This window comes from Myiozetetes cayanensis, unplaced genomic scaffold (assembly GCF_022539395.1).
Source record: "Myiozetetes cayanensis isolate MyiCay16 unplaced genomic scaffold, myiCay2020 scf5-8, whole genome shotgun sequence".
NCBI lineage: Eukaryota > Metazoa > Chordata > Aves > Passeriformes > Tyrannidae > Myiozetetes > Myiozetetes cayanensis.
In genome coordinates, this window is record NW_026087742.1 from 47562788 (window position 1) to 47634091 (window position 71304).

Consider the following 71304-nt stretch of genomic DNA (forward strand, 5'->3'; position numbering starts at 1 on the left):
CGGTGATAGCGCGGCGCCTTTACCCCCTAGACCACCAGGGGCTCTTATTATTATTATTACAATTACTAATTAGCATTAGATATGGTTTGTTGGGTTTGGGTTTTGGGGTTTTTTGCTCTTGCATCAATAAAGAAAAACAAGCTTATATATAACTTCTGGACATTGGGTGGCACTATTGCCTCATATATAAGCCACCATATAGATGCCTTCTAGCTTAAGTATTGCAGTGTTGGCTAAGCTCTCCTCTTTTCCTTTAATGTAACTATATAAGGCAAGTCAGAAAGCAGAACTATTAGCTTTCTTCCCCTCCCCCCCCCATTTTTTTTTTTAATTTGATCTTAAGTAATCATCTTGCTTTAAATAGTAACGTGTTTTTGACCAAGGTCTGATGTTGCTCAGTTTAAAGAACTGGTGTTTTGATTTCAAGAGCTAAAATGGAAAGATATTCTGTACAGTCAAACTGCTTTCATGAGTACCCCAGCCTGTGATGAAACTGTGCACTTATGTAAAAAGCAGGAATAGCACCTGTGTATTTTATTGTTTTAATAAAAGTTCAGTTTAAAATTATTTTTTTCATTAAGACCTGATTTGTCAGTGACAGGACTGACACATCAGATACAGTTATGTGTTTTTGTAACTGCAAGATCTCCACTAAGTTTACTTTTAATATGTATTTATGTCTGATCTCCTTGCTGGCAGGTATAAAGTTTGTTCCAGATCAGAAGATTGGTATAAAAACATACAAAAAATACACATATGGTGTTATCCTTCCCCAGAAGTTGAGCACCCCTCAGTTCAGGAAGGATATTGAGGTGCTGGAGCAGGTCCAGAGAAGAGCAACGAGGCTGGTGAAGGGACTCGAGCACAAGCCCTGTGAGGAGAGGCTGAGGGAGCTGGGGTTGTTTAGTCTGGAAAAGAGGAGGCTCAGGGAAGACCTCATCATTCTCTACAACTACCTGAGAGGAGGTTGTAACCATGTCGGGGTTGATCTCCTCCCAGGCAACTATCAGGTAGACAAGAGGCCACAGTCTTAAGCTCTGCCACGGGAGGTTTAGGTTGGATATTAGGAAGAAATTCTTTACAGAGAGGGTAATCAGGCATTGGAACAGGCTGCTCAGGGAAGTGACGGATTCTCTGTCCTGGAGGTTTTTAAGATGAGACTGGATGTGGCACTTAGTGCCATAGTCTAGTAACCATGGTGGTAGCGGATCAAGGGTTGGACTTGATGATCTCAGAGGTCCTTTCCAACCCAGCTGATTAGATGGCTCTATAATTCTATGATATAGGTTGCTATGAAGGAAGTTAGCTCCATCCTGGCCAGACCCAGTATATCAAATCTCTACAGCTTTTTAGGTAAAATTCAACAAACTAGTTGTTTTCCATGCTGTCTGCACAAAGTTTGTAATTGAGGTTTGCCGTGTATGTCATGGGCATTTTCTCAGGATGGGCTGTGTTTTCTGTAGAGCTGTGTAAAAACTTGCTACTGCTGTTATGCCCAGTGTGCTACACTTTCCTGGCCACAAAGAAATTTTCCAGGCTCTTAGCTGAGTGGTTTTGGTTTAGGACTGTATATTTCAGGGTTTGGAAAATATTTTTCTATATGGTGTTGCCATCGATCTCCTAAATTTCTTTTGATTTTTGTATTTTCTCTGTGTCATGTTGACTTGATATTGCTGTATTTGAATAGTTCTCTACCATATGTGGTTTTCTTTTTCTTTTTTATTTTTTTTTAATCCAGTTCTGTTTGACTTTCTATATCAAAAGCAGAATGAAATAGTCCTAAGGGCACGATTGGTAGTGGACGTAATCTAAAATTGCTTCAAGGCTCATCAGGCTGTGATGAAGTGACACCAGGCTGTAGTGGCTCCTAAGGGCCATTTCACATCTGAAAATTTCTAGAATGAGGAGTGCTCTTGTTCCTACTATCAGTTTTGATCAATAAGCTACTCCTATGGCTAACTGTCTTAGCCCTTGTTTCCCCTTAAACCAGTCAGAAGGACAAGGCAGATGACCACCTTTGCGTGAAGAAGATCAGAATGCACAGGTCCCTTTCAGACATAATTAAATCTATTTTTATTGCATAGAAGATGTTTTTTATGCTTTTGTTCATGTCAAGGGATGGTTGTTAGGTAACTAATTATAAGCAAAGATGGCAATCTCAGAATTGAATCATTTAACAATGAGTGATCTAATGAATTTAAGCTGCTGTTTTGCCTAAGTGGGAGGCTTCAACAGGCAGCAAATACCAACTTCTACACTTGGAGTTAGTTTACATGCCCAAAATTGTAGACTAATTTTGTCTGTAGGTATATCAGAATACATACCATCTCAGAATAAGAGAATAATTTAGGCTGAGAAGGACATTTCGAGGTCATCTGGGCCAACAGTCAACTCAAAGCTGCTTCTGAAGTGGCATAGTTTTCCAACTCTGTATGTTCAATTGCATGATTATTGTGCACACCCAAGGTTCACAAGAGAACTACTTTCAGCTAAAGAAACTAGATGCTGTCATATTTCTGCCATTGCTCAGAGTGTTTGAATCTAAGTATAAACCTCCTGCAGTTCTATAGATTATTGGCACTAAAAGCTGTAAAACAGACATACCCCAAAGTGTTTGGTGTCACCATCTTATAGGATGAATTTGTCAAGGTTCTAAAACCTGGTTTGGATGTTGCATGTTGTTTGAACATCTCTGGATGTTACTGTGACTACTTGTCTCTTCCACTGTCCAAGGTTTTTTTGGTTTTTTGTTTTTGTTTTTGGCTGCCAAATTGGGATGTCATAACAACTTTTGAGTTGGTTCCTGAACTGTCATAGTTTACAATGAAGCCATAATAAGGCAAAACAAAAATATGTGGAAGCTAGTTATGAGACATAGGACATCTTGAGGCAGTAATCCCAGCAGCTGATGCAGGTTAGTCAATGCTTGAGTGATTGTATGATTTATAGCCCATCAAACCAACAAAAATGATAAAGACAAATTCACAGGACATTATTTGACCATCCACTTCAGTGTTCCTTGAGCAGACTGCCTTGTTTTTTCCTTTGCCACTATGACTAGTACGGAGTTGAGAAGGGTAGGTGATTCTTTGTACCACTGTTTCTTTTCATGTAGGAAGTGGAATCAAGGGAAAGTAGTTAACATGGCCAGTAAGCTCTTTAAACACATGGAAGCATTTTGTTCCCTCATGGTTTTGCTCAGTTAAACCCCCTATTGTTCATCTGTACTTTGACTTTTGGTTGACAAGGTAATATTTTAATAAATTGATTAAAAAACACTATCAGGTACTTTAGGGCTAATGTTTTGTATTTTCAAATAGCTACACTTCAACAGGGAAAATATAAAGAGCTCAGATATGCTTCATAGAGACAATTCTATGTCAGATGGAAGCAGCAGGAGACCAAACTGGAGAGAGCAGTGAGTCTGACTGTTCTTTAGGCAAGCTGTTCATTTGATCAGAGTGGGCAATATGCCCTTGCCTTATTATCAGTACAGGAAAGCTTCAGTCCTCTGCATCTGTCTGTAGAAGTATTACCCTTGTTTCTCCTTGACTTTGTGCAGTACAATAGACAGGAGCATCTCACAATCTCATCACCAGAACCTTGCAAGAAATCAAAATAATACATTTTGATTCATGTTTGCTCACAAAGGTTTTACACTCTTGATCTTTCTTCATTGGTCTGCAGCTCTGTTAGAGCCAAATTTACTGTCCATAATGTCCACATCCAAAACCTTTTTTTCTGTGTCTCCATGTCTGCATTTCTTTAACCAAATATGGGTGAGGCATTGGAGTGGCAGCTGTGGAGTCTCCAATGCCAAGGCTGTGCCCAGGGTCACATGCCTATACCCCGTGTTGCACCCCGTGTCCCCACTCCTGGTCACACAGGTGGTTAGGAAAGGCTGTCTGAAGGTGCCACGTGCTCTCACGGGTAAGGGTTTGGGAGGTCGTTTCAGAGATGAAGTAGGCCACTTGTTAGGGTGGATCAGGTTCCTGGGCTAACATTCCACAGAATCACAGAATCAATTCAGTTTGGAAAAGGCTTCTGAGGCCATCGGGCCCAGCCTGTGGCCGAGCACCGCCATCTCAACTAGACCATGGCACTGAGTGCCCGCCAGAGGGCGCCGCCGGCCCCTCTCCGCCTCCCGCTCCTGCCGCTGGCGGCCGGTCCTGCCAGGGAGGAGGGAAGGGGAGGAGGGATGGGAAAGGGAGGAGGAGAAGGGCGGGCTGGCGGCGGCGGCGGCACCGCCACCAGCCGGAGGCCGCTCGCCGGCGCTCCTGCGGCGGAGGCGGGCGCTCAGTGCCCCGCGGCTCGTCGGCCCCTGCCAAAGATGTCTCGGCAGCGCGGCTGCTGCAGCCGCTGGCTCCTCTTCGCTGCCTCCGCACACCTCTTCTTCCTTCTCCCGCCGCTCCGCAGCCGGGGTGAGTGGCGGGGGCCGGGCCGGGACGCCATGGCGAGGTGAAGGGAGGAGACCCGGGACGCTCGGCCCCTCCGCGGAGGTGATGAGCGGGAGGAGGGCACGGAGCGCCGGAGAGCCTGGAGGGGCGCCGGGGCCGCCGCCGCTTCCTCCCCGCTCCGTCCCGCCCCGCGGGGGGAGGCGAGCGGGAGAGCAGAGGTGTCGCTTCCCCCGAAGTTTGTTGGGAAGCCGGGCTGGAGCGCGGCCGGGCAGCGCGGGGTTCCCTGTGCGGCCCCGGCCCCGGGGGCAGCGCCGGGAGCGCCTCCCGCCCTCGGGGCGGTGTGCGGGGCATGGGGCGGTGCGGGCAGGGGCAGCCCGCGCCGGGGAACCGGCCCGCAGGTCGGGAACATCGTCCTGGAGCAGCCGGGTGAACCCAGCGCGGAGTTGTGCTCGTGTTGGAACAGCGCCGAGATGGGGGGCATTGCTGGGGGCAGGTGGGAAGGTAAAACCACCGATTAAAATGCCCAGCCGTCAGGAAAGCAAAATACTACAGTGTTTTGGAGACGTTTGTAATGTGTCTAGTGAGGTGGGAGAAGATTAAAGAAGAAGGGATACTCGGATGGGTTGCAGTTGGGTTGCTGCAGGCTCCTGGAGTTGGGAGCTGCTGCCGTGAGTATAAGAGAGGGAAATAAATGTTTCTATCTGTTTTGTTTCTCATTCTTTCGGTTCGTGAATGTTTGTTAGCATAGGCTTGTCAGTTTGTTGGAAGGCTTTGGATTTGTTTCTCCTCTCCTGCTATGGCTTGTGGACCAAAATCACGCAGAGGAAACCTGGTACTAATAAGTCCCATTTTTAGCAAAGTAAAACTGATATTTGGCTTTTTCTTTTGCAAAACACTTTTCCTTTCACTGACACAACTTGGTTTTTGGGGAATCCTCGTACTTTACAGCTCTTCCTAAAGCTGCATTTCATTCTTCCCGGGATGAGTAGTTTTGCTTTAGTGCTTCAGCAAGGAGCTGTAGCACTTGATAATCTCGAACAGATTGTAATAACAGAGAATAGCACCTTCAGTTTTTCCTCTGTGTGTATGTGTTTTTATTGTGCATACACACATGTGACTAGAAGGCAGAAATGGAAACACTTTTGTTCTTGTTTAGTAGGTCTTGATTAATACTTGTGTGGGATTTGTTCACCAGAAGCTTATTGAAGTATCATGGTTTTTTTTTTTTTTTTTTTTTTTTTTTGAATATCCTTTTACATTAGAGTCTAGCTTTCCTAAATAACCCATGCTTTTAAAGTGGTGTGGATAGTAAGTTTGCAAAACAATGAGCTTTGTTCTTGGAAACCAAATAATTTGGGTTGCCTTTCACAGAAGCAAACAGCTTGTCTGTCGGTAATTAAGTAATTTCATAAATTCCAGCTTGCAGGTGGCAGCATGCAGAATGGGAAAATGTATTCAGTTGATTTTGTGTGGTCTAACTTCTAGACAGTCAGAAGGGATAATGATGATGCTATTTCTTCTACTGTTTTTCTTTGCTTGCCTTTTATAAAGACACTGGTGTACACAGCAGTCACTCAGACGTTTCAGTGGTTCAGCTGCCCTCTTCCCATGTGTGTAAGGAAATGTAATTAGTTGCTTTTATTGTATGAAAAGCTTCAGATGCTGTAAATTTGCTTGCATCACCCCTTCTTTCTGTTTCACCCTGTACTCTCCCAATTTTGTGTTGATAAATCTGTAAATCTTCATTCTTATCTGGCTAGACCACAATTTTTGATGCTGATAGAGTAGCAACAATGAAAAAATATTATAAAAGCTTTCATGTAAGTACATGAAACTAATTTATATTGCTTGATAATGCTCACAGGCTGTCTCATCTTGGAACATCCCATCTCTTTGACTGACAGCATCAGTGCAGATTTTCTCTGGAATCACGTCAATCCATAGAATCTTATATTCTTTGAAAACTTGGGAGAAGGAGGAAACCCAGCCAACCCGCAACCAAAACAAAAATAGGCCTTCCATTAAATTATTATTAGAAGTATAAAGAAATTCTGTTTTAAATGTTTTGTCTACTGTGTGCAACGTAATCACTGGCTTCATTATTTGAAATGCTTATTATTAGCCATGGTTTTGTCATACATTGCCATAGAATTATAAGTTTCTTGTAGCTCATCTAAACTGACCCTGAGCCCAGCAAGGCGGCTGGAATGAAAAAAAAAAAAAGATAACAAGAGGTGCTGCCCTTCTGACTTAGATGGATTTGTCTGTGAAAGAGAAAGAGTTAACTCCTCAGTTTTTAACATCCTTTGCACTTCAAGGACATATAACTGCAAATGTTTGGAAGTTGTTTATGCTTGGAAGGGTAGTACTGAAGAAAAGATTGCTTCCATATTTAAAATGTGGTATTATATCACTATATATATTAATACAGTGTATTTTAATACTGCAGCATTTATATCTATTTTTCTAATAGTTTATTGGCACATATTACTGTGGTTCAGCTGCTGCACAGTGAAAATAAATGGTTGAGTTTTATTTTCTAAAGTTATAAGCAAGTCTTCTCATCAAAATTTTAATGGAAATAATGGAACACTTGACAAAAATAATTAGGAATTGAAGCTGCTTCCATTACATTTTTGGATTACATTTCCAGGTTTTGAATCGATCCAGAAATGTTGCCTAGCTTTTTCAATGAATTTTAGACCTGTTCTCAAGAGAAATAAAGATAAGATTGATGATAATAAAGAACTTTAAAGTCTTTCTGAAATTTCTTTTTTATCCTCAGTTCTCAGACATCTAACAAAAGTAGGAGAGGACTAGCAATTGACATGATCTGTGTATACCAAAGGGCATGATTTTAATGCACAAAGTGCATTAACAAGCTTCAGAATACACAATACATTAAATAACAAAGTAACAATTACAAAACCACGGATTGGATTTAAGATGGCACCTTGCTGGCTGGCCTTGCTGGCTTGCCTATGTTTTTTTCTGCTTTAGGCAGCTTTGTTTGTGAGAAATCATACAAATTATCAGCCAGGCCTTTTGGTTACTGTGGTGCCTACACAGCTTGAATTTTTACCAGATAGTAAGTTTCTTCTTTTATTATATTTTCTCTGTGCTCTGTGGCAAGGTTGTGGGCCAGCTGAGGTATGCTTGCATTGTATCAGAAAATGCAAAGGGACTAGAAGAAAGTTTGGATTTAGCAAAGGTACCTCTAGCTCTAGAGATTGATCTGTACTTTAGGGAGTTGTACTGAAAGAAGTATGTTGCAGTTATCTGAATTAATAATGATGTTTAGGTGTGAAAAGTTACTGTTGTGTTATGGTAGGATTTGATAGCTCCTAGAGAGAGGTCCATGTGTGTTTTGCACACAACAAAAAGACATCCTTGCCGCAGAGAGTTTATGGTTTCTACTTGCATTGTACAACTGACCTGGTTATGAGCTGCATGTGTCATTTTTCTATCAGTGGTCCACTCCTGGGCACACCTTTTTCAGAAACCTCTTGGGAGTGAATTGCAGGTGGATGAATTAATCTTGGAGATGTCCACTTGGGCACAGGCATTGTATTTCCTACCTACACTGAAATACAGGAAATTCAATTTGAAAATAAATGCGCTTTTTTTTTTTTTTTTTTTTTTTTTTTTTATTCTAAGAGTGATTGAGCACTGGAAGAGGTTGCTCAGAGAGCTTATGGAGTCTCTGTCCTAGGAAACACTCAAAATCTAAAACCTGACTAGACAAGGTCCTGAGGGTCAAACTTTGGGGGATTGAACTAGATGACCATTAGGATCCTTTCCAACCTCAACAATTCTGTGATTCTCTAATAACAAGATGAAGTAGGTTGTTTAAGTATTCCCTGAAGAGCTTTATCTGTGCTCTCAAAGTGTGAAATAGGTTGTTGTTTTGTTTTTTTCTTCCAGATGATCTGATTATTGTTTGATTTGTTCCATGTGCTTTAATATTTTATAAAGCTTTGAAGTAGTGTGGGATGGGTTTTGAATCCACCACAGTGACAGTCACATCATCTCTTGTCAGTCACAGTTGTTTCAGGTTTCAAGTGTCATTCCTCAACTGCGTATTAAAAACTAGAAGTCGTGAAATTTATGCTTGTATTCAGTTGTGTGAACAAGCTGAATTTATGAAGTGATACTTTTTAAGGTTAATGCTATGTAATGAATACATTTCCCAGAATGAGTGTGTTTTGTGTTGATCTTGTAATTAGGATTGTGTAAAGTAGAAGGTGTGGATCTGGTTTGTTCAGGGGAAAGGATTCCTTGTCTGAATCTCTAAGTACTGTTATGTTGGGAGAGAAGGAGGAAAATGATCAGAACATGCTGTCAGCAGGGGATATAATAGGCATTCTCAGTGTCCTTTCACACTAGAAGTGTAGAACATTTACTTGAGGACAACTTTGGAGTACATTCTTGGACTCTGTTTTATGCTTCCTGGCTAAAGGCCGTATGGAAATGTGTCTATGGTCAGCATGAGTCTACTGTGTTAGAATGATTTTTGGGATGTAGTGCTGTGATTTGAGATTCAAGTTAATCAGGACCAGAGGTGTCATTGTGAACTTCAACTCCTAGACACTTCATGAAATTTGATCTCCACTAAAAGGGCATATGGATGTAGGTAGTTGGAGATAGAGCACCACAGACTTTGGACAATCTTGTCTTGCTTTGCTATATTCTAGGTTTCTGGGGCTTCAAAGGAATGACAGCAGTTAGCAATTCACTTTGAAATCAATTTCAAGCAATAAATAATTTAAGTTTGCTTTAAACAATCCACTTGGATCTACTTTCCATTCCAGTTTTTAAGAAAGCCATTGATCTGACCATGATGAATATTATCTTGAATTCCTTCCAAATTATAACAATTTTCTTTCATTTGCATCTCTTTAGTACACTTAAGAAAAAGATTTCTTACAAAGAATTTTAGCAAGGCTTTCTTATGTTAAATGGTACTACTTTTACAAATGAGCAAGCTGAGAAAAACTGACTGACTACATCACCAAGAAAAAAATCCCCAGCACCAGAACCCTTGTTACGATTATTTTTCTAATACAGACTAGAAGTATGCATAGGGTAGTGTCACTATAAAGGGTTTAAGATAATGCTGTGTCTGTGTCGATTACCTTTGTGGGTTCTTTGTTCCTTTTGTAAACATTTATTTGGGCCTCATACATTAACAACTTTGACTGTTGTTCAAAGATGGCATTCAAAGCCTATGATAGCCATCTGCATGTTTGATAGAAATTTCTGTCAGCTGCTGACAGTTTCTGTGGCTCCATGTGAAGCTTTGGTAATCCAGACTTTGGGTAAAGACAGAGTGGACTGCCAGTCTCCCATATGGTAGCATATTATACTTTTACCAAGTGAACTACTGGATTGAACAGTTTTTTCTGAAGGGATTTATTTGCCTTGAAGGCAAGATGAATTGGCTTCACATCAAAAAGTGATTTTTTCAGCAATGGTATGGGAATTGTCAGGCAGCAAATGTATAAATTCCATAAGAACAGACTGTCTCATGTTCACAAAGATTATTACTAATATAGTATCATTCAATGTGAAAAATATACCTAAATTCGGTGTGTTTTGTTTTTTTTCTGCAGAATTTTGTCAGTTGTGAAAGAGAACTCCTATAATATGAAAAAAGTCTGCTTTTTCTTTCAGCTTTTGCTGTAAGTGTAGTTCCTGAAGGTGCAGAAGATGAGACTGAACTGTCAGTGCTGCAGGTAATATATTTTGATTTCTGGAGCAGGAACATTTTACAGACATTATAAAATAAACTAGAAGAGACCAGAACAGAAAGCATAATATTTTTGACATTGATTATTTTGATCAATGGCATTAGTGGTACTTGTATCATGTCTTTCTGTTCAGTGTGGCATATAAGGCATAAGTTGTTGGTGTTGTTGCTGTTGAGAAAAGTTTTTGAGCATATAATCTTTATTGTTTCAGAGGCAGGTTTTCCTTTCTTCTTGGTTTTGTTATATATATATATATAATACCTTGAGAGGGAAATGGCTGCCTCTTTGCTAAATTAGCATTATTACATATTACTACTCAAGTCACGGCTCAAGTAAAGCCTGCATATGAAATTTCAAATTAACAGATTAGAAGAACTGATGGTCGGAGCTATCCCGAGCTTTAAATAGCATAATGGGTGTTAGATGTGTATGCGTGTCCTTTAACAGACCTCTCTCTGCCGTTTTGTTATTGTATATGTTTGTAACAGATGTTTGTGTGCTTATAAAATGACTTTAAGAGAGGAAAATAAAAGTATTGGAATTAATCAAGTTAGAATCTATAACTGCCATTTAGATCTAGTGATCTCACATCAAATGCAATGGAAGTATAGCCAGAGATATACATTTCTAAATACTTTGTAGTTTTGATGATGGTTGCTACATCTACAGTAATTTTCATAAATTAAAAAGATCCCTATTGTAAATTGCTGATCTGCTGCAGTATATGTGGGAGCCTTGGTAATCTCATTCTGTTGTCATTACTTTTAAATTGCTCTTTCTTAAATTCCATTACTTTCTCAATCCAACTGTTTATCCTGTAATTCTTATGTAGGATACAATTTATAAAGGCTTTCTTACTATTTTAGTGTTTCAAAACCTTCCCTCAGATGAAGTCAGGGGTGCCTCCTAGAACTCTTCAAGCCAAAATACCTTTTTTCCCTTCCTCCCCCCCCTTTTTTTTTTCTAGTAACACTAACAGTAGTGTAACAGGCCATAATTGTTTTATGTTGTGTTTTAATAAAAGTAATTGCAAAATATGGCTTGTCTTCCCACTGTGTACCACAAGGCACATAGTTTTTATTTCCAAAGAAAATTAATCTTCCTATGTTGTTTCTGATAGAGGTTAGCTTAGAATGTTAATTTACTGTGTGATACAATAACAGTGCTGTATAGAGTCACCAAAATAACTTAGTCTTATAAGAAATTTTTTAAACTTTATTGATCCAGTCAACAAAAAAAGGATAATAAGAATGGATGCAATGCAGTCATTCTTGAAGAGGTTTTACAGATGGTTACCAAGGAAGTTGGAGTTTATGCATTTCAGTGCAAAAGTCAGACCTGTACAGAGGAGAGATCATCTGATGCAAGTAGAGCTGAAAGAACTACATAGATCTGATATTTAAAAAAAAAAGGAGGGGGCTAAGTATCTATAAATAGAAATTGTCTCAAGGGCAGGAAAACTATATACGAGCGTATTACTGCAGAGTGCCTTGTATGGCATTTCTGTCTGAAAGTCTTAAAACACTTGAATCAAGGTAAATCCTAAAACATTCTTATGCAGTTAGTAAAGATGACTTTTATTTTATATTTGGAGGAACCAAAGCACTGGGGTGCTGTCACCAGGGAGAAATTGTGCATTAAATGAAGGCTCTGTTTTCCTTCCTATAATTTTTGTAGGAATTGCAGAGCTCTTTCTCCAGTACTATCTCTCTTAAGCAACGCAGTTCCACTCGAACTCTGTCATTTAGAAGCAATTGAATATGTTCCTAAGATATTTTTATGTGTGTCTTAGTTTCCTGGTTCATGATGCAAATGCAGTATAACTGTTGTCTCTTCCTCAGCACTCTGGTAAAATTCCAAGTATTACAAAAAAGCACAATCTCACGTGATACCTGAGTAAATTTCGGTGAAGTCATGTTAGGTACAACAACCTTTTCATATTCATTTGTCTTAATATAAATTGCTTTTGAGTCTTCCTTTAAGAACTGTTTCCATAGAAGCTTGATAGTGGATGAAATTAGTAAGAGTGTGGTGGGGGTTTTTTACATACTGAACAGGTGTGTTTGCGTTGTAGAGTTCCATATTCCAAACTGAGTGCTCAGGAGATACGTAATAAATAAAAAACCCCAAACATTGCTAGTATTAATTTAAAGAGCTCTGGTATAGATCGAGTTACGGAAAAACATTCTCTCTTTTTTATTTTTTTTTAGTTCTCTTATTGTATTTTCTGAGTAATAATATGGAAGCGTGTAGGATATCTGTTGCAGTTCTTGATGATGAAAAACTTTTTACTTTATTATTAGTTTTTGAGTTAAAACCTCTGTGTTTCTGTTTATAATCTGATGAATGCTTTGACTCCCAATGTTTTTTCTATAGAAATATTTGAGGGTTTGTGTGTATTCTTACTTGAGGTTTTTTCCTCCTTTCTTCTAGAAGCCTGAAGAAAGTAGAACAATCAGTAAAATAAGCAGAGGTAAGTATGTATACTCTGTATTTGTTTTCACTCGTGGCATCCTTTTTAGTTTAAACAATATACAGGTATGCTTTGTAAAGTGACTGTTTGAACAAGTGCCTAAATGCCCAACAGCATTATCAGTTCATTGCTGATTCATAAGTACCTTTTTTTTTCCTTTGGCTCATGTAGTCTCATGAAACAGAAACTTCTGAATCTTTGATTGTACTTGCAGTTCTTACAGTTAAGTCTTTTCTGAACATGTGCACTTCCACTATGAAACTGATGAATTGCGCTTTGTAGTACACTGTATTTTAAAATAAAATTTTATGATACCTAGTCGCTGTTCTTGTAACAGTTCAATAGGAAACTGAATTTTACCATTCTGCTAGGCTCTCATGATACTTGTAATAACTAGAGTTATCATAAATTTCTTGTAACAAAATATAATAACGTTGTAATATCTAGAAGGAGGTATTTAAGAAGCATGTCAAACATTAATAGGTAAAATAGTGGTAAATTTTTTGCTGCTGGACATGTGTGATAAATAATGAGAAAAAAAATTCTGCAGCGTTCTGCCTTTTCTGAAGACAAGCCTGGTGTCCTTCTGGCAAGAAGTTAACAAACCTGAGATAAAGACTTGCATTCTCTGCACTGTAACCCTGGACTTCTCATTCTGCTAAACCCTCGAGACTTGGCTCTTCTTGTTCTAAAAGGAACCAGCTTAATCATGTCTCTGTTGTAGTAGTTTCTGAGTAGTTGTGAGTTCATTCTGACATTAAAGCTGAATACCAGGAAGATGTAGCGCTTTTGAGGTAGATGTAAATCTTTGAAAAGACTCCATTCTTTGTTTTGATTGGTAGACTGTTTCTCAACTTGAGAAACAATTTAGGTGTTAAAAATTATACCTATTTTCTGATGACATTTTAGTACACTGCATATGTCTTTTTATCAGCCACTTTAAACTCCCTATAACAGAGGAAACTATTTCCATTGGATTTAAGTAGGTGTTAGCTTACTCCTAGAAAGTATTCTATTGTGGATTATCACAGCTGTTGTTAAATGTACTGTAAATGAAACTGAGTGTAATTCAGATACTTCCTATCTATAAACATACTAAAACAGTAATTACATAAAACAACGTAGTGTTTGGTTTTTATCTCTGGGGATGTTTTTGGTATTGTGCATGTAGATTTAGCCCTTCGACTCTCATTAGCATCAATGAAGTGTAGTTTCAATTTTTGCAGTGATTTTAATTTTTCCATGTGAAATCTCGCAAAGATCTTACTAGACAGCAAACAGCTGCCATTCAGAAGGTTTTATTATGCATGGGTTTTTTAAGCAGTTTGTTTGGCGGTTCAGAGCATGAACACTGTTCATTCCTACACTGTGTGGGAAAATATGAAATTAAAACTGATATCCTAACCAGTGCTTATGCCACCTCTACAATATATCACCGGAAACCTCAGACAATTTGACAATGTCAGAGTCTGTCTTGGTGAGTAAGCTAATAAATTGAGGGAAAATAACGATAAGGGAAAAGAAGAAAAACCTTTAACTACAGGTTTGAGCTGTCATAGGTTTAAACTAGCAAGTAGCTGTTCAGAGGAGCAAAGCAATGATCCTCAGGTCTTGGGCATTGCAGTCTTCTCATAACGTTAGTGAAGATATTTGTGGTTAATGCTCTTTTTGTTCCCACTGTTTTTTATTGTGATCCTTCTTCATGTGTTCAGTTTTATTCTTTTTCCTTGTGACTCCTCCTTTCCTTATTTTGATGGTTTTTTTCTTCACCTTTGTTCTTCTCTTCTTCATTCATCCTACTCTATTTACCAAGTTAGCATATAATTTTTTTGGTGTGAACTTTATTCCTTCTCCACATTTTTTGCAATTCTGTAGATATCCCATGGGATATTAATTTCTTTCCTTTTTGTACTGTCTCAAGTTGTTACGTTCTGAGTTACCTTTTGTGTATACTTTCTACAGTATAGTATCTGTCAAGTTCAGCTTTTCAGCTTTTTCTGGCCAAATAGTAAATGCAATATCATGTGATTCTCATCTTACACATTGATTGATACTTAGTTATGGTCTTGAGTGAGTTATACAGCATAGATCAAACTTGTTAAGAATTCTGGAAAGGGCCTCTGTCTTCTTGCCTTCATCTTCTCATCCTTTGTTGTCCTCTTCTGTGTTCTGCTTCTGAATGGGATCACACCTGCGTGCTGCTCTTAATTTTCTAAGTGTTGAGGGACTATTCTATCTACTGTCATCAAGAAAATTTGGCTACCTACTTTGTCACCTACTTGCATTTTTTAATAAGCACTTTTTAAATCCATAAATGTTTGCAAATCTACTTCATTATTTTCTTTTAAATTTATCAATAAATTTATCACACTTCTCTTGTATTTATAGTTCTTTAACTACGACGCCTTTAAACACTGTGAAGACACGTGAGACATTGGTGCTGTCCTGTTAGATAAGAGTATTACCTCATTGTTCTCATGTGCGTGCCTCTCCATCTGATGTTTATTTCCGAGTAGGGGTTTTAAGTTCTCTTTTGGAGAAACATCTTTTCTGTTTCATGTTCATGCACTGCCTAGTGAGGGGACATGCTGGTCTGTGTCTAACACCTTTTAACTCTAGCAGTAAGAAGTGCTGGTGTATTGGAGAAAAAGCAACTTCTTGAATATGGCTACTGTTCGTTGTGGACGTGTAAGATCTGCTGCACATCTTCTACTCCTGCCATGCTTTTTGTAAAGCATGTAAATCCTGAAAAGGACAGGTTTGGATTTTTTTGTATGTGTTAAATTACGCCTTTTTACTATTTTATGAAAAATTTTTATAGTTGAAAAAATATCTTACTGGATAATAGATTCCCCTATACATCTGGATTCTCACTAGCTTTGGAGCAAAGCAGAAAAAACTTTCTTTTGTCTTTAAATCTTCTTATTTTCTGGTTTACAGAATTAAAAGAAGTTGTATTTGTCATCCAGAGTCAAAGTAATTCTTTTCATTCCAAGAGAGCAGAAGATCTAAAAAGAGATATTTTAAAGCAGGCTGCAGATCTTGGAAAGGTATGTTGAGATAATATGAAGTACACTTTGTATTGCTGTTACTGCATTTCACCAGAAATACTGTGGGTTTGAAATACAATTTTTTGAAATCCATTTTATTCCTTTTGTTAATTGTCTTCTGTGTGCTTACAAGAAAACTATTTCAGTGGGTATGTACTGATTGTAGGCTGTAATTTATCCCTAAATATTTTAATTTCAACTATCAACCTTTTTGTGTAACAGCTGGTTTTGTTTGGAGGGCATTTGATGGAAAAGCGATAAAAAAGACTTTACAGTTTTCCAATACCACTGTAGAGTATTTAAAAAATTTACTAAAAAAGGATGCTGTCTTTATGAAGTGAAAAACATAATTTAAGTATTGGTTAGAATAACCTTAGGTGAATACTTTATTAGAGCCAATGAAGGTGCTGTAATGTAGATTTTGTCAGTATTTCATTGCACAGTTGTGACATTGTGGCAGTAGACGAGAAATGTGTGTGGACATTAAAATCCTAACAGAGGATTCCCTACAGCAGTAGGATTTCCTACAGCAGCACTCTTGCACACCTCTCTTGCCCATGTCCCTCCATGGTGCAGTACCTTCCCTAGCTATTCCTTGTTCCTCTGCCACTTCACTGCAGGCTGAGCGTGCTGCCCTTCATCTGCTGGTGGGCCATGCTGGCCTAGGAGCTGCATGTTGTACTTAACGCTCTAATTTGAAATTTTATTTGTAAAGCTTTAGCCTCGAGAGAAGAGGTTTTTAAGAAACATATATTGAAAGTAATAATAATAACACTCCCCGGGCAGATGGAGCTCGTTAGCCGTGTAAGGCAATCCATCTATGTTCTAAGGACCTCGCTGCCACCATCCAAGCTCGCTTGGCCCCGGCAGATGAACCTTAGGATTAAAGGGTGGGCTCAGTTCCGCGCACACTGTGTCTCACCTAAAAAATCCAATGCGCAGGCTGGAAGGTGGAAAGACCTTCCCCGGATCTTCACTCGTGAAGACTGGCCATTATTATTATATTGAAAGTTCAGTGCACTTAAACAATGCTTTATTTTCTTTGTCTGTAATAAAAATAAGAAAAATTTACCATTTGCATATGTCCCCTGATGTGAAATAGCTTGCTGTGAGGTTATTTGACCTACTTTTCATTTCCACATTCTTAGTTGTAAAGGAAAAAGAAGTGTGATTTAAGTTGTCTTGTGTATCTTAGTCTTGGAGTGCCTAAATCAGATTGCTGGATGTTTGAGGCTTCATTTATCCAAGCTTATCAAACCTGTTGTAATTAAATCCATTCTAAATGCAGTTTTTAATCCCTTAATGAAATCAGTCATGTGAACAGCCTTTGTTCTGCAGAGTTCTGCTGTTTTGGGGTCCTCCTTGGAATTGAGACAAGTGTTCAGATACAATGTATGCTGAGGGGATTATGGTGTCACTTGTTAAAACCAAGGATTTTAGTTGATATAAATATTTAGTTGATATAATGCTGTAATTTATATTGCAGAATATGAGTACCGAAAAGATGAGTAAGTGGAAGTACAGATAGTTTCAGTGAGGCAGGAATATAAGCCTGTTTTATGGGAGAGAGGTAAAATCTATTAGTGATCAGAGTTGTACCTGAAACTGACCTGTCTTTTAAAAAAATTATTGCCTAATTAGGAGATTCTTTTATGGGAATTCTGAAATGGTGATGCTTTTCTAATATTAACAGGTAACTGTTAAACAGCAGTCATGGTGTCTTACGAGAAACAGTGGTGGAAATATATCACACCAAAAATCTCATGTCTGAAATCTGGGAAAAGGGGAAGCCATCAGCATATAGGGGAAAAAAAAAAGAACAGGTTCTTGGTATGTCTTGACTGTTTTGGTCAACTCATAATGTCAATGTGAGGCGTGACCCAATAATACTAATTATGGAGAAGGGACAGATGGTCTCTGCAATCCTGCATACCAACATTTGAATTTCACATTTTTCATTGCAAAGAATACATATGAAATTATTAGTTTCAGGCAAGGAAATCTAAACCTTTGCGCTTTCAAGGACAGCTGCTGTATAGAATCAAAGGACTGAATCAACTGAATCATCAGGTTTGCTCACCTGTTGTCACAGGACCAAACGATAGATGTTTAGTCCATAGGGTTTCTATAATTGTTATTTTCTGCTGTTTTAAAATGAGAAGTGGAAGCCAACTGCTAGATTTGTGACATGTGCCTTGCTTCAAAGTGGATTGTCATTGACAATCATATTTACTGTACGTTAATCTTTACAAGTGTTTCATCCGTTTATTTTCTTCACTGTGTACTTAAAACATTTTTTTAATGGGAAACTAATCTGTCAGTAGATGTTAGTATTTTGTTCACGCTTAAAAGCATTTTGCATAATGATTTACTGAATATTAACCAAAACTCCTTAGATGCTGTTAGTGCTGTTTGAGAAGACAAAAGTCTGTGTGTTTCCCTGTGAAAACCGGTCTAGTAGAGTAGGGTTTTTTTTTTTGCTTTGAGTCATTGAAGGTTCTTACGTTGAACACCCTCAGCCAACTAATTGTGTTCAAAAATTTATAATTTTTCCTGAAAAGTCTAGAGATTAGGTAGAGTCCTATGTATATTGACCAGAAGAACTATAGCAAGTTAGAACTGTTAGTTATAGAGTTTAAAAAAAAAAAAACCACAACCAAAAAACCAAAAACAACCAACCAAACAAAAACAACAATCCAGGAATGTAAGAAAAAGATTTTAAGACTGATACCATGGAGTACTGGAAAATGAGTATCACATACTTCCATATGAGTAACAGATGATGTTTACCATTAGGGTTACTTTGTTTTAAGCCAAGTTCTATATGTTGTATCATCACATAGAAATGATGTTTCACATATTAAAATATCTGCATATAAAAGGGAATACTGCTTGTTTGTGAGTTGTCAGGACTGTTACTGTAGTGATTTTTAACATCAGTTTAAAATAAGCAAGGACAGTCAAAAATACAGAGCTGTACATAGGAAACCTCCATATTATGTTGCATGAGTAAATACTTGCTTTAGTTAAATATCATCATTAAACTTTCATAATATCGTTTCTTCATCAACCTCCTGATTTTCAGTTTGGCTAATATGAAAACAGGTGACAAATGGTAGGAGCATTCTATAATTGTGTTACTGTTTATTTAGAACAGTTTTGCAAAATCGTGTTGATGGGATGATCAGAAACCCAGCTGGCCCGTGCCTCTAGTTCAGTTTCTCTGTTGTCTTACAGGATCATGCCTACAGAAGGTTCTGGTTTTCTGCTTTCACCAAAAATTAACTGTATCTTGGTGTCCTACCTGCTGCACCTCTGAGGTTGAAAAGCCTCTTGGTGCCTATCTCAGCTTTATTTCATTGTGTCATTAGTTTCATGGCCACAGTATCTGTTGCCAAAGTGCCAGTTGCTATTGAGCATGTGCTTTAAAAATCTATTTCTTTTAATTGACTAGGCTGCAGTGATGGCAGCATTCCACTATTTCAGTAATATGGAAGATTTGTTTGTTAGAGGATTGGAGGGGGAAGGAAGTAAAATTAGTTTGCTTGAATTTTAAGTATATATGTTAAACCATCATCATATTCCTATCTGAAATGAAAAAATCTGTCTCCATATTGTTCCTGCTGATGTTTTGACCATCTGTGGGAGACTACTTTCAGGGAATTTGTAGACCATAGGTCTGAACCATTACCTTACTGTAAAACTCACATACAAGTTAATAATGTTGTAATAAAATATAGTGGGAAAATAGCTTTTTCCCTCACAACAACTGAGTTGCTTTTAAACCAATCTATATATTTAGATAAGACATCTATAGACATAATTTGCTTGAGACCTTTCATAATTAATGCCATAAATGCAATGCAATCCATCATATACCTGTAATTTCAAGTTTCAGATTACTCACTCAAATTCTAGATTCTAGGATAAAAACTTTGTTTCCTCCTCTGCCTCCTTTAATGGCTTCTCATTGCATGGAAGCTGCTTTTCATCTGAGACTGATCAGATGATTCATTTTTGGATATTGCAGTTTTAACAAGGCTTAATTTATTATATATGAATATTATATTTAAGTGAAGTGTTGGGCTACATTCTGACTTGCCCATCCATCTCCATGTCTTCCATGGTTTGTCTTTGAGACAAGATTTGCCACAATATCTAGATCAACCTTATTTTTTTAATTAAAACAGATATATTGTAACATCAAAAGCTTTAAATTGTTTGGTTTCTCAGTGTTATTTGATCAAGTCCCTTTTTTTTTTTTTTTTTTTGTAAAATGTTAGTGTGCCCTCTCTTTCCTTCTTCACAACAGTTTTCCTTTCTTCTGCAAGAATTTATTCATGTAAATGAATCCTGTAGCCTCACGGAATGTGCTTATCAGCTCAGTTCTTAAGTGCTTATTCCTTAAGATGTAAGAGTTTATCTTGCCTGGCAGTGAACTGTTTTTGTTGACGAGTTGTTTTGGCATATCCTCTCCTTTAGCTTTCCATCGTTTTTCCCTCTTGTAGTACAGGGATCAGCTGCCAGTCAATACCAAAGCTGTTGGGGAAGATACTGTCATGTCATCTGTGATATTAGTCTTGTGCACCACTCTTCTTGGACCTAGGTCCTCCTAGTCTTTGACTGATCAGCAGGACTCTTTCCACACCAAAGACACGAGTCTGATACGTGACCAGCAATTGAATGTGTGAAGGGATCTTGCTGAGATGACAAGTCCTAAACGTCTCTGTGGTGAGGACAGAGATGCTGATGGAGCATCTAGCACTTCTTTCTCAAAGAAATGAAGTCCCTGCAGAGATCCTCATGGAAGGACTCACACAATTAGAATAATTAGGGAACATGGAACTGTGGTGAAAGAGGGAGGAAAAAGTTCCAGCTGTTCTCAGTGGCCTCCTGAAACCACACAAACCTTTGTCCAGAAGTTTTGGGTACCTCTTTTGTGTTGCTCCTGTGATGTTTTTATTTTCTCTCTGTATTGCTTAAGTCATGTTATACTACCATTAACTACTAAAATCCCTGTATCATCTTTGGTTTATGAGTAGAAAAGTCTGGAAACAAGATTTCTTCCTCCTGTCCCATTGTCCCCCCCTTAAAACAGCATTTTGACATTTAGACAACACATAAATATTGCTGTACTAGTTGAATTTTTTCCTAAACTTGCATAGCTATACCTTGTATAATTTAGATTTCTTGTTTAAAGTAGAGAAAACAAATTGGTGGATTAATTTAGCATTCTAGATGACCTCATTTTCAGATTACTCTTACAAAGTTTAGTGGGAACTTAATTTTATCCAATCTTTCTTCTCCCCTTGCTTTGCTTTTGTTTTACCTGACTTGTGTTTGTAATGTCATCTAAAACTTTAATATTTACATTTATTTTTCAAATCTGTCCATAAAACTTCACTTATATTATGTGGGCAGAGCTTGCAGTATAAAACCCTAATGCGCTGCATTTAAGTGGTCAGTCTATGAAGTTCCCGTTTCCACTTTTTTATCCATATTAATACCTTTGTTTGTTTTATCTTGTGCTACTTATTCTGCTTACATACATTGTCTAATATCACCATGTTCTAGTATTTTTCTTTCCTGTTGAGTCCGTAGTTTGTCTTCAAAATGTTTAATGCAACTGCTCATTCAGGGGCCTCAGTATTTGGGTGCTCAAGTTCTGAAATGCATCTGAACTCTCTTCTGTTGAAGGGTGAGGTGCCTCCAAAGTACAGCCTTTTGAAAGTATTCCAGGAAAAGTGCAGAAAGCTATTGTTCAGTTTTGAAAATTTATTTCAGTGTTGTCTTGAATGTTTTCAAGGGCTTGAATTGTCTTGCAGGGCTTTACAGATTTGACTGACTTTGGTTTTATCTTTGCTTTCCCCCTCCTGTTCTCTCAGCTTTTTGTTTTAATTGTTTGAACTCTGACTTTATGATATGCCCTTGCTTCTCATTCTGCAAAGGTACCGGCATCCTTTTGACAATTGACAGGCTTTATTATCAGCAAAATTGATGCCTAGCTCATTAACTATTGAAACTGTAAAAGTTACCTACACTGTAGTGCTGGAAGGTGAACAGGATCATTTTCCTGTAATAGATACCCAGCAGATTTGAAGGAATTGGTAGAAGTCAGATAATTCTGCACTAATGAGATCTTTTAAATGTTTTAGTAGGGATAAATGGGCTCCTCTCAGCCCTACCTTACACATCATATACCACAAATATGTTGTAACTGCCTTGATTTTTTTGTGCAGAAAACAGGACCTGTCATCTCACAGAGGTGCTTTGTCATCTCGGTGCAAGATATATACAAGAAATTCAGAATATTAAAGTGCTGTAGGCTATGTGCCTCTTTCAGCCTCTTCTGCACCAATCTCTGCATGACTAATAGGATTTGAATAAAACTGTTTTATTAAGGTATGTCTTTATTAGTGTAGAATAAGAAATTCCTCCTCCACTGAGACTGCTGTCTGCTGTATTAAAATTGCTCAGTCGTCTTTGAACAGAGTGTTCAAGTATACGTGAGAGTAGAATTACTAAGTCATCAGATTTAAACCCTCAAAATCAGTACTTGTTGACAGTTTTAAGTTCTCCTGAGCATCTGTACAAGTCCTTAAAATACATTTAACAAATTTCTTACCTTGTGGAAGCTGCTTCTGCTCGTTGTTCCTTCCCTTGTTCCTTAGTTAAAAAACGTGTTTTAGGTCTTCGTAAGAGACTGTTGGCGGGGAGGGACCTGCTGCCCCATGTATGACACTAAGGTAGCTGTGGAGATGACTGCTTCAAACTTGCTGTCAGTGAAAGATGCTACAGATGTATTTGTCAATAAATATAAAAATCTACTTATATTGCTAATCTTGCCGATATTAAAAGAATCAACTGAATCTCTTAAATTGCTTAATTTCATTGTTTGAATCATAGGGTCACTAAGATTGGAAAAGACCTCAGAGATCATCATGTCCACCCTTTGACCTAATATTGCCATGCCCACTAAACCATATCATGAGGTGTCACGGCTACTCGACTTCTGGAGCACTTTCAGGGATTATGAGTCCACCACTTCCCTGAGGAGCCTGTTCCAATGCTTAACCACTTTTTCAGTGAAGAAATCTTTCCAACCTGAAGTGTTTTTATTCATTAGTTCTGATTGAGAAGGATTTTACTTCTAAGTAAAAACTTACTTCACGATACTAAAATCCTATCTTACACACATTCTAAAAAAAGAATCTTAGATCAGTTGGCAACATAATTATAGTGGCCACCATTAATTCTTACTTTCATGAATAATAGAAATGTACTTTATACCATGTCTGTATTTTGTGTGATTGCATTTATTTAGAATTCTTGTAAAGTGTGAGCTGTGAAGGTAGTATTCCTCACTGCTTTTTATCCACACAAGTGAAAAGCAAACAAATTGCACTTTACTGCAATGTATTGTTGCCACTCTAGCCTACTGTCTAATTATACACATCTGTGGTAGCATTTATTACAATAAGCACTCAAAAAATTTCCAGATATTTTCCACATCTTTTTATGTGGCTCGTTGGAAAATAAGATTTAATTTGTGATATTGGTGATCACTAGCTCTCAGGAGAACAGAAGAGGGAAGATATGGGATATCTAGGGGGAAGATGGGGGATCCTAGAGGAGATTAGCAATTGCAGCACATCATTTGGTTTAGTTTCATCCCAAAGAAATACAGCTTGTGCACCCTCTGATGCACAAGATAATGCAGGGATGAAGGAAAAAATGCACAAAAGTGGACTAACCTATACTTAATATATGAGGCAGTGTTAGGAAAAAGTAGGAGCTGCTTTTGGTCGAGGTCTCAGTCTTACTGATAGGTTTGAATTTTATTTAGTAAATAAGTAATTTTTACTAGGTATTAGGATTTATAATGACGATAATTTAAAATGTGTCAATACCTCTGAACGTTGTTCACATCTCGGTAATTAGAAGAATGAAAATGGTTAGGTTTTTATATTGTTCCATTTGAAAGATCAGCAAGCACTAACTGAATACTCCAGAAAACTTCCTTTTGGTCTTTGAAACGTGTATCCTGGATAATTAAAAGTATTCTATGTCTTTTGACTAACTGGGGGGTGGGGCACATATATTTTTTTGCTGAAAAATATTTATTTATTTTCAATTTAGTAGTTTCTTGAGTTTCTTATGTCCTAGTCGTCCGAATTATGATCTATTCAGGTTTTCATCTCCAAGGTGGGAGCAATTGTGTTGATGTTAACACATTTTTTCCTCCTGCTAATGGAAAACGTAGGTGCAGTTATAAATTCTTTGTATGACAGTTTGCTGCAGGGCACTTGTTTGTAGCTAGTAGATGAGGAAAATGTTGTGATGCCAAATCAACATAATGCAAATCAAATTAACTCTGATTACTGCTGAGCACAGGTGAATTATTTCTGGATCACAAAAACCTTACTGGACCTTCTACTGATTTTCCAATTGTTGGAAGTCTAGGCAGCGTGTTAGGAACCGGCAGTGTTGCTGAAATTTACTCCCACTATTGTTGAAGAACAACCCAGTAAAATAAAAAGTGGGTGGCTGCCACCATCTTTCCTACATGAAAAACTTATATCAGTGATAATTATAGGTTTTTGAGACAGAAATATATTGTAGTAAAAAGCTTTCTTTTTGATGATGAAATAATTTATTACATAAGGATTAATATTCCAGCTAGCTACTAAGAAGTCCCATGAGATACAAATCTGTATTGTAACTGTTTTTCCAGGCAATTAGTTGTTGGTTCTAGCATGCAAGCACTCGAGTCAGTGCTTGGTTATGCGTTCAGGTATGTTTTTGGGCAGCTAAGTTGTGTTCTGAGGGTTTTGATATAATGCATAGTAGGAAAAAGGATTAAAATTAATTCTTTGATAAAATGCCTTTTTTTCCCCTCTAATCTGTAGTTAGAGTCAGGAACACTTCAAATTACTTTAAGCTCCGGTTATTACTTCCATACAATTGGGTAAATGCTTTGGTCTTCTCTTTAATGTAAGATCATTTGATGACAGACATGCAGACAGTACTTGCTCTTGATTTATTAAAGCAGGGTACCACTATGGCCTTTCCCTGAACTCTGTGAAATTACGCATAATATATTATGAAAACTCAGTTCCTTTTTAAAATGATAACCAGGCATCTGAGAGTAGAACAGAAATAGAGTTTCTCTCTATTGGAAAATAGTAGATTATAGTTTATTACTCTAGGCTTCCTGGGGAGCAAAAGATTATTGGATATTATGCTTTATTAGCAACATGGGTTTTGTTGTTGTGGAGTTTTTAAAAACCTTATTGCGGCCTTTCAGTACTTAAAGGGGCCTTATAAGAAAGATGGGAACAGATGTTTTAGTAGCTCCTGTAGCAATAAGAAAAAGGGTAATGGTTATAAACTAAAAGAGGGTAGATTCAGACTGGGCATAAGGAAGAAACTTTTTTACAATGAGGGTGGTGAAACGCTGGCAGGTTGCCCAGAAAACATATCCCATCTCCAGAAACATTCAAGTCAGGCTGGACAAGGGCTCTGAGTAACCTGATCTAGCTGAAGATGTCCCTGCTCATTGCAGGGGGTTGGACCAGATGACCTCTAAAGGTCCTATCTGACCCAGGCTATTCTATGGATGCAGCCTAAAGGGAGAAATAGAGCAAGGATTAAAATTGTACAAGGCAACTTTAGAGAAGATCCCAAATGACTGACTTGTTAAACAGAAGCAAAGTTCTTTTGTTACAGTTGTATTGTAAAATAGTACTTTAAATCATCTGTGGGGTTTATTTGAATGGCTATATTGAAATAATATTTTGTCCTGGATTTTTGGACTTGATTCTCTGATAAAATTGAGACTTATGTCTTTAAAATATGAAAAATATTTGAAATGTGTATTGTAATTTTCAATGTTTTAAAAAATTGTTAGAATCTAGAGAAGACGTCTTGTACAGTGTAATATTTGACGTTGGCAATTCCTAGCAAATTGTCTGCCCCACTGGGTTTAGAGGTAGGAGATTTGCTCTTACTTTATGTTTTAGAAATCCTTCAGGATGTCTACAGAATTGGCATCTTTGTGAAAATAAAGCTGTAGGGAGACTTCAATATGTATCCCACAGCTCTGCGTTGTCAAAGTAGTCATAACAGATGACTACTGAGCTTGGCTTATTTAACCTCCCAAGGGAAGACTGAGAAGAGGGTAGGTAGGCTAGCTCTGAATGTGTCTTAGGATTGATTACTGAAAAGAAGATGAGAGTAGGGAAGATGTTGTTAAGGGCTTGTAGAGCATGTAGAGACTAGGAAAACATTTGCTAACTCTGGAGCTGTGCAATTCAACAGCAGTGTACAGGGTTTCAGATCCTCCCCTCCTGCCCCCCAGCTCTGGGCTTCATGCAGCAGTTTAATAAAATTACAAATCACAGGGATATGTGCAAGACACCTGCAGATATCAGCGTACGGGACTCATTAAGAGCAGATTCCTGTACACTCCTGTGTTTCTCTATAATGTGTTACGAGATTGCCAATTGCTCTGAGCTGGTGACTCAGTAATATAACAATGAAAATATTACTGCAATGTTTTGCATTTCACCACAGTTCCATATGTGTTTTTATGCTCTTCTTACATGTCACATGGGACATATAATTAGTGGTGCTGAGTAAGATCTAGTTTGAATTATGTTCTAATAAAGCATGTTCTCACAAAACAATACACTTACTGCAAGGTTTAGTTATGCTTAGATGAAATTCAGTGGACTGTATTCTGTAGGAAAACAAAGCAAGAACAGATGTGCTAGTGGGTCATAGAGGATATGACCTAGCTGTGGCTCTAGAAATCCTATTTTAAATGGGGATGATCTCTGCCATCCTAGGTGCCTACAGAGGACCCTTTTAGCCCTTTAGCCTATGAAACCTTTGTTTTTACACTGTACTGTTTTGTTCTCTGCAAATCGTGCATTTCTCATATAGGGTTTGGTAGATTAATATGAAATTGCAGGTAGTGCAGAAATAATACATATACTTGTTTGGGGTTAGCAAGTCTCTTAATTAGTTGTTAAGAATTCTTGTATTCTGAGTTATCTTTTTCTTTATTGGATATGCTATTCCCCCAGGGTTTTTCATTTTAATGAAGAGGACTCCCAATGTTTAGATTCAAGAACCAGAGTTTGATGTCAGTTCTGTTGATGATTTGCTGTGAAATTGAGTGTGCCGCTAGCACCTTCATACTTCAGCTTTCATAAATAATACTTAATGGTTGTTAAGGTACAAATGGAGCTGTGTCAGTGTATTTCAAACTAGTTGGAAAATGTGGATCTAACCCCTTTATTCACACTTAGTTTCTTGGCTTATGTAGAGTTTGAAATTGTAATCTGTGGCAGGTATTGCTGATCTCACTGTGATGATAGACTAGGTTGTAAAAAGGGAGTAAAAATGTCTTATACTGTATTTCAAAGGACAAGCAATTCCATTTTTTGCTTTTGCCCTTTAAAGTCAGCTTAGTTGTGAAAGGGGGGAGGGTAATAAATTATTTTATTTAGATTATTAGATACTTTACTTGTACCATACATAAAATGTTGATATGTGTGAAAACACATGTGCTCTGTAACTGTGGAAACAGTTTCAAGATAGAATAACTACTGAATGCAGTACAGGCTATGGATGCACTTGTAGGAGAGTTTTGTGAGATAGGCAGACACAGTCTCTAAGTCACATATCACCACCTTGACTGTCTAGACCCTGATGAGGTCACCTGCATGTGCCCTTCCACTGCTCAAAGCTGACATCAGGTACCTTTTGCCTTTTTTTCCACCATCCATGTACTGAAGATAGAAAAAATAATAAGTCAGCCCAGTTCCACTAGGCTCAGAATGAAAATACATAAAATGAGAGAAAAAGCAACAGAGATTCTCCTGTGTTTTTGAAAGAGGCTATTTTATCTGTACAGTGTGTTTTAAGTATCTCCTTTATTAAGTCAAAATTTATCCATTGTTAGAGGTGAGTGGAAGAAAAGGAACATGAAGGACATGTATTTTCATGTTTTTGAGGAAGTTGGGTAGAGAAAAAGACTGAGCTTATGGGAATGCCAAAGAGAAAAGATACCTTCTAAAAGTATTGGATTAGCTCAAGAAAGAGTGCTTTTTCTTTATAATCACTCCTTTGATCTGCACAAAGGAAATAGGTGGGCATTTTTTGTTAAAGAGATACCTGCAGCATATGTTACAGTTACTTAGATTATGTAATTTACTTTGTACCTCTTGCATGGGCAAATGCTTATTTTATCTGAAATTAACTTACCTTCAGTCTTTAGTGTGATATAGACACTGAATATATTATTATTAACTACTTTTTGTTTATCTGGATCCTGTTGTATGCAAAATACATGGCTACCTACAAATAGTAGCATAACTGAAGGGTTTATATGTTTGTAAAAAAAAGGTTCTTGTAAAGACAGAGGTCTGGGGTTTTTTATGTGTGTATCTGCAATCCCATAAGCAGACATTATTTTATGGGTTTTCCGTGAAGTGGCTACATTTTAGTCAAACACCAGATATTGAGCATACTTTGACTAAGATTTGCCTCTTCCAAAAAAAACCTCTGGACTTCTTTGGTTTTGCAGTAAATTGAAAGTAAGCAGAAACATACTTGATAGATTGGCTTGAACTGGAACTGTAAATCAGAAACGCTGATAGTTGACATGCAAGTGAATATCTTGTTAGATATTTTTGATTAGAGTTTTGATATTGTTTCTTTTCCATTTGGGTCATTCCAAATAGCATAATTATTTTTAAAAACAGTGCATCTTTATCTTTGTAAGGTTGATGTCTCCTGAGAGACACAGTTATACGTTAGAGCGGTAAAGATGGTTTTTTTAGTGTTTGAAGTTTGGAGGGTTTATGTATTTCGAGGTGCTGTGCTTAATTGCCTTTAAAAAGTATTTAAAGTAAGCCTGACTGAGTCAGCAGATAGTGTAAACTTTATCTTACAGCTTTTCTTAGAAAATAAATTATTTTTGTGTGTACATGTTAATTTTATATTAATGGAATTGTTCTCAAAAATCTTTCATCAAACAACGCTTGTCATAGGCATGGTGTAAGTGGAAAGGAAGTAGGCCCTTGAGAGATCAAGGTGTTTTGTCTTAGGAGCTCTGAACCCACTAGGCAGACAAAGGCAAGAGGCTTCTGCAGCTCTGTGTCCCCAGGTCCAGCCAGCAGCAAGGCTGAGCATGTGTTCCAGTTGGGCACATGTGCACACACACACACACACACGTTACATGTACACATCTACACATGGTCGTTCACTTAGATCAACGTGGACACCACAGCACTCTCACAAACACAAACTGAAGCAGTGGCCTGACCCTGTTTCACCTCTCTGGCTGGTCAGGATGCACGCCTGCTCCATTCCAGTTGCTGGTGCTCAGCTCTGCTTCTGTGCATCCATAAGCGTGTGCATGCACACACACACGCACACACACACACAGAGTATGGATCTTCCCAGTAGCTGTTGTATTCAGTGCATGAAGTAGTTGACCCCTGGCTTCACACACAGACACACACATGCAAATGGGCCCTTCTGGTACCTGGTACAGACTTAGAACCCTACCAGTAGCCGACCCTTGCTCCCCAGAGGACCTGAAGCTGGGACCTCCTATTTCTTAAACATCTCTCTTGTGGCATCCCAAAGTGCTCTTCCCCTGAATCCTGTCGTGAGCCCTGTGCCCCTGTTGACAGTAACCCCCTGACAGACTGTAAGCCTTTCCCTTCACTTCAGCTGGCGAGTTCCGACATCTAGACAGAATGACGCTGCAGTGAAGGATTGTACTTGTTAATGGAGTAAGGCACTGCCTGTATAGGGGATGTATTATGGGATATATATGTATCTCCAACTTTCTACGTGTATTATAAATCATGCAGTTTGGTATATCGGAAGGCCATGCTTAAACAGTGTTTTCTTGGAAACTACCACAGAATGGTAGCTTATCTGCTAGACAGTGGGATCTGCCACATCAAAAAGGTTTCAAGTAACAGAAGAGCAAAGAAATTTGCGAAAAAGATTTTCCTCTGTAGGAAGCTTCTTTGATCTTTGAGGAAGAAAAAATGCTAACTCCTCATTTTGATTTTTGTGTAAACCCATGGTATTTTGTCGTGATGATAGTGCAACAGGTCAAAGCTCAACTCAAAGCAGTGTGTTAGAACTGTTACCTAAGCTGTTTGTAATAGGTTTGTCTAGTGGAAGCCTTTGTAGAATAACCTACCATGTTTATTAGTATTTCATTAGAGTATAGGATTTAATGGTATGGTAAAGAAATTACTATGATATATTGATCACATGGGACCTATACAAAGCATTTAATTTGAAGTCTGTTACCTTTTTAACTAACAGAGAATTAAGGAATTATGAGTTGGAAGAAGCATGTCCCCTAAATTGCAGATCACCTTGTTTCATACCATCTAAAGTTTTCTATTCTTCAAGGCTACTTGCCAGTCAAAAACAATGAAAGTCATTCCAGAATAATTTTTTTAAGATTAGTTGATATTTAGGAAAAAATACATATAATTCCAGTTTAATGGGAATATTTTTATTTTTCTTAAAGGAATTCCCTACGGTTCTGCTTATTCATCAGATGGACAGGCATGAAGGTGCATGGACAATATTGCCATTAATGAGAGAGTAAGTGTAATGAATGCCAGTTATTTTGAGAATTTTTTGTAACCAAGAATATATATTAATTATTCAGACCTCTTTTTTTCAGAAGTAAAGTTTTCAAATGAGAGTTGCAACCTTATATTTTCACTTTCTTACTCTACTTTTTTTTTTGGTTTTCCAAAGAAACTTTCTATTAGTTAAATCAGAGAAAGCTATTTTAAGTAACACTAACAATAGAATGTAAATGAACAAATGCCTTCTTTGAATCGTTGTGTGTTTTAAAATTATCAGGGAAGTAAACTAGTCAAAAGAACTAACATTTTTAATTGTGCATTTTTCTGTTTGGTTTCCAGTTCTCACAGAGTAAGGTGTGAAGTATTTCAGAACTTTTGAACTTTCAGATTACTTGACTGAATGAAGTAGATTAATTTAAAAAAAATAGATAATAGTGTTTGGGGTCTCTACCTGTTACAGTTTATAATGTTTATAAGAGGTGGTATGCCTCTAGAGGGAGAAGATGTAGGTTTTAGCATCTTTTTAGAAGCTTATCAGGCCAATTTTCATCTTAGTCTGACAGGAGAAGGCAGGTGGTCTCAAATATCTTTTGTTTTTAGCTTATGCAGATGAGCCTAAGGAAGACATGCTGCATTTATGGTAGTATCTTGCAAACTGTCAGGAAGCAATGATTCTTGTTTCAGAAGGTCCTTAAGCTCCATGGTACTGAGGGCTATCTTTTGTTGGAAGCTTGCATTTGAAATCGGTGCCCGAGACTCTGCAGCCTCTTGAGGTTTAATTTAGTCAGTGTAATTTATTAGACTTACTCAGGGTGAGGTTTTTGTATCAGAGTGGTTGCAGGACAGGATGTTTTTCCTTCTGCTCTCCATGGCTTTCTGTGTGTGTGGGAGTATGAAAATAGTGCTTGTATAGTAGCTGTCTTTGAGATATATGTACATTGTGAAAAGTAACAAAAGAGATTGGAAGTAAAATGAAAAACTAGAAGATGATGTTCCAACTATCAATCATCTTTTTTTTTTTCCTTCTTAACTCCTGTTTCAATGACCTAGTAGTTCCTCTTCTGAATTATTTATGTTTTGGTGACAGGACTTACAGATACAGCTTTTCTAAGATAGCAAAACTTGGAAGGAAAAATAGAAATGCTAATTTGTGTAAGAAAGCTGAAGAAAATTCTTCAGAAATCAGAAGGGGAATCTTAAGTTGAGGATTTCCATCTTAATACTTCTGGAACATGAATTTTTTTTGTGTCTACTCTTTCTCTTACTGCTTTTGGCAAATGAAGACATGGAGTAGTTTAGAAGTATATTGAGGCTTTTACTGTTTTGTTTTCTCAATGGACAATAAAGGGAGAGTTTAACCCATTCTGCAACAGCTGGTGATGCCTGTAATTGTGATATAAGATGCATTTGTATCAGAAAACTGTTTTCAGTTTTCCTCAGTTCTGTAGTTGTCAGAATTTTTAAGGAGGCCTCTTATGGCCAGTTATGACAATTCTTAATTTTTAGTTCTAGGGCACAAATTAAGTAGGGCAAAGTATGTAATTTCAGAAGGTATAATCAGTGGATGTCTTATGACACAATACCCTTATTGTGTCCATAAGGCCCACTACATTTCTTCCCAGTAGCCATGCTCATTAAGCAGAGAATAAATCCCTTTTTAAAACATTGTTATCCAAAAGAGTATCTTAGCTGAGTATTTCCAATGGCTCCTTGCAGTCTGAACTCCAAAGCTGTGTGCTATCAGGTCTACATAACACTCTCTGCTGGCCTGAAGTGCTTAGCCTTGAAAATAATTCTGCTTGTCCATCAATAGGTAGATGAACAGATCATTCTTTTTGTGAACTTATGTGTGCTGTATTCATGACATGCAGTAATTCTTTTTGTGGGGATCACTCTAGTGGTTTCCCTTTGCCTTTCACCCACCTGCTTTCCTGCATCTCCAGACATTTCTCTCCTGAATTTCTAGGTGATCTCTAAAGTGGGAGAGAAAAGCATTAAATACCATACATATTTAAAAACATGAGAGTATCTGATGCACTTTCTGTACTTGTTTGGCAAGTTTTAGGGGGTGGCAGCTGTTTTTCCCAGTTGATTTTATCTTGTTTGCTTGCCTGAATGACAGAGTTGCCTGGATTTCAATGCTTTTATGAACTAAAAGGATTGAATGGATCGTGAGTTCTTCTGGCTATTGTAGTTTAGCAGATTAATTATCTTAAGCAGAAAGCACTGAAAAATAAAATATTGTTGCAAGACACAGAGGAAAGGTAGCTTTTTAGGAAGGTGACTGTTGTGATTCAGCTCCAGTGAGCAACTAAGCTCCATGCAGCTTCTCACTGACTCCCCTATGGTGAGGTGGTGGAGAGAATCGGAAGGGTAAAAGGGAGACAACTTGTGAGCTGAGATAAAGACAGTTTGATAAGTAAAGCAAAAGCCACGTGCACAAGAAAAGTAAACCCAGGAATTCATTCACTGCTTCCCATGGGCAGATGTTCAGCTATCCTCAGGAAAGCAGGGCTTTGTCACGTGTAACAGTGACTTAGGAAGACAAATGCCATCACGCCAAATGTGCCCCCTTCCCCCAGCTTTATATACTGGGCATAATGCTATGTGCTCTGGAATATTCCTTTGGTCAGCTGTCCAGGTTGTGTCCCCTCCCAGTTCCTTGTGCACCCACAGCCCAGTCACTGGTGGGGTGGGATGAGGGGCAGAAAAGGCCTCAAAGCTGTATAAGCCTTGCTCAGCAAAAACCAGCCCAAATCAGCACAATGACTTATCCCAGATGAAAAAAGGCTGAACTAGTTTAACACCTGGTGACTATCTATGTGCTTCTGGCATGTAATTAAAATACCTGCAGAGGCAGGTATCCCATTTTTTAGCTGAAGTATTTCTCAGATTGTGAGTTTGGCTTTTTGAGTACGTTTGCTTGGTTTTGGGTTTTTTTTACGTGAATACCATTCCCTAAAACATAAATGATCCCATTACCCTTCTTTACTTACTTTTCCTTACTTACATTTCTGCTGTTTCTTTTAATTGCTGATTTTATCAGTAGCAAATGCTGTAGAGAAAGCAAACTGTGATGTTTATAGGTACTGGTTTTCTTATCCCTCTCCTGAAACGATTTGTTTAATTGAATCAATGTAACAGCCATGCAAAGGAAACTGGACAAATAAAGATTGTGGCTTTTTCCATTAAGTTGTCAAAGGCTTTGTTTTGATAAGTAGTGGAAGAATTAACCTGGGAGGAGCAGAAAAACGAGGAATGACATTTTTTTGAAGGAGTCAGGAATCCTGCATTGAGATTATTGCTAGCCTTGAGGAAGGTAGGGGAGTCCTTTCAATCTGTATAGTTCCACTGTAATGGAAAAGCTAGTGAAGTTTTTAGGTTGGGAATCATCCGTGTCCAAGAGCTGTCAGAAAACCTGTCATTAGGCATTTTCGTGATTGTTGCAGTGCTGTTAGATGCGCAGTGTTGGGACCCTTTGGAAGAAAGTTAAGGTACTGGGGGGAAGGTAACTTAATCTGCTGTCTCTGAACTTGTGAATTCATAGGTGGCTGTTAGATCTGTAGTACCTGTATGTTTCTGAGTGGGCATCCGTGACGTATCCCTGTTTCTTTTCTTCTTGAATAACTGGTGCTTTTAAAATCGATATCAGCAGAGTCATTCTCTTTATCCATTCACTGTAGCCCTTTATTATATAAGTCTAAATTAGTAGCTAAAAGTTCTGTTTCTGTATAAATGAATAATTGATTGCAAAGTACTTATATTTGGGGAATGTGCCTTGAATTCATCATTTTGTTCATTAGTCACTTCGTTAGTAAAATTTTAATTTCTATTTTTAGCTTCGCTGTTACCTATGGTAGGAACTCCTCATGGATTTTCTTCTGTGAAGAAGATACAAGAATACAAGTTGTAAAACTGCTAGAAGTACTTGGAAGATTCGACAGGTCTAAGGTGAAATAAAAATTTACGTATTTAACTTCCTTTTGAATGTGGTTGGGTGAGTTTTTCCAAATGGAAAAGATATATCTAAACAGCTTAAAATAGGGGGATAGATTTCTGTTGCTGAGGCTAAGAGTAAGGTATTTAAACATGAAGAAGTACAAATGCTTGTCTAGCTGTTGAAGAAGCATTAAAATCAATCAGAGAAACCATTTTTTCTGTGGATAGCCTGAAAATGATGTACCATCAATAAAAAGATGAATATAGTCTTCTGTGTGGTTCCCTCTCCCCATTTTCCTGTCTGTCATCAGCTCTGATTATTATCTCACAGAATGACTGATGTTAATCTGTCTCTCATCTAATATAGTAAGGTGTTTCATATGCGTTCAGTTTCTGAACTGTCTTGGTGATAAGTTTTCTGTACCTGCTGGAAAATGAAACAACACCAAAAGATTTGAAGAACAAAAAGAAAAGTGTGGCCACCAAGAAACAAAGTAATTTTGACAATGCAACTGACATGAAAGGTGTTAATATTTAGAATTTTCAGTATTCAGAAAAAAAATCACCTTGGTCTCAACCTGTAGTAAAAGCAGCAAAAATCTCCTGCGTGAAATATGTTCTGCCTCTTTATTGTAACTCTGCTTCAGGACTCACTTTAGTGTATTTACTTCTTTTGCAGGCACGTGGCCTTGCAATGTCTTCTCACAATTCTTTTCTAAAATGGGAATAGTGATAATTCAGAGATCTTACCTTTTTAAACACTTGGTCTTCAGAATGGCTGACTGAATATATTCACACCCTTGGAATATCCATTTATCTTTTTTTTTCTCTGTTTCAGAAACACCTACTCCTAATTGACATTCTCAGAACAGAAAAATGAACATTTTTTCTAGATGCTGCCCTTTTGCTGATTTTAGTCTCTCCCTTGCATTACATGCAGATTCTATTAAAATTATGAATTACGTTCCAACCTGAATTAAAAGAAAATTAAAATGTTTGCTTTTGTACATAGTAATTGTCATCTTAGTGTACCAGTCCATACCTGATTCCTTATATATAGTAGCAATCCATCAGTCACAAAATTTAATGTGAGTTATACCAGAACAAACTCATTCATTATTTGTTTTAAAATATCAGCAGTCAGCATAATAAAAAGTTGGTACACATTAATCTCAGTGAAAGGTGTACAATGGCCATGTGAGTCTGTGGTGAATCTGCTGCTCTTCAATCTAGATATGTAGAGATTAGTAACAGAACTACTGAGGCTGATACAAATCTAATATTGAATGTACTATTGAGTGAAAACAGATGTATCAAAGCCTCTTAAGAGACCGTGGAGGAATGTTAAGAGTATGATTTGCATTGATAACCAGGAACATTATTGACTGCAGTAAAATGAAAAACAGTGAGGAATAGCTTATTTACATAAAGACTTCAAGGCGAGCATTTAGGTATAGAATTATACCTGAACATCAGGAAACACATTTTAGTTGTGCACATTGACTATGCATTGGCCCATATTGACCAAAGAGGAGTCTGTCCTTGGAGATAACTCACAAACCATTTGGACATGGTCCTGAGCATCCTGCTTTGTAAGTGGACCTGCCTGGAGCAGGGCAAGTTAGACCAGGTAATCCCCAGAGGTCCCTTCTAACCTCAACCCCTATGTTTCAACAGCAGGTTGATTCAATCAAACACACATATATATATACATATATATACAAATGTATACCATGTTACACTTGCATCAGTCCCTCGGAGAGTCAGCGTTCCTGGGGAGGGTGGCATCCTGTATTTTTGGCTCATGTTGCTTTTATGGGTCCTGACCATCCTTGCAGATGGGGGATTCTTGAAGCAGGCAGCTCCCAATAGCTTTGACTTGGTGTGTGTGGCAAGACAAGCATCCCTGGTAGCTCCTGAGGGCTGCCTTTTATTGCCTTCTGGGGAGCCAGGTTGAGTCGTGGCTCGCTGACGGGGAGGTTGCCAGGCTGAATGTCCTATGGGACAGCCATACTCCTGCCAGGCTCAGCTGGGTTTGGCTGGGGGTGTCTCCTGGTGCACACAGACCTCTCTTCTGTTTGCTGACTGCTGTGGTCTGACTTAATCTCATTTGTCACTTCTTGTTGACTCTGGCGAGCTATAAAACTTAGCTCAGTCTGTATAGCAACATCTGCTTAGATTGGCTACTGAGGCACAAGATCCTCTTGGGGTTAGACTGGGTTTTGTAGGCCAGATGTTTCTACAGTATTTCTGCTTGAATATTTTCCCATTTGTCTTGAATTTTGTGTAAATTATTTTTTATTCATGTGAAGTGTTTAAACTGTACTGATGCCTTGAAGCAGTTTTGTGGAAAAAACAGTTGCCCAAAGCTGCTTTGGCAGACCCTGCTTGAGTGGAGGAACTGAACTAGACAATCTAAAGAGGCCCCTTCCAACATTAACTATTGTGTGATTCTGGGATTTCAGTGTTGTTTGAACAAGTGAAATCAAGGGCATATGCTGGAGTTTGAAAATACAGCCTGTATTTGAATTCAGAGAACTACCTTTAGTTTCATTTCTTACCAAGTTTTTTTTTTCCAGATTATTTATTGTGAATAGTATGCTTCCCTTGTTTTTGTTTTCAGGTTTGCTTTGTTCAGCATGAATGCAATCATCATCTTTACTAAAAAGATGCTGTAGATGAACAAAATTTTTTCCTATATTCCTTTACAGGAGTGGTTTTTAGGTAAAGCATTATATGATGAAGAATCTACAATAATTCACCATTATGCCTTTGCTGAAAATCCGACAGTCTTTAAATTCCCAGATTTTGCTGCTGGTTGGGCACTTAGCATTCCACTTGTTAACACGTAAGAATTGAATTTTTATCACTTCCTATTTATTGACAGTAATAAAGAATGTTTGGTTTATACAATTTTTCTAGATGCTAATCAATGTTATATTAATGCATTATGATTTCACATTGATTGATATTTTCTATAAAAGATGAAGGTATTCCTGCAGTAAAGTTGAAGATCTGTTGAAGATCAGGTAGATATGAAGAGTCAAATTCTTTCAGGTGTCTTTGAATTGAAGCTCCTGATGGCAGCTTAGCTGTGACAGGCAGCTTGGGATGTACTCAACCAGTGCACACTGGTTTCTCATGGCTTTGACTTCAGAGCCTACACTGAACTTTTACTGCTGCCCTCTATATTAACAGCATCCACACTGATTCATATCAGTCTGCTTTGAGGATCTAAGATGCATAGGTAGACAGTCAGCCAGGCACAGTAATGTACAACTAGCTCTGGGCATCTCTACATAGACTTGTGCTCCCACTGTAAACTTAGCCAGAAAATGCTCTTTCGATAAAATTGCATTTTTCCACTGTTTGACATATTCCAAGCATAATTACTATAAATAATTAAGTCATTAGTAGACGAAGGTACAGAAGTAGATTTGCTGTGCATGCGATTTATTTTGCTTTGCTCTGCCTATGTCATCTAGTTAATAGCTGTCCAGTACTAGTCATTCAACTAATTCAATACCATATTTTGTAATTTAAAAAGTCCTTTCTCCCCCAGACAGTGGGTTTATCCCTGGATCTTTGAGTGACTGCATTGCCCTCTAGAAGTGTTTCCCATGGTGTAGAGACAAACTATATATTTCACATTAGATGCTTTCAAAGGAGATTTTAAGTTCATAGATTTCAGAAGTTGAATGCATCTTACTGTTGCAAGGATTGATGTTTTCATAAATTGAAAGTGTCTGAACACTATTCTTTGCAATACACAAAAAGAGGATATTGTCTGAAGTTTGAGATGCTGATCAGTATTGAGCTTCAAATGTACTGCTACTTTTAATCTGTTGAAAGTGTACATCTACTCCAGGTGAGAACTTTTTACTTGAGCAGGAAAAATGTGTCAAAATTTGTGTGCTGAAAATTAATATTAACATCATGACACTGGGCTCAGATGAAAAAAAAATTAATACAATAAAGAAATATGAGTTGCTTCTTGAGGCAATAACTACGGAAATGTGATTTATTATTTTTCCCCTTATAAAATGGTCAGTAATAGCAGCCACACTTTCCTGCAAACATTAGTGATTTATTTTTTAAAAATATGTTTAAGTAAATTTCTTCATCTTTAATTGTATAGGCTTGCAAAGAGGTTGAAGAGCGAACCACTGAAGTCAGACTTTACAATAGATTTAAAGCATGAGGTAAGCAGTGATGTGCTGAAAAAATATATAAAGTTATATATGGAAATGGAAATATGAGATTTTTCTTTAAAAATTGCTACAAAATTTGACTGCAATACCATGTTTGATTTCTTTCCCTTTCTTTAAAATATTGTAATATTTTAAAAGTATATTTTAAACATAGAGGAATTCATTAATAAAATTGCATTCATGTATGAATGCATACATGACTGTGTACATTAAGGTATCTTCTAAGGCTTGTTCTGTAAGGAAGGAGAGACTTGCAATTTGTTAAGGATAAGCTGAGGTGAATAGTATCTCAGGTGCTAGCCAGCCTCACTCACTTTCTAAATCAGATTCTCAGAGCTAAATATGGTGGGGGTTGCATTAAATAGTCTGGGGAACCCAACTGTTGTGTGAACAATCAGTGGTACAACTTGCAGCTTAAAAGTCTGGAAATGCTATTTTTTGTTTCTGGTTTACAACAGCTTCAACAGGTAGGCACTAGGTATTTCAGACTCTTAAGTGAATTGACTAAAACATGAGAACAAAGGAGTGGGCGGCAGATCTGGAAGAGTATCAGTGCTACTTTTTCTGAAGCTATTTTATTTTTTTCTGCATTCAAAATGTTTCTGTAGTCCAGGGTTTTGTACTGTGTTTAGTTTTTTCACCCAAGTGAACTTCTGAACCGGTGTTGAAGAGGAGGATGAATCTGGAATAAACTTGTTGATTTTGGCCTGAAATTGGGTGAATTGAGTTAGTTTTAAATATTTTAAAACTCTTGAAAGTCAGTTATGAACTGTGGTTATAGTCCTGAAGAAAACCCACCTTGCTGAAATCTACTGCTGCTGTTTCAGATCTTGTAATGGTCATAATCCTCCTCAATTACAACATAAATCTACAGTGTATATATAGATTATAGATTTGTAGCATATTTAAATGAATTTGGTTTTGTGGCAACACCATTCTTTGACATAGTTTCCCTTTCTTGACTGATGTATTTCTTAACAGCATTAGGACCTCTCTCAGCTTTCATTTGCTACATGAAATAAGACAACAAGCTGTTTCTTTCCTCCTGTTAGTTTTTTCTAAATGCAAGACCTCAGGCTTCACGCTCTTAATCTTTTTTTTTGTAAGACAAAGTCGTTTGTACTATTCCTAATATTCCAGTCTACCTCAGCACTGACAAAGTCTCTAAATAGTGTCATAAAAAAGATTATTAAGAGATATTGCTTTTATGTGCCACACATTGCTTAATGAAAAACAATTGATCACTTGACCAGCAAAATTACTTCCATACACTTCTCATGCTGTTAGCAGGTCTTTGCATATGTTTAATTTCAAATTTATTACCATTGATAACCTAATTCAGCCCTGTAATTATTCTTTCCGCACAGCCTCTTGTCTCCCTAGAAACAGTTCACTTCCCCCTCGTTTATTTTATAAATCATCAGCTTCTCCCTCTTAAATAATTTTTTTCTTTACGTCTTTCTTGTGTGAATCAAGACTGACAACAAATCAAAGGATATAATCTGTTATCTTTAATGATTGTGTGTAATGTTTAAGTTTATGAAGGATGAGAAATGTTTTAAGAAATATTTTAGTTTGAGAGAGTCCTAATAACATCACCTTTAGTCTTTGGTATTTTATTGTGCTCTGTATCCTTTTCTTTTTTCCCATAACATTTATATCACTTCCTTATCTCTCAGATGTGGTAAAGGATTTTTGTCATGCTGCCCATTTGTAGGTTGTTGTTTAGACCTTTTGTAACTATGTAATATCTAGCATATTCCTTAATGCTTATTCAAGGCTGGAAGCAGATAATGGATTTTTTTGTATATCTAACACTAGATTTGAACTAGAACTAAGACTGTTCTTGTCTTTCTATAGTAAATCCATTTCCATTGTTTTAGTAACAGTGTGTCATCCTGCACTGTAACCCAAAATAGCACTCTGACCTCACTTCTGAAATCAAATAGCTGTACAGCATTCTAAAGCTTTCTATTGAAGATTTAATTTTCCAGTGGGAAATTTTAGCATATTGTGAATTTTCATAAATAATTCATGTTAAGTTACAGTTGTTAAATATTCTTTGTGCTGCAGGAGCATTGCTTCTTTGTTGGTTCATGTGACAGACTAACTCTGAATAGCTGAATTCTGAACTAATACAAGGATGACTGGTTAAGGGGATCCAGGAGCACAAGTGATGTGTGTTCTCCTCTAGCCTTCCAGTTTCAGGAAATAATGAGGGAAGCAACAAGAAGAGCCAGCAGACCAATGCCTAACTCTGAGCCTGATGTCACTGGCAGAGTTTGAGGTTTTTGATTGTGGGTCATTTTACATGACAGCAGAGCTGCTGACAACAGATGGGGTACACCTGTCTCAGATGGGGAAAAGGATCTTTGTCCAGGAGTTAGCAGGGCTCATTGATAGAGCTTTACATTAGGTTTGGAAGGGAAAGGGATAAAACCAGGTTTGCTAGAGATAAGCCTGGGGGCACCACATTGGTGTTTGAGGGACAGTGTGCTAGTGAGGTCCTTCAGTCTGCTGTCTCAGTGGAGGGAGGGAATGGAGATAAGCAGCTGGGAGAACTCTCACAGTCACTAGCACTCATTCTCGTGGGGAACTTCCACTTACCAGACGTCTGCTAGAAATACAATAGAGCAGAGAGGGAACAGTCCAGGAGGTTGCTTCCTGGCACAACTGGTGAGTGAGCACTGCTGGACCTGCTGTTGGTGAATAGAGAAGGACTGGTGGGTGATGTGATGGGTTGGAGGCTCTCTTGGGCATAGTGACCATGAAATGATGGGTTTTATTCTTAGAGAAGTAAGGAGAAGGGGCAGCAGAACTGCTGTCTTGGACATACAGAGGGCAGGCCTGTTCAGAACATTGGCTGAGAAAGTCTCTTGGGAGGCAATCCTGAAAGGCAAAGGAGTCCAAGAAGTCTGAACATTCTTCAATAAGGAAATCTTGAGGTGCAGGAGCAGATCATCCCCATGTTCCAAAAGTTGAGCCACTGGGAAGAAGCATAGCCTGTCTGAACAGAGAGATTTGGCTGGAACTCAGGGTAAAAAGGAGAGTTTAAGACCTTTGGAAGAAGAGGCAGAGAACTCAGCAGGACCACAAGAATGTCATGAGGTTATGCAGGGAGAAATGCCCAAGTAGAACTTAATCTGGCTACCGCTGTTAAAGACAACAAAAAATGTTTCTGTAAATACTGTAGCAACAAAAGGAGAGCTAAGGAGATTTTCCACCCTTTATCAGATACCAGAGGGAAACATAGCAACAAAGGGTGAGAAAAACGCAGAGGTACTTAATGCCGCTTTGACCCAGTCTTTAATGGTAAGACCAATTGTTCACAGGGTACCCAGCCCCCTGAGCTGGAAAACAGGGACAAGGAGGGGAGGTGATCAGTGAGCAGCTGCTGCACCACTTAGATATACCCAAGTCTATGGGGCCAGATGGGATCCTTCCAAGGGAATCAAGGGAACTGGTAGAAGAGTTTGTCAAGCCACTTTCCATCCTGTAACAGCAGTCCTGGCTAACTGGGGAGGTCCCAGTGGACTGGAGGTTAGCAAATGTGACACCCATCTACAAGAAGGGTCAGAAGAAGAATCTGTGGAACTACAGGCCTGTCAGCCTGACTTTGGTGATGGGGAAGGTCATGGAGCAGATCATCTTGAGTCCCATCATGTGACATGTAACAGGATAAGGGGAATCAGGCCTAGCATCAATTTCTGCATGAATTTCTGAAAGGCAGGTCCTACCTTGCTGTTGTGTATGGCTAAATGGTAGGGTAAAGAACCACTTACATTCCATAATGTGAATATGGTGACAAGGCAAAAAGATAAATTTGGAGATTTGTGTGTGTTTATTGGCTACTCCTTACAATGAGTGTATCTGTTACATGTCAGTTCCATTTACTCCTCTACTCCTCTGCTTCAAGCATGATCAACAATTTGTCTTAATGCATAAACATAAGTGGTAGTTTTCTTCCCTAGAGAGTCCTTTCCCTTGAGTACTTTGTTGAACTCATCTGTAATGCTGGGTTCATCTGTGTTTTCAGAAGCACAGCTTATTAGTAAATAAACAGACCACTTAATGGTGAGGCTAAGAGAAGTTAAAATTTGCTGTCTACAAAACTGCTTGTATTGGAAGAACTCGCAGCTGAATAAAATGGTTTCTCAAGTCACTATCTGCTGAGCAGTGGTAGTGACCATGTTTGTACTCACAGTTGCCAGTAGCCTGCATCTGCTCACTTGCAAGGAAGAATACAGTAATTTAAACTCTTTTCAGTGCAGTCAAGCTGAATGTTTTTACTTAGCAGTTGAGGTGGTCAAAGTGTGTCTGTGTAGTTATGACAGCCCAGCTACAATCAGCAACTTACTAATAAATCATCAGTTAATTGTGTTCTATTATGTGACTGTGCCCTGTTGAAAATCTTAATTGTGTTCTAAACCTGACCCAGTCCTAACAAGGTGTGTAACAAACTGGCCTTCCCTCTAAGTTCCAGAAATAACTATGTGCAGGTAGTTGGGATTTTCTGAGGATGATGAGACCTAAATGAGATGGACAGGAAAATCATAGAATTGTAGAATGGTTTGGGTTCGAAGGGACCTTAAAGATATCTAGTTCCAAGCTCCATGTCATGAGCAGGGATGTCAGAAATAATCATCTGTAAGTTAGAAGTCTGTGACTGCTTTGGTGACTTGGGCTTGTTCAGTCCATACTTAATGCTCTTGGTTCTTCCTGAACAAGGAGGAGAAGGAAATATTATGCCCTCTTAATAATAACATAATGATCACATTACTTACTAAAAGAGGAGTTGAATTCTGGCCCTAGGTTGGAGGGCTAAGGCTAAAAGTTACTAAGTAGGCATAAAACAGTGAAAAGGAGACTAATTTTCATTGCTTTTAGTGCGTGCTGGGTCTGGCCCCTTGTTAGAGAGGAGCACTTAACTTGTTTTCCATTCAGGAGTCATTGGGAATATGTGTAAATAATATGGGAAACAGAAACTAGACCTCAGGACTAATTTTGCTCCCTTGGAGAAGTGCCATTCCTCCTGTAACTTCTGATTGAGTTAGATAGAAATAAACCTGGAAGCCAGATTTCCTACATCTTGAGTATATGTTCAAACAGCTCATAGAATTTCATCTATAGCGAAAATATTACATGTTGGCTCTAGAAACATGAGCAAGAAGTAAGGTATGCAACTAGTTGACTGACTGAGGGACAAATCTTCTACAGCATTCCATATTCTTCACTTTTCCTGTTAAGTTTGTCCTGTAATATGATTTCTTTGTATGCCCTGAAAAATTTCATCCAGTGTCATTACTGATATAAATGTTTCCTACTTTGATAGATTGCCCTGTACATTTGGCAGAAAGGGGAAGGACCACATCTTAGTCCAGTGCCTGAGTTCTGCACAGATGATGTAAACTTGTATAAGGCTGATTATTGTGCAACAACATTCAGTAATTTTCTGCCACTTTGTGTAAGTACCATATTTTAAATATCATTCACTTAGTAAATGTAAAACTCTTACTAAAATGCGTAATACTTGACTTCAAAAATCTCAAAATTTAAGAAAATAGTTTCCAATGAGCTAAAAAAACCTTAACAAAGTAGTTTGTTCTGGATATTTCCTAGCAATTAATTTTGCATATGGTTTAATGGGTCTTTCTATCACAATGTTTGATCAGCACATGATCTATAAAGTATTTACCCTTGCACTTCTGTGAGATACTGAAGTATAGATGATCATAATACAGTATTTGTTGCCCTAAAGTACAACTCATCTTTTCCACCTCTAGGAGAATACATTTATGTTATTATGACTTGAGTGTTACTGGAGGCCAAAAAAGTGTTCCATGCTTCCAGGAGGAGAAACTCCAGGTGCCAAAAATGATAACAAATAAAAGTGGTCAAATGGTTTATTACAATTGAGAAAATTAAAAGATTTCTAATGTGTAGCATTTAATATGCTTTTTCCAAGTGTGATACAATTTAACATGTTCTCATAGTGATTAATTTCAAAGAAATTAAAAAGCCTTTTTTTTTCCAGACCTAGTTCAGCAAGTTCTTGTATTCATTCTCTTTTCCTAATGATAAGTGTTTTAGTTCATGTTTGAATTCTTTATCAGTGAAAAAAGTATTTCAATTATGTTATTTCAGGAATTTTAAACAACCAGTGACTTTTTTTTTCAACAGATAAAAATGTTCTTCCTGATTTATTACTAGTACACTATTCTGTTTGATATGCTATACAACGAAAAGGTATTATCTGTTTTATTATAAGCATGGACATGGGTATCCTGTAAAATATTACAGGCAGAGCCTGCACTTAAAAGGTTATTTTTTGTTCTGTTCATGTAGGGAGAGCCAGTGAAAAAAGAAGACATTTTTGTTGCTGTAAAAACATGTCGAAAATTTCATGGTGACAGAAGTAAGTTGTTGACTGGTCACAGTACTAGGTTTATGCAATATAGTTCATTAAATAAATATCTGAAAAACAAGCTGATCTTTTCTGTCTCTGTAGCTCTTGGGACTAATGCTTGTGAAATCAAGTGGGAAACAGGAAAGTTTCAGAATTATAAACAGCTTATTCTTTAGGTAGAATTATTTTGCTGTTCAGAGTCCTCAGGAGTGCTGTCAGACATTTAAGATGAAAAGCTGTGGTTGGTTGATGTTTCATCATTAGTGATTGTTGGCAAAAAGCTTGAAATTTAATATCTAAATTAAAATATGCATGAAGTTAGCTTATATTGTAAATTGCAGCTGTTGCAATATTAATTAATATAACAGTTATTAATATCCTTCAGTGACTTTGCCCTAAATAATTGGTTCTCGTCTAATCCTTGCACTAGCAGTGACAATTACGCAGCTCTATGGTGGCTGATTCAGAAATCTGAACAAGCTAAAAGGTCCCTCATCTCCTCCTTCCTTTTGTCCTGCCCTCCTCTCCAGTAAAAGATTGAGCAGCTTATGCTGTCATATTGCTTCTGGCTGTTGCCACACTGTGCAATTCCATGTGCACGTGTGTTTTATAATGCTTCCAATAGGCAATTTTGTCTCTTGTAGATATTTGGTCATATGTAGTACTTTGTCCAGCCTGTGGCCCAGATCAAGAGTCTCCCAAGTGTGTGAAACACTATAGCATGTGTCATTTGAAACTGTAGTGATGATATTCAGCATGAAAATAGGGCTTTGGTATCCATGCTAAGAACAACAAACAAAAAACCGTAGCACTGCCCAACAAGATACATGCAGTGAGCATTAACTTCCTTCTCAGAGGAATGGAAAATAAAGACACAGAGAGACACTCAGCTTCAGCTAAGACATAATAATGCTCAGATAAGTTGAGGTAGATCAAGTATCAACAAAACCTGGCAGGAAAAATTCTAAATCTGCTGATTTAGCAGAAGGCACTACTTAATTGATGCCACCTACCTGTTCATTCTAGTTTACTTCTAGACATTTTGTTAATAAAGAAATTCAGGAATAGATTTATTTCCAGGAATTTGAGTTTTCTGTGCTCTTTAATACTGCAGGTACGTAATATTATCACCATTAGGCTTTGTTTGTTTATAAGCATAATTTAAAGTAATTATAATTGGCGAAAAAATTGAAAATTAAGTAATGGTTAGTAGCTGTACCAAATTGTGGGGGAAGGGTATTGTCAGAGGACAGGATGAAGAGAAAAGCTCTTTTCTTTATAAGTCTGGTTAAAAACAGATGTTTTTTTCATAATAAGATTTATGATTTTTTTTTTTAATGCTACTGCACTTGAAGGCGCATTTGTAGCATTTTAATAACCTAATCATTAAAGCTATCTTTAAAGTAGCTTTTGACAAAACAAAATTGACTGTCCTGTAATTGGAGTTCACTGAAGAGTTCTCCTTTCTGGATCCATGTTTATTTTCTTACATCAAAATTTAATAAAAATCAAAACAAAACAACCTAGAAAGTCAGACAATAACATAAGGCTTCAAAAAGCTAGCGTAAAGATCCTTCAAGAAACACCTGTTGAAGACTGAGGAAAATTCTTGAACTTTCCTCCCATCTTCCAGTGTTATGCAGTAGAGGATAATCTTACTCAAGATTTTGAAAGATTAATGAATACCAGCTTCAGAGAGCTCTTTTTACCTGGTAAGTCATTCTGTATTGTATGCCAAAAACTACATTAGTGCAGCTTTTAAGCTTGGAAATCGATCTGCTTTTAAAAGCAGCTAAATTTTACCTCAGAATTTATTTCAGATACAACTCTTCTTACATATACCATATGTAGTTATAAAAGAAATTTTCAAGTCTGAAAACATGCATCAAGGTTCTAGAAACTGCAGAAATAAAATGTTATTAAGAGCTTAGAGCTGATCTTCTATAAATATCTCTAATGGTATTAAAACTTTGGTGTGATCACAAGTATTAATACATATTGATAAATATTTGCATTAACATCTAGCCCAAAATTTTATGTATTTGTTCTTTCTTTGGAAGATACAAGTTGCTAGAAATTACGGAGTATTCTGGGATTCAGTTTACAGTAGACATTAGTCTGGGTGGTGACACTTCCATCAAGACAAGCAAGGAAAAGAGCAAGACACTTTAGGTAGTTGCTCCCTTGCTAGACCATTTAACTGCAGTGAGATTCAAGTCCTTGCTTCAGTGAACATATTCATTTATAGAAAGAAGAGGACTCACTCCACTGAAGAAGTTGAGAGGCTCAGTCTGTAATAGCAAATATTTCAGTATGTTAAAGCACCCTCCTGAGTTTAAGGTCCTTGCTCGGAGAAAGGTAAAACAGCATTTACAGGTGTGTCTCTTCTAACAGGTGAAGGTTTGATGCTTTTGCCTATGTGATGCTTCTGTTCTGGGGCCTTGTTTTCTGAAAGCTTTCTGGTTTTGCTCTTCTAAGAGACATTTTCAAGTAGAACATTTCCAGAAAATACGAAAATAATTTCCTGCCTACTTGTTTTCTTAATCTAGTTGGGGAAAAAAAAAATGTTTACTCTGCCAATTAATGCCTGATTATGCAGTGTTACATGATGTAATGTGACTTTTTATTACATAGGAGGTAGACTTAATGCTTCATGAAATTCCTGGCTTTGGATTCAAAACTCTACTATAAAATTGTATGAGTACATTTTTTTGTAGATAATTACCTTTGTTTTTTTAACGAAAAAAATTAGAAAACTTTTACATTTCTTTAAAAACTTTTAAAAGTGGGATGGACCATTGCAGACTGCTACAGAAGTGATTTTTTTTCCCAAATATTAAAGCCTTACCATTAGTGCATTGAGTTCCTGTTACTCTATCTTAACACTAAAATGAAATAAAAGGTAACTGTTATCAAACTGACTGTTGGTCAATCAAGAATAATTAATCCTTCAAGTCCTTGTGTGGTCAGAGTACAGGGAAGTGAGCAAGTAGGTAGGCAGCAGACATCAAATTAGGTGATGGATGAGTCTAGCAAGAGGCTAAAATGAATTGTTCACAAGCATCAAAGTTATATAGCAGCAAAGGGAAGTTACATGAATACTTCCTCCATTTAGAGCACTGGCTGCTACCAGTGAGACCTCCTGGATGGTGTCAGGGAACACAAAGCAGAGAAACAATGACAGCAGGATGCGCAGTGTTTCAAAGTACTTGCTCATCTAAGGGCTGACCACTTCATTTTTAAGATGGAAAAGAGATCATTATTTTAATCTGATAGATTTCTTCCAAACACCCTGCAGATGATTGGGGGTTTTGGGGGTTACCCATAATTTATTCACTTCTGGATGTAATGTAAACATTCATAGCATCACTGCTGGAATTTTGCATGATCAATTTTAAATATTGATGTGAAATGCTTTTGTAGGGAAGCATTAAGCAATCCTCCTTTGAACAGGATCTCCATGGGATCAAAATTGGTTGTATGATATTTATAAATTATACAAATACTTTTTATTTATAAATAAAATAATAAATATTTATACACTTATAGAAGGAATGGTTATAAAATGCCCTGTGAGCGTGTCTCCATAGATGGGTGCTTTTGAGCATTAATATGGCATTACTGTCAGATAGGATGTGTATAACACAAGCGTAACATTTCCAAATGCACATTTGGTCTGTTTCTACTTCAGAACATTTTATATGCTGTACAGTTGGATGTGTTGTTTTTAAAATGTGGCAGTTTCAATACTGGAAGAAGGATTGATCTCTGATTGTGTTCATGCTGATGTGTGCTATGAAGTCTACCAAAGCGAGTGTAAAAGTAATGAATTCCACGCTTCTGTTAGACAAAATGTAAATATCACGGTTTTAAATGTACTATGAAATTACAGTCCTATTTTAAAATAATTTTTTTATCATGTATATAAAACTGCCCTGACTGGCTCTGATAAAAATATAAAATTGTTTCTCTCTAAGTATTGTGGGAAAGAAGATGGAATGAGCATTTAGAACCACAGTGCTGTATTCGAAACAGCATTTTTATTACCGTGCAAAGGAATGTGGTTAACAATAAATGGTTAACATAAAGTTTTTGATCAAGTACTTATTTTAATCAAGTTACTTGTGTTTCAGTGTCAATCATTGTTTTGCAGTACCAGTTGTAAAGCAGACTTGGGAAAGAGAAGCTGCCCTTATTGAATACTACAGTGATTATGCAGACGTGTCCATTCCTACTATAGATTTAGGCATACCTAATACTGACAGAGGTGAGCTATAGACTGTTGTTGTCAGTTTTGCACAAATGACTGCCTAAAGAAGTTAAGTTTTATGGATGATACGTGTATTTCATGTGAAGTACATAATTTAGAAATTATGTCTGTAGCACATCTGTGCAGCCTAAAAAGAATGCTTTTGCCACAGGAAGTGGATGGAGAGTACATTGAGGGTTCCCCTGTGTAGGTAACATGTTCTTTATAATAAAAACCTAAATACTGTGAGTGTGAAAGCGTGGTACACTGATATACTCCAAAAGAAAAAAAATTGCTGTTATTATTTGGGGTGAGAGTTATTGATGATCTTGAGTAAGATCATCAACAGTAGCAGAAGTCATAAATTTATTTCAAAAGACCTGAGGCAGTGCCATCTGGTTACTGATCATAAACTGCTTGTCATGTGGTTTTCAAATATGAAGTTCTTGTGCCTAGTATGTCTTGGTTTAAGCACAAAAACTAAATGTTAAGATTGAAATGTTTGTATGACAAATAATGGGGTTTTAAAATAATTTACTTTGTGTTTGGATGGAAAAGATACTATGGATATGGTATGTCTTTCATGAGTTTATTAATTTTGATTTTTTTCTTTAATTTGATCTATTTTTCTTAAGCTTATAATCTACAGGCTATACCTCCTGAATTAGAGGTGTCCAAGCAGTGGCCTGTTAGCTTTATCTGGCCCGCTAGGTCAGTTGTTCTGATCTCTGGGTTATTTCTGCCTTTTGTTTTTCCTCCACAGGGTCTATTAGAAGCAGAGATAGAATAGGCAGGGATTTCTATTTGCACAGGTGCAGTGGGACATATGCAACAAGAGAGTGTTTTCAGGAGACAGTAGGTGTGTGTGGATCATCTGTAGAAGCCATGCCCAGTATTTCTAGTTATGCCAGGGGGAAAGGACCTTCCATGTTTTGTGATGGAATAAAATATAGAAATCTTGGCTCTCATTTTGTAAATATACATACATCAGTCTGCATTAAGTTCACAGTTTCACAAAATCAGCACAGCCAGAACTTCCTTCATTTCTGAAGTGTTTCTTAAGGCCTTTTCTCAAAAATGTTTTAGCTGGAAGTAGCTTCAAATATAATATCCTATCCTTATTTTTAATGTTTATTAATTTTAATATTGATGGTGACAATTGCTTTACACAATGAACCGTGTTGAGTAAAGACTGACTGCAATTATGTTTTTCTGAGACCTAAAGAACATTCAGTAGAAAGATGAAACTCCTTGTTTCTCTTGTCCTGCTCATTCTGAACAAGAGTGTTTCACTTCTCCATTCCTAGTAAAGGGTGTCTTACCCCTCCAGTTTCATTGTAGTCTTGTGATAAAAATTAAGACCTTTCCTTGGGGGCAGTTATCAGGACCTGAGTTGCAGTGATGATTAATGTATACCTAAATATTTATATAAAGGCAATAGATCCACCTGCTGCATCACGAAATGCTATGAAAATATCTTGGAGTATTTTGCAGAACATTTTGCTGTCATAGTCTCCTCATTTTACAGCTTTTGAAATTAAAAGTAGCAGTTTATCCAGTATTGTCCAACAGCTTAACAGGATAGTTGGAATAAACATTATTATTAATTAAAAGAATTAAATCCTTCAAAAGTGTGTTCCAGCATAGAAAGCAGTAGTTGTGCTGGAGCAGTTTTTACAAATACCATTCTGCATAACAAAGATTGTAACTTAAACTCGCATCCCAAATATTTTGCCAGGCATTTCCAAAATGTTTTACATAGTGCAGTAGAACATTTATTTAATTATTGAATAATAGTTTATTACAAAATCCTATTTTATTTAAATGTATATTCTGTTAATTTCTCTTTCTTTAGGTCACTGTGGGAAAACCTTTGCCATTTTGGAAAGGTTTTTGAATCATACCTCTCCCAGAACCCCTTGGTTAGTCATAGTGGATGATGACACACTGATAAGGTATAGATTTCATTACTGCAGGACTTATTACTGTTCATGGCAATAAGAGTTTTAGCAATATTCATCTATTCTTTTGTATTTAAGAGATACACCTGTTTTATTAGTTACATATCTTTATATTCCTTTAAGAAAAAAAAGTCACTTCAGCACTTTTTGATCGATATTAAAATCAGTGTAATTGTGTACTTTGATTAAAACTATGCATATTAGTATTTTCGTGTAATCATACAGTCTGAATATGATTACACATTGGTTCCTCAATATAGGTATGTCTGAGCTGATTGGTTTTAGTCATTTACTAATATTCTTTCTAAAATGTATTTCTCATATAAATGTGTCAGAAAAAAAGGTTCCATAAGCTAGGGTCACTTGTACAAGCTACCCAGAACAATGTTCAGAGACTTGCCTTTGTTAGAAAATCAGATTCCATTCACGTAAAATCTGACACTGCAGTATAAGCAAAAAAAAAAAAAGGCACAGTGATCAATGAGCAGAATCACATGGTCATGAACATAAGTGGTTCAAGACAATACTTTACATTCAATCATGTGGCAGAAGAATTTGGAAGAGGATGTAACTGTACATAGAGCAGTATTCATATAACTAAACCGACCTTTTTCAGTTTGTAGATGTTCAATGATAGTTTGCAAAGATCTTATCATTGATTGGAAAAAATAATTTCACGATTTCTTTGAGATGAGATGTACTTTTGCTGACAAACTTTACCTACCTTGGGAAAATACTTTAAGCTACTTGATTCATCACTTGACCACATTCAGCTGTCATATCTAATAGTAAATAATACATCACAAATGTCTGTTTAACAGTTTGTGTCTCTGGGATTTTTTGGTAGAATTTCTGAATTTCTCCTGTTATCTTTGTGCTACTTACTAGAATGCCATTTAAGCTAGCAATATGTTTCAAAATGAATTTTTACAAGATTTTTTGGATGGATTTTCATATTACAGTATCTTCAGACTCCGAAAACTACTCAGCTGCTATGACCCAAATGAACCAGTATTTCTTGGAGAGCGTTACGGTTACGGCTTGGGAACAGGAGGATATAGTTATATCACTGGCGGAGGAGGGTAATTTATTTAAACTCCTACTGAGATCTACGTTAGTTCCTCTTTTGAGTGCAAATGTTTTAAATTACAACACAAACCAGTTTCAATAGAAACAGTAATGTTTCCCCTCAAATGTGTGCGATTTACCTTACACCTTCTGTGTAGCAATGCTAGCTGGTCACAAGTCCCAACATTTCCCCCTTGCCCCCAGGCTCTAGTTTATCGTTTGCTCTCTGTTTGTGCTGAGCACTCATATGACTTCCTATTGTACTCTCCGGTTTTTTTCTTTGTATTGTATATGCAGTCTTCAAAGTTGCAATGATATTGAATGGAGTTCCTTACTGCTTTAATCTGACAATATTCTAAGGTCAGTCTTTTTTGCCTTAGCATTCAGTATTTGTAGAAGTTTTACCATATTCCAGTGTCAAGCAAAGGATTGGCATACAGTGAATGAACTCATGAAGCCCTGCAGCAGCTTCAGAGTGAATCTTTTTAGTATAATTTGTAGTAGCTACAGTACCCTGTGTTCTGATTGGACTGGGTGGATAGAGGAACTTAAAGACATCTGTGGAACACTAGACAAGATTATATTCCTTCAGATGTTGAATTTAAGATATCAACATGTTTCTGGTTTAATTAAGGCGTATTTTAGCGATAATGATCTAGCAGCTCTAGGCTCTCATTGATATTTAAATGAGCAGCAAAGTTAGGATGAACAGAAAAACCATACAATGGCTTAAAGGAACATTTTTTCAGTTATGGAGAGAAATCTAATAGATGATTCAAGGAATGACAGCTAAAGTTTAAACTTCTTTTCATTTAATGGCTACATGATAACTAAGTAGACAGTACATTTCAGTAAGATAGAGAACATCTCTTTCACATCTGAGCCAAATTGAGGAGGAATTATCAGCTATAGTAAAAATGGTGGGTAGCTAAGGTACTGTTGGAATAACTATAATTGGCATTATTGGTATAATTAATTTACATTTGGTAAAGTAATTATCTTTCAGAATATGCCTCTTGCACTGTTTGTCAGTTCTGACTTCTCAGATTTTGAAATTTCCAATGTGTCGTATCAGAAGGCTACATTTGGTCTTGCAGTTTTATGTCATTTAGCAGTATTTATTAATTACAGTTATTTGGCTCCTGTCTTATATATTTTGTGTGCCTTTTTTTTTTATTCAGGATGGTTTTCAGCAGAATAGCTGTTCAGAAACTACTTGCTAGTAAATGCCGGTGTTACAGCATGGACGCGCCTGATGATATGGTCCTTGGGATGTGTTTCAGTGGCCTAGGAATCCCTATAACACATAGTCCACTTTTTCATCAGGTCAGAGAGTTATGTTTAAGTATTTAAAATATATTGCATTTTTTAAGTATATGTATAAAACAGAAATCAGAAATACTGCAAACTTCAATAATATGCAAGTAACCAAGATGCTGCTGCTATACCTTGTTTCTCTGCAGAACAAAATTGATCAAGCAAATAGGAACATTCTCAAAGCATGGATCACTATAATGCTTTACTAGTTATGATATTTCAGTTAACCTATAACTACATTTTATAAAAAATGCAGAGGTGGGTATTTTGAAAAACAAATAGAATTAGGAGCCACATCCTTTGAACAGTTGTCATATGTCCTCTAAGAAAATTAAAAACCCCACAATACAATAATTTTTTCTTCAGGTAATGGAGAACTGACCATGAAATTTTTCAATAAATCTGCCTTGTCTACTTACCCAATTTTTTTATTGATTCAGTATTTACTATTCTGAAATATCTCATTAGTGAAGATAGATTCCACAATATTTAATAAGCTAACTGTAGTATCATGGTTGAAAACGTGATACATTGAGGCCTATAGAGATTTTCTGCCTTGTAAACCAAATCCTTCCATGATATTAACAAGAAGCACTAAAGATTTTTTTTCCCCAAAAGTGCACAACTTCTTTAAAAATCAGCATGTAAATTAGTGTAGTGTTTGGTATTTTTCCAGTGTGAGTTCCAGTTTAAAAACTGGGAAGACCTGTTTATCTAAACATGAACTGAGATTACGATGACAGGCTACTTGACAATTAGTAAATTACCATGTGGTTCAAATTAGCTTCAGTGGAATGGGGAGTGTTCATTTGAATTACCATTTTCTTCTACGTTAAGGTTCTCCTTCTGATTACATTTTCTATTTAGAGAAATGTGAAGACTGAGAACACACTATTCAATACTTTAATTCCTTGTCCATTTACAAAACCCATATCTGTTTACTTTCCTGTTTTGTTTGTCATTGCCTACTCCTTTAAGTATAAAAAGAAAGTAATGCACTTTATAAAATCAACAGTTATTGAATAGTTTGTGCTTGTACAGATGTTTTTAAAAAAAACCCAAACCAACCTACTTAAAATGGAGCCAGAAAGGACAGAACTCATTTTATAGAAAAAAACACAACACACCTCCTTGTAATCCTTACTGGTGTGCATTGATACTGAATTGATACTGAATCACTGTGAAAGTGAAATCCTAACAGTTTAATTTTCCACATAGAAAATTACACTTGATTTGTACTTCATCACTGTTGCTTATAACAAATTCTGATTTGACATACCTTGAACAAAAATTAACCCTGGGGAGAAAACTACTGAATAAAAATTGAGTGTGCTTATTCTATAAATTCCACTGTTATGCAAATGAGGAAAAAAATGAGAAAACCAATTTTGGATTTTCTGTCAACCAGAAAATTATTTTTTTAAGGCTCAGATGAAACATGATGTGTGGTGTTCCTTGAAGTACATGAATTCAAAATTGTTCTGAGATATATATATTATGAAACAGAAGCAAAGATATCTTTGTCCTTAGAGTGTCTGTGATATAACAGTGTTTGCTCACTCCTACTGTTTTCCTGTTGGCTACATGCTAAGGTAGATACATGCATGTTCTGTAACTTGTTCCAGAGGCTCTTAAAGAGAACAGGAGCCTTCCCATGTTGACCAGCAGCCAGGATTGTGATCTTAAATGTTAAATCTGTCCAAGAGCAATGTATCTGGGTTTTCTGAAATAGCAAACTCAAATTCTAGAAAAGAAAATAAAAAGGAAAAAAGAAAAGAGCACATATAACAATAATAGGCTCCACAAAGTGTAGGGAGGGAAGAAGAAATTGTATCTTTTAAGTTTAACCACCTGTAAAGCTATATGATTTTTGGAGAGTAATGTAATAAAAATTATGCAAAACACCAAAATTTTGTATATAGCTCAATACAGGGCTGTTTGATTTTTCAAGCAGCAAAAATCTTTGGTCCCAGATATCTAAAAATTGCCTCTATCCAAAGTAAATGCTTTAGATTTTTGAAACCTAAATGTTCTTCAAAGTGTGTTTCAAAAGTCCTGAGGGATGTAGGCTCCCTCTTGATTTCTGCAGTGGAGTTTTTAAAAATAAGCACTCTGTGTTTTAAATATCAAAGTTTAAAAAGCCACCAGCAACACATATTCAGATTTCTTAATGTCAGATTCTGTTGCCTGATTTTATGACTGGAGTATATACAGAACTGCATGAAGAACACTGCACGTAGAATTCATAAATGCCACCATAAGTAGGTGAAGTGTGCAGTACTGAATGAGATCAATTATTTGGTATCCAAATCACTCCATTTTCTTTGTGTGCTTTACATATAGAAAAAACCACAACAGTTTGCCTTTTGTGCATTTCTCTTTACAAAGACTCTATTTATGGTGACAAAACATAGTTATTTTATCAGAAGCCAATAAAGGTGGGGCTTTTCCATATGATGATGCACTTAAGAGCCATTAAACTGTCAGAGAAAATGAAACCCGCATGGTGCATTAAGACAGCAGCTGCAGCATGGAGCTGTATTTCTGTCTGGCTTGATACAGCCTGATAAAGAATAACAGTGCAGTTTTCTGGTGCCACAATGTATCCTGCTTTTGAAACCTTTGCTATCATAAAACTTCATGTGTTTTGGCTGCTTATGACCTTATTAGGATCCTAAAATCACACTGGCAGTGCTGGCAACTCTCATTAAGAGGAGGAGGAAGAGAATATTACTTAAAATTATTTTGTCATTATTGAGCCAAACCCACGTATTAAAAAAGATGCAATATAAACTACACTGTTTGTCACTTGTTTTCATAGATGGTGACCATTTAATCCTGAGAAACAGGACATATTTAGTGTCAGTGTACTTCATTCATAGCATGATGACTGCAGTGTAGGTTGAAGATTTAAACTAATACCTATCAATGGAGGTAATAGAATGATGTAAAAACCCCTTTCTTGCCATCTTGCATGTTTTGTCGGTGCTACATTGCTTTGTTATGTTACAGAGGCCATTGAACAGTGATACTTTCTCTTTTTAAAATTATTCTTGATCACTGAGTATGAACAGTTTTGTTTTATTCTTCCATCTTAGGCAAGGCCAATGGACTACCCAAAAGACTACCTTTTGCACCAAATTCCAGTATCATTCCACAAGCATTGGAATATTGATCCAGTGAAGGTGTATTTTGCATGGCTGGCACCAAACACAGAAGAGTCACATAATGGAAGAAAAGTTGAGTATAACAGAGAAGATTTATAAGCAGTAGAAGAATGTAAGTTCTGCGGATGAGAGACAGTCAGTACTGTGATTTTTGTTTTGTTTCCACTTTCTTCTTCTGTTCATGACATAAGAACACAGTGTTTGCTCCTGTTGGTTGCATCCCTTCAGAACAATGGAAGAAGGCACTTAAACGACTTTTGGGTTCTTTTCTTTTTGTATACCACTGAACTTGACACACATCTAAAATGTCTTTTACAACTTTACCTGGTTTGGATTTGGGTCAGACAGCGTCAATTTACATTTCCTTCCTTAATTCTCTCAAAACCTGAAGTTACGTATTTGGGACCCTAACACTGAATGTGTGTTGAACGTCTACTGAACATCATCTCTCACTGACCTACAAAAAACAGTTATCCAAACTGTTCTGAAACACCTTGATAAATCACAGAGAAAACTTTACTTTTTTTCTGTGACCAGGCTCTGGATTGTGTGAAGGCTGTGCTCCTTTATGCTCATTTCAGATAGAAATACCGTAATTTCCTGGGGTAGTTGGACCAGGCACAAACCACTGTTGTACATTTCAGGTTTATTGGCGTTTGTGTGGAAAAAAAAAGGTTAAGGACAGGGATTTCTTAAGTGGCCACGGGAGGTCACTGTGGCTCCTTTTGAAACCTAAGTCACTGTGCATCTATTGGGCAAGTGTAAATGTGACTCTTAAGGATTTTTGCAGAACTAACACTTCTGTATTTCTGATGTGTGCATTTCAATAGCATATGGATGCCAGCTTTAAAAAGTTTGTAGTATTCCTAATTTATATCAAGATAAGTGATTTTATGCATACAACATGTAAAGAGTGATTCATATTTAAAATGTTCTTGAATTTTTTTTAGTAATTCAGTTTTGTAAAAATGTTTGTACAAAAACTGGCTTTAGTATGTTCTAAACTAATTTTTCTATTGTAAACCTGCTTCTTTTAAGATGACAGTATCATATGGCACTTGTATGCTTGTTATTTAATTTGGCTTGCTATATTGTAACCAAATACAGGGTCTTAAAGCCATACTGCTGAAGTAACTTGTGTTTTGGTTTCTTTTAATAGATTATAAAGTTGATTCCACTCCAAAGAAAAGCAATATTTGCTCTAGAGTCAAAGTAAGGGAGCCACTGATTCCTGTTTTGGTAATTACTGAAATTGTATAAACGTTTGTAAATGTAGCTTGTGGAATTTTAAGCATTGAATAGCAAGCACATATTCATTATAGATTCAAATTCTGGTTAAGTAGGAGCAATCCATGCTTTTTTTTCTTCCCACTATCAGTGCCTTAAACAGTAGACATTTTACTGATACCAGGACTATGTTCTCCAGTACCGTGGGTGAATTGTTAATTATGTTTACTGTTTAGAACTGTGACAGCTGAAAGCTGAATAAAAACATTCTTTAACCTTTTGCGCCTTCTTCGTCTTTGCAAACCAAGTACAGGATTCTTTAAGCACCAGTGAAATAATTGTATCACTTTAATTGTATTTACTGTCCGTTGTCCTGAAAGACAACTTTTTTTTTTTTTTTTCATGTTCTGTCTAGACATACTTCCCCAGATTAAGTTAATTTTCAGTCTCTGGTTTTGTGCAAAGGGAAAATGCTTTTTCGATGAACACCTCGTGTGACTGGGAATCTTGATGATATCACAAAATATATGTCACTACCAAATTCTCCAAAGGTCTTTCAACACAGTCCAGACAGTTCCAACTTCTGGCTGGTGATGTTTAATCTCTCCTTGGACCTGGTAGAGGCAGACTAGATCAACAAAAGATTATTACCTTTGGGTCCAGGCTGTGTTTTACGTGTAGGCTGCTGGCTTATTTAGAGCTGCTGAACCATTGACTCACTGATTGATTGCTTACTCGGACTTTTATTTCTGATCTGACAAATGTAATAGTAGCTGTCTTAAAATCCATTTTTTTTCCCTTGCTGTTAGCCCTGGAGCTTATTGCAAGGATTCAGAAGGTATTAGTAAGCATTAGACTTCTGATTTTAGTGTTCATAGTTTTGAAAGCAACTCAGCCATAATTTACTCAAGTATTCTGCCCCCAGAACTCTTGAGTTTTGAGACACAGCTAATTATATGCAACCCTGGCAGTAGCAGCATGACAAAAGAGACCTTTTAGTCCACCAAGTAAAAAAAATTACATTTTTTCGAGCAGAGGATCCTAAAGAGTTTCTATAAATAAGATGTGAAACCTTCTATATTAACGTCAGTTTCGGAAGACTCAGGATGACCATTACTAACTGAAACCTAAAGACAAAATGGTGTATTAGTGAGCCTGAATAGTACTGATGTTTCTAATTAAATTCAAGTGGATTATAAATGGTGTTATGTTAAAAGAAATCAATAGAAGGGGCATTCACAACTCACTTTGTAACAGGCAGATTAAAATGGGACTGCAAAATTGATTGAAGTTTCCTTTTCTGGGACATTCCAGGATTGTGACATTAAAACCAGTCAATTTTCTTTTTCATCTTTAGAACATAAAAAATTGCCATGTATGAGGATCTTTCTTTCACAGAATTCTTTTGATAATTTGTTTAGTTGGTTAATCTGCTTTCAGAAGCCAAAAAAACCCTTGAAATACTATTGAATGCCTTCAATATAGCAAATATGTAAATGATGAGTGATGAAGTTATTTGAGGCCCATGTTTGATCATGAGTGAGAACAAGGACTGTCAGTCTGTTTTTATTTGCCTGCATCTGCAGATGTCCCAGGCATGGAGGGACCCAAAAGGATCTGATCTTGATCTCTTCCTCTGCGGTTAGGAAAATGGGCAAGAGTCTTGAGGCAGTTTGCAAGCTGGGTAGTTACCCAGTTCTTTTTTGTGCAGGAAGACTTTGCCCTAAAAACAGCTCTAATAGCTGCTGACTGGAGGAGGAGTCCTAGTTACCTTATTTTCAGTTCCTTAATTTCTCATGGGTTTTGCTATCATGGCTGTAACTAGAATGTCTCAGCCAGAGTCCGTAGACACCGCTCAGTTAGATTCCTGGAAAGTGAGATCAACACAGGGTAAGGACTGCCACAGTGGTCTACTGTGAAGTGCCTCCAAAGCCAGTAATGCCACTTCATTACTGAAAACCATGGAAGAGTAGTAAGAGGTTTGCTTCTTGCAACACTGTAAAACTCTGGAGGGTTTTGTTCATTGCACTCCATGATAATAAATATATTTAACTTTGCTTTAATGCAATTGCTTCTGCTTATTGTTGACATTAAACTAAAGGAGAAGTTTAGAATTCTGAGCAAAATGCTCCATGATGATGTCACCTCATCACACATTTGCTGACGAAACTAAGAATGCTTTGACTCTGCTCCAATAATGCTTGCCCAGTGCAGCTCTGGCTTTGAGGTCCCAGGTCACAGCAGCATGGTTGTTTCACCCACCCCACTACCCTTGTGCACACATCTATCATGTCGGCACAGAACACATTTACCTCCCCAGTCACACTGAGGATTATATCTTTTAAATAATTGTTGCATTCAGGAAAAAAAAAAATAATTTTTTGATATTGAGTTGCAGGTAACTATTTTTCTATTTCAATTTGTTTCATTTTAAGTGTATATATAAAAATAACTTTTTTTAATACATAGTCTCGTAGTGGTAGCCATTGTATAACTACTTGATTTATATTTTGTCCTGAGAAGAAAAGTCCTCAGGCTTTTCAAATCTCAGTCTGATAGCTTACAGGAAGAGACAAGTGGAACTAGAGGAAGCAGAGAGAGGTGATCTGTTTGCATCTAGCTGCTTTTGCAGATTCCCTTGACTTGTTTAATTGTGCCCTTGTCAGTCAGGAAGCAGCAGTGCCTTCATTGAAATCAGTTAATGAGATTTCTTCTGCCAGGACCTGCATTTGCATGGCAAGAATGAAACAGCTTTGGTGGAGTGTCTGTGCACGGGTTAGTGCTGAAACTAGGGGGAAAGACACAGTAGAAATAATTTATTTAAAGATGAAAAGGTAAGTAGGCATTATGCAAATGCATACAGAGGCCTAAAGGATTCACAGTCAAAGACAGGTAGAACTGGTTTGGAAAACAGGCTGTGGAGAGGAGTGATAGGAAATTACATCAATGGAGATTATTGAAACATTCTTTATGGAAAACCTATATACATGCTGCTTTTGTAAGCTAAAAAAAAATAATGTGAAGCTATTCCCATGAGAAATAAAATTTTAAAGCAATGTTTCTGTAAGTCTGAAGGCTTAAGAGCCTGACTCTTACACAGAACAACTCCAAAAAAGTTAAAAACACTAGATTGTTAATATTTTGCAGACTTGACTTTATAAAAGAAAAGACTAGAGTGTAAGCAGTTTGTTAATTATCATAATAAGAAGCCGAAAAAGGAAGTTATGTGCTGGGAAGATTACCGTGCATCATCAGCTAGTTAGTGCCCGCTTCTCTTGGATGTATTTCCAAGGGCTGTGACCCGCCGCACGGTGAACCCGCTCCGCGCGGCCACCTTGGGCATCCCGGCCCGACCTCCGCCCGCCGCGCTCCCGCACCGGGCCCGACCCCGGGAACAGGGGGGCAGCGACCGCCGAGAGCCCCCGCCCGCTCCGCCCGCTCCGCCCGCGGCCCCACCAACCCCGGCCGGCGCGGCCCCAGCCCCGCTCGCCGCCGGACGAACCCCACCCGCCTCTCCCTGTCCGGCGTGGCCGGTGGCGGCCCGGGCCGGCACCTGCGTGTGTCGGGCGGGCGGCGGAGAGGGGACGGCCCTGCAGGTCTCCCCCCGCGCGGCCGGAGCGGCCCCTGCCCGGGGCGCGGGAACGGGCGGCTCCGGGAGGGGCCGCGGCACCGGGACACGGGCCGGGCGGGGGCGCCGCGGGCACGCAGGCACTCCGCGGGGCAGCCCCAGAGGCGGAGGGGAGGGAGGGGGAGAGCCCCGGGCACGACCCCGCTCCGGCCGCGTCCGAGGATCCTTTCTCCTTGCGGCGGCCAAGGGGCGTGGGTGGATGTGGTGGTTCTCCGCTGCACATACAGGAGGGTGTGTGCCTAGCGCCTGTGCTCTTCCGGGGAAAGTACCTGTCACCCTTCCAGAGGCCGCCCGTCCCTAACACCGAATCGGGGGGCCCTTCACCCGCACCAGCCGCGGACAGCGCTCCGCGCCCCGTGGCGTTGCTGCAGGAGGCGCTCGCCGAGGGCGGTCCTCGCTCCTCGCAGCCCCAGGAGCCCTTTCCCAGAGCCCTTCCCCCGCAGGGACCCGCGGGGCACGGCGGAGGTGACGCGGTGCCCAGCATCGCTCTGCAGGGATGCTCCCCTGCCTCTCCCACTGAAGTTGAACACTTGGTTACACCAACATGCGCTGCTGTTTCTACCGGGAGCCCACAGACCCGCCCTGACACCCGACAGGGCGGCTGTGCCATTGCTGGGCTGGCAGCTGTGCTCCATCTAACCAGGTTTGCTGCCTCTTTCAAACAAGTTACCACAGACTTTCCAACTGCCTAAACTCCATTTTTACCATCCAGTCACCTTCCACGAGGAAATGCCCACGCACTCCACAACAGAAGACAGTGTTATCTGAGGGCAAGAGAAGCAATAATCCTCGGAAAGCTTTCCTAGATAGTGCTGACCGTAAATCAGACTTGCTGGGACTATTGTGCAGCAGTCCCTGTACAGCTCTGCAGCAGGAATCGAGTCACTCCTTGCTAGGCCAAGGAACTGCAGTTCTAAATTTCATAGCTGTGCCCTGCTTGCTTGGATTATGACAGGGTCAAAGATCCTCAAAGTAAAAATCATTAACAAATACAAGCTATATTTGCATGATATGAAAAATACATATTAACATCCAACACAATTCATTTTCCACATGTATCACATGGTACAGCAGTAATTTTCCAGGTTATTGAGAAGAGATGACCAGCAATATCCAACATAATGCCAGACATTACTTACTACTTATATCCAAAGATAAACAACTGTTTTGATTGTTTGTTTTTTTTTTTCTGGTGCAAGTCAAATGCTTTCACATCAGAAAGCCCAACAGGTTATTATGTTTCATTTTGATATTTTTAAATAAGACAGCTTGGCATTTCACAGATGGATATGTATTGATGAATCAAGAGGAAAAGCCACATGCTGAGAAAATAAATAGCAGTAGAAAAATAAAAACTAGTGTATCTTACTGTGCATGGAAACATACATTAGGAATAAACAAATCTGATTAAGTAAAAATAGGAAAAAAAAAGACATGCATTTATTAGTCATACTAATAGTATAAATCCATTCTGAATAAAGGTTGTTACTTACAGGAGATATCAGTTTTCTGCCTCTTTTTTCCTTTAAAGATTATTATTTTAGTCATTGTTTGGCTTTGTTTTTAGCAATACAGGAAAGGAATTACTGCCCCACCCTGAGCAAAAAAAAAAAGCAGTGAATCACTTGCTTTGTGAGACAAGGCAGAGACATAATCTGTGACAAACAACAGCACATAAACTCCTCTGCATTACTGTTTCAGGCTTCTGTAGCAACAGCCTCTGTCTGCCAGTGTTTTTCACTCTTCCCCCATCCCTCACTCGTGCAACTATGCCTTATTTCTCTCAGCATGTCTGCTAAAGCTCAGAGCTCCAAAAAAGGCACACCTTCAGACCTCCAATAGCAATCCATCTAAATAATTCAGCTCTTTCCTCTTAATGCTCTCCTCGTAGCATTCAGTAAACGCCCCTCCCGTGAAGGTGCACTCACTCTAAAGGGGCTGGCTTTCCTTTGGAACTAAGCAGCTCTTAGTTTTTGTGCCAGTTTCAGTTGAACGAACTGAATATGAATACTGCCATGTGTTCATGTCACTGACATCAAATGTTTTACTGGTGCCATTTGAAAAAGAAACAGATCACTACAAAAGTTTACTGCCATTTAAATACAAACGCTGCTTATACATTACTGAAGTAATGTATTTGGCCAACAAAAAGAGCAAGTGGCTACAGTATATATCAGTTTCCATCAAACAGTTTTGATAAGCTATTGTTGCCTAAATGGCTGTGGGGGAAAAAAGACTCCAAGCCAAATTAGGTAGGAGATAAGATAAAGATACAAAGGCTTTAATGAGCCCCCAGGCTTTCAGGAATATCACCAATGCGTGCACTTGAATACAGGTGTTTACAGTTTTTATAATGATTTTCACCCAATCCCCAGCCACCGCCCAGGTTCTGCCCCCGACATGCCTCTCGGTAATTGAGTCTGGGGGCGTTTTGGGACCCCCCCTTCTTCATCTTCCTCAGAGCACGTAATGTTCTTGAAGGTCTTCCAGAGCTCTAGGCCTGAAGGTTGTTGCATCTATGGCTATATCTTCTCGCACAGATTTTAGGGTGTTCTCTACAATTCTACCTTGAAAATGAGACTAAACAGGCCAGTGGAATTTAGGGGAATTGATATGGGAATGGGTAACAGGGTTTGCTATGTGTGGTTGGTGTGTTAAAGGGTAAAGGGATAATGTATTGCTACTTTAAAATCTACATTTACTATGGAACTATTTCTAAAATCTACAAAATTAAAAAAATCAAAACTCCAAGGTATCACTATCTTCACTTCTAACATGAGCCTGAAGTCAGTAAGTCAGTGTCTGCTCTCTTCTCCGGATGCAGACCTTGAAGATTCAGTGGAGAAAAAATTTTACAAGACGTCTGAAAATGAACAACTAGGTAAATTAGGACTCATTCTGGAACAAGTTGACTTAAGGGATATAGCAGAGATTATGAAAGTGTAACCCGCAGGGAAAGTGTGGAAAATAGTTGAAGCTAGCACGAAACAAGTTCAGAACAAAGGGATTTTTTCCACTAAAGGAGTGCTATCCAGTGAAATTACCTGGCAAAAGAGTCTAAATGTTTATGGAGGTGCCAGGGGAAACTAGACAGTGGAAGAAAAATCTAGCAAGGATTACTAATTACTAATACATTCAACCATCACCTATGGCTGTATAGCCTCTTTGAAGTCAGAAAATCCCTCAGTTTCAAATAGAGTTTATCCTGTTCTTACACCCTTTCTTTTAGGCATGCATTCCCTGAATTATTGCTTAATTCATCATCTCAGAGGCAGGAATATTAGAATATCTGCACTTTTCATTTCATACTTTACAACTGCCCTTATGCAAATCAGGCATCTGGAAAGCCCCAAGAGGACAACCAGAAGAGGTCCATATTGCCAGGATTCTTTAGACTGACAGACTTGGAATTTTTTTTCCAAGTACTTTTAAGTAGCCTTCTTTCAGTTTAGCTTTAACTATTAGATGGAAGTTTAACTTAAACCATTCTAGACCATTAAAAGATTCTAAGATACACTTAAAACAGGTCCACACAGAAGGTAACACATTTAAATAATCTGATAGCAGTAATACTTTAGCTCAGAGGAAAACCAACTAATATTAACTTGTGATTTTATAGCTGAGAAGGCACATAGAAAGCAAATTTGAGAAAGTCAAAAAGGCAACCCACTTACTTGCAGTCCCTACTAAGGCTGATGGAGACACAGAGCATCTTACAACTACATAGCTAGTGAAAGCTGATTGCCCATAGCTCTCCAGATAAAGCAAACTAAAAGTCCAGTGCTTCTTGTTATGGCCTGTGGACATACTGTGCATTCCTCTAGTACATGTTCAGTCCTAAAGCACCCTATTCCCAAATAAATAAGAAGAGGGATGTGAAAAAGGTTCTGTTAAAGAGCAAGGAGAAACTGAAATAAAAACAACCTCCATGCAAAAAAACCCTGTACTTATTCATTCTTCTGGATTTTTCTTCGGTTGGTAATAATTATTTTCCTTCTTTTTTTTGTTTTTGCTGCAGTTTTCATTGGCTTAGGATGTTGGGGGGGGGGTTGTGGTTTGGGTTTTTTTTTTAATCTTCCAAGGAATAAGAAACTTGTTAGCAAATCTACCTGACAGATTTACAAAGCATCAGCTGTCCTGATACCATGAAATAAGTTAATTAATAGGCTCCATTCCTTGCAGAAGATAACTCCTAGAAAGGGAGGGGCAATCATGCAACCAAATGCTGACCTGTAAAAACCCCACAAATTCACTGAGAAATTCAGAGATACGCCCAGTGTTCCAAATCACTTATACAGAACAATAAATAAATATGAGAACAACTACTCATTTCTGCTGTATTGTTGACATTTCTGCTCATGGTACAGACTGTAGCAGTTACTTGTGTCAAATGGACACCGGCTGCTTTTGTGGATTGGCGTGGCATTCACCAACTTCCAATCATCTGGGACCTCCTCAGAGAGCCAGAACTGTTGGTAAATGATGGAGAGCGGCTTGGCGAGCTCTTCTGCCAGCTCCCTCATCACCCTTGGGTGGATCTCATCTGGTCCCATAGACTTGTGGCTCAGCAGGTCGCTAACTGTTTCCTCCTTGATTACAGGGAGGCTATGCAGCTTTTTATCCCTGGCTACAAGAAAAAAGTGCAATCCTGCTTTCACGACCTTTCACATTATTTATAGGATGTCCTTATTGTGCTCAGAATATTCTGATGCTGGTCTTTACTGTAAACTGCTCTGGATGCACAGCTCTAAACCTAAGAGCATCTCTACAGTAACAGCACATACTGTTAGCCATTTGATTTTTGAGGGACTGTCTTCTTCTTCAATAAATAAATGATGTAAAAATCTTAAAAATATTTGGTGGCATACCAACCTGAACTTCAATCAATTACTCCCAGAAAGTAAGTGTTCCTTAAGGTCGCCTCTCTTTCTAGGTGTAGCAGGCTTTGCAAAGTCGCTTTGTAGACTGATGGCAGGCCATTTGCAATAGACAAGCTGGAGGGGTTTCAGGCGGCTGTAACCTGAGCTCCTGCCCCGAACGGCTCAGACTTTGAGGAAACTTCAGCCGGGGTTAGGCTGGCTGAGCTCTGACTCGGGAGCTTGTTTTGGCTTCTGGAGGCCCAGTGCCATCGTCCCCTCTGGGTGGGTACGGTAGGCTGACTTGGGGTAGGGTGACGCTATGGAACACGAGTCTCTAAACAAGGGAAAAGCAGCAGATTTCTAGGAGCAGATGTGCTGGGGGAAGGATGGTGGTGCTGAGTGGCAGGACGAGGCTGAACTGGTCAGTGTGTCCTGTGCGTGCTGTGGCACCACGTCTGGTTCTGGGTGCCCCTTTTGGCCGCAGGCTGCGTGCCAATGAGCCCTGAGCGAGCTGGGGACCAGCCATTGCCAGCCCTTAAAGAGTGTGGGGCGTCCCCAGTTTTATCCCCCAGGCACATAGGAATGAAGTGTGAAGTGCGGGGTAAACGTGGCCGCTTTGTCCTGCAGCCCCAGCAGTCCCGGCACTTCGCTGAGCCATTAATTCCCTGGCTGCTGCCTTTCGGGAGAGCCGGCAGCGGAGGGTAGGCTCTCTCGGCCGGCTGAGCACCGCCGGGCCGAGCTGTGGAAGGGAAACTGAACTGGGCACGGTGAGAGAGCCTAGACTTTGAAAAAGAGAGGGACACCATCTTTCTAAAAGGAAAGTGACATGTATTACCCTGAGTGCTCCTGCACTGCCTGGCAGCACATCCCGTGGGGAGACAGACAACATGGATGGAGTTGACCTAAACCCGATTGATCTCTGATCAGCTAAAGCTTCACCAGAGCAATCTGACACACTTGGTTATCTGCAAGGGGAGGCTTATCTTGATAGGACAAACCTATTTTATAATAATATTATAAAATAAAATGCCTACAAGAAGTGATTTATCTACAGATCTATTTTGGCAGCTCTCATGCTAACAAATATAAAAGTAGGCAATTAATTACTTTTTCCACGTGCATGATTTCCTTGGAAAACTGCGTAGTCTACACCCTCACATGGCAGGTGCAGAGTGAGCAAATTTTGCCAACATATGTGAATCATCCAGCCCTTTAAGGATTCCCTTTTCAACTGAATGTGAGATATCAGGGAAAAAAACAAAACAAAACAAAAAGCATAAAACAAACCCAAAACAATCCTGTGGGGTAGTCTGCTCTCTATAGTGGATTTTTCCTCTTTCACGGAAATTTGACTGTGTATATATATAATCATGTTCTAGTTAGCTGCCAGGTTCTCAGTGCAGATCTCACTGCAGCAGAGCTGATGATAGCAATTCTCATAATTAGATCTGCCTAATCACCAGCAGTAAAATATCTCTTTTTTTAGTAATACCTTATTTCATGGATTCATTTTTATTTTACTCATATTGGAGTTTCTAGTCCAGAAATATGTCAGCCTGAACATTTTTGCAAAAGTTTTGATTAAAATGTTCAGGGCTTTTTAAGGAAAGATACTGTTTACCCAGTTGAAATAGTTGTTACAATGATTTAATTGAGACAGCTCAGTGCATTTCACATTAAAACAGGTATTTCAGACATCATATGATAGGACTGACATTTTGCTGTCTAGTAAAACTCCCTCACTCAATCTATAAACTTTAGGAGAATCTTCCATGGTGTGATTTGGCAGTTGATTTCTACAAAGGGTGTACTGATGGAGCAAGCATGCTTAATCTCTGCATTTAATGTAATTGGCCTAAGCCATCTCCCAGAGCAACTGTGCATACTTCATCCCACAGCGGAAAAAGCGGAATGAGATTTCTTAAATTTCTTAAAATTTTAACTCCATATTGTAAACTTGACTGTGGTTCTGAGCAGAACAGAAAGTCCCTACAGGTAACCATTCAGGAGCATAAGAACCCTAAATGCCTCCCGTGCTTGGGAGCAAAGAACAGAAAAGGGTGTAAAAACACAAGGCAAGACAGACAAACACAAGTTCTAACACAAGGGGATAATGAACTGTGACAGGAATGAGGGTAAAGGTGTCTGCTAACAAGAATGAAGAAATCGGAGCTTTACTGCAGGTTTACCTGCAACAATTAATTTCACTTCTCCTTAAGACTCTTTGTCCTTCTGCAAAAAGGGAGTAATGATACTGACCTCTTTTGTAAAGCCCAGTACAAAGTGAACGTTGAAAAAAATTGTCCTGCTTTCAAACACTTACTTAATTACAACTTTTATTTTTTAGTGTCACATTGAAAAACTTGCATACCCAGGTGCAAAACTAACAGAGCAAGTAATAGAAAGACAGATATGATAATGCTTAAAAATCTAGACAGACTAAAATCCTCCACATTCAAAGATGACAAGATAGGTACAATAAATGTGGCCTATCGCAGTCTAAAGAGGCCATACTAATTGTATACAAACAAACCACTGGGAGAAAACATGCACCATTCTAAAATAAAACTAAACATCTTAGCCATCCCCTTTCTGTTTGGAGGGCGTGTCTAGGCATACCTATTTCATTCCCTAAGAACACATTCACCACATTTTTAGAATTCAGGCATTTAAAAAATGTCTCCTACACTACAATTTGGAGAGACTTTTTTCTGACACTGTTGCCTATTTGTTTTAAAACGTATTCCCTCCCAGTTTTTAAAACACAAATGCTGAGCAATTTCTAGAATAAGGAAGGTATGATAAATTTTAGATCACCAAAGAGTCCAAGCATAGCAGAGGATGGACATACAGATGTGCTGCTTCATTAGAGCCACAAACAGCTCCATCTCTCTGAGCTGGGAGTAGAGGGAAACCACGGTGTTCCTGAGGTGTCAAGCTAACATAGATAATTTGGACATTTAAAAAAAATGCCACATAGAGGCTTATCCTTGGATCCTGTCACTGCCCCTCCTCATTTTCCCTGCAGATCCTATTCTAGCAAAACAATACATAAAGCAAGAAAATAATACATAGATCTGAAAGGTTTTTACCAAAATCTTTTATACCTGATGCTTTGGTTTAAATATGCACATGACTACTTTGAGTTAGATATTCACAAACATGAAATGAAAATTGAAATTTATTCAGCCTGTACTTCATATAGGCTATTCCTAAGCAGTCCCCCAAAAAAGCAATTTTATAGTATAAGTGGCTATAATCAAAGAGCATAAAGCTTAGTATATTGTTAAATTTTAAAGGGGCAAATTTCCAAATTTTTATTTTAATGGAGTAACAGAAACAAGTACTTTTTATATGGGGATCTGTATATAAAGGTGTTTTCAAAATTGGCCTAGACAGCATGCATCAACCTAGGAGAAATATCAACAAGTATTCTAATGACCACTATATTATTGCCTATGTGGCCTGGAAGGCAAATGGACATTAACTCTGTTTCAAAAAGTTGTCCTGCACTGGCCAGATATATCGTGAGACAAAACTAAGTAGAAGTAGTTATTGCTAAAAATCACTGGCTTTAAGATATGGTGTGCTGCAGAGACTTGAAAAGCCTGTGCTGGGGAAAATGGATGGTGTGTGTTTGCGGCTGGGCTCACAGGTGCAGGTTGTGGAAATCTTCAGTGTCACTCACTTCATCAGCATCAGTTGCAACTGGAACCAAAGATGGATCTTTAGAACTTTATCTCTACATGACAAAAATGGAGCAAAGGTTCACTTCTTTTTCTGATTCAGTGATACAGTGGATTTCTGAACTTTGTGCCATTATATGGCCACTAACATTTGTTCAGTTCTATAGCATAAGATTAACTGCTCTAAGCTTTCATGTTTCCAGCAGCATTTTGAAACATTTGGCAGCTTTCTTGTGATACAGGTTGCAGTTAAAGTAGTGTGAAGTGTTGTTGTGGATGCTTTCTGATACATCTGCCTCCCTGGCCTTTCTCTGCAGTGTACAGTATGCCAATCAATACACAGCCTTGTCTCCTCCACGCTTCTACAACCGGCACTGCCAGCAGCTCCAGCATACCTAGGTTTCTGTGAGCTGCTTTATGTAGACTGTTATGGACCAAGAACAATTGTGTGCACTATTTTCTGTTTTCCCCTTTTTTTTTCCCTCTCTCTTTCTCTCTTCTCAGTGAAGTTACTGAGAGAAAATTTTTTTTAACTCCTTGATGAGGTAACTCAGAGAGGACAGAGTTTCAGAGAGGTAAGGCTGAGGGAACTTGGAAAGCACAGCCAGGGGGTGTTTTGAGGGTAAAGTGTGAAGGACAGACAAACTCTGAGGGGGAAGAGGGTGCTCTGAGGGGAAGGCAGATGACTCGCGTGTCCCTGAGGGGCTGTGAGGGACACAGGGCGAAAGGATGCCCTGAAGGATCACCGGGAAGCCATGAGGGTGCGCTGAGGAAGAGGAAGGTCAGGGCAGGTCGGTGGCTGCTGTGCCGCTTCTGCGCTGCGTTTCCCGCCCTGCAGAGGGGCATGGTTTTCCGCCGCTCCCCTCAGCCCACTCAGGCGCGAAGTCCCCGCTCATCCCGCGGTCCGTGAGGCGGGAAGCCGTGGTGGAGTCGCCCGAGGGCAGATTTCGGGCTGTTACACAGGTATTAAGGGTTCAGCATCGGCGTCAGAGGGGCATAGCAGGGTGTTTGGGTGAAGTTACTGAGGGAAAACTTCTTTGAACTTATTAGTGAGGTAACTCAGAGAGGACAGAGAGTTTCAGAAAGGTAAAGCTAAAGGAATTTGGAAAGCACAGCCAGGGGATGTTTTGAGGGAAGATCTCGAGTAAAGTGTGAGGGACTGAAATCTTGGAGGGGACATTTTGGGGGTGAAATATGTGGTGTCCTGAGTCACTGAGGGGTTTTGAGGGTCACAGAGGAGAAGGTAGATGCCCCGTGTATTACTGAGGGGGAGGAGG

At 38.2% G+C, this 71304-nt stretch overlaps 1 protein-coding gene across 1 annotated transcript; it reads left to right on the plus strand.

Annotated features, from left to right (window-relative positions):
- Window positions 1–4252: 4252 nt before the first annotated feature.
- On the plus strand, window positions 4253–58134 carry B3GLCT (beta 3-glucosyltransferase). Its single transcript, XM_050333597.1, has 15 exons — window positions 4253–4421; window positions 10071–10132; window positions 12581–12620; window positions 15561–15670; window positions 30243–30319; window positions 34149–34260; window positions 36960–37096; window positions 38387–38450; window positions 43792–43923; window positions 44805–44874; window positions 49019–49132; window positions 50970–51069; window positions 52038–52157; window positions 53325–53469; window positions 56559–58134. Exons 1-15 carry the CDS (start codon window positions 4331–4333, stop codon window positions 56724–56726), a joined length of 1542 nt encoding a protein of 513 aa, XP_050189554.1. The 5' UTR covers window positions 4253–4330; the 3' UTR covers window positions 56727–58134.
- The last annotated feature ends 13170 nt before the right edge of the window (window positions 58135–71304 follow it).

Bases quoted from the DNA above. Each gene is read 5' to 3' on its own strand.
- B3GLCT (XM_050333597.1), top strand. From the start codon at position 4,331: ATGTCTCGGCAGCGCGGCTGCTGCAGCCGCTGGCTCCTCTTCGCTGCC. The intron at 15,671-30,242 runs GTATGTTGAGAT...TTTTTCTTAAAG, and splicing joins AGGCTGCAGATCTTGGAAAG to GAATTCCCTACGGTTCTGCT. The intron at 34,261-36,959 runs GTGAAATAAAAA...ATTCCTTTACAG, and splicing joins GAAGATTCGACAGGTCTAAG to GAGTGGTTTTTAGGTAAAGC.